Source organism: Pinus tabuliformis, chromosome 9 (genome assembly GCF_031772625.1).
Source record: "Pinus tabuliformis cultivar Carrire ecotype Pingquan chromosome 9, CPIR1, whole genome shotgun sequence".
Lineage (NCBI taxonomy): Eukaryota > Viridiplantae > Streptophyta > Pinopsida > Pinales > Pinaceae > Pinus > Pinus tabuliformis.
In genome coordinates, this window is record NC_142307.1 from 1,771,614,563 (window position 1) to 1,771,686,651 (window position 72,089).

General features: G+C 38.3%; 2 pseudogenes across 1 annotated transcript; one reads left to right on the forward strand and one right to left on the reverse strand.

Annotated features, from left to right (window-relative positions):
• Window positions 1–48,404: 48,404 nt before the first annotated feature.
• On the forward strand, window positions 48,405–49,701 carry LOC149155862 (putative inorganic phosphate transporter 1-3; annotated as a pseudogene).
• A 1,052-nt stretch (window positions 49,702–50,753) lies between these two features.
• Window positions 50,754–53,555, reverse strand: LOC149155863 (putative inorganic phosphate transporter 1-3; annotated as a pseudogene). Its single transcript, XR_016263800.1, has 2 exons — window positions 53,186–53,555; window positions 50,754–52,665 (listed from the first exon to the last, which is right to left on the reverse strand). The product of XR_016263800.1 is annotated as a putative inorganic phosphate transporter 1-3 (transcript).
• Window positions 53,556–72,089: the final 18,534 nt, after the last annotated feature.

Genomic DNA, 72,089 nt, shown 5'->3' on the forward strand with positions numbered 1-72,089 from the left:
TGATCCTTTTTCCTGCTTGAGGTTACTCGCAACATTCCAGAGAAAAATCCTTTTTGACACACTTTTCCTTTTTTAATTCTCTAAAGAACAATGTCTTGGTTTGGTGGCCAAATTATGACACAGTCATTCACTCGATTTACACTTTTGCTGAACAAGCCGGCTCGTGATGAGACCTCTTGTCTTTTGATTGCAACAATCTTAAGTCGTTGCCCTGTTTTGGTGGACAGTATTGGCAAAGTCAGCAAGTTATAATATCTGTGATCATGATAAGCCGGCTCGTGATGAGACCTCTTATTCTTTGAGATATAGTGTTATCCTTGGATTATTTCTCTGAACGCTGTAATTTCCTTTTAGCAGGGAGGAAGTCATTGTTTTTCCTTAAGAAAGCTCTGGACGACAATACTAGAGTTTTTGAAAACAACAGCTTTGCAGAGAGTACTTATTTTATTATTGATGATACCTTTCATGGTGCTGATACAAAACAAATTTTTGCCAAAGGCTGCTTTTGTCAAAGTTTCTTAAAGGTTGAAACGAGTATCGTGATCAAAGTGAAGTTAACTCTTTTTGTCAATAATAAAATTCAGACTTTTCAAAAATTTTGATATTTGTACAAGCGAAATCAAAATCTGATAGAGAATTGACGTGCTCTTTCATGAATCCTTTTTAAATGATCATTTACAACGGGTTTTATAAAAAGAAAAAAAAAAAAAAAACAAAACAAGATGAAATCTAAGAACTAAATCTATCCTACAAAAATTAGAAGAATTCTCTTCTATGGAAAATATGATTTAAGAATCAGTCCGTTGACAGGTAAAGAATCTCTCCTACCTGCCAGATCCTGCAACACGAATGTAGACGGGCCTATGACTTCTACAATCTGAAAAGGGCCAAGCCACAGCTTTTGAAATTTTGTATGTTTGCCCTTTTCTTCATGAGCCTTATCCCATTTCAAAACTAAATCACCCATCTGAAAGTTTTTTCTGGTTATGATGCTTGAGTCAAAAGAAGATTTTATTAGCGCTTGGTGATGTGCATGGGTTTTCCTAGCTTGTTCTCGTTGTTCTTCTAGTTTGATTATTTCCATTTGTCTTAATTGTAATGAGGAAGTAGGTACTTCATCGATGTATTGCACTAAAGACAAAGAGGGAATGACTAAGTGAGTCGGAAGAACCACTTCCCTCCCATAAACTAAATTAAAGGGAGAAGTGTTGATTGAAGCTTTCTTTGTGATTCTATCAGCCCATAAAGCATTTACCAGTGCTTTGTGCCAATTCCTTTGGTTTTGGTCGACTGTTCTTTTGATGATTCTGATTAGGTTCTTGTTCGTTGATTCAGCCAATCCATTACCTTGCGGATAGTAGTTGGCAGAATATTTCAGTTTGAACCCTCTTTTAAGCGCAAACTTAGTCATAGCATTTCCAGAAAAATATGAAGCGTTATCAAACATTAAGGCCATTGGCAATCCAAACCTAGTTATGATAAATTGGTTTATGAATTCAATAATGTTTTCAGAATGAACTGTCTTGAGAGGAACTGCTTCTACCCATTTGGTAAAATAATCAGTTGCCGTAAGGATATACTTATGCTGCTTAGAAGAGTGAGGAACGATCTCACCTATTATGTCCAAGCCCCATTGACTGAATGGTTGGTCGATGTTGACCGGTTGTAGCGGCATGGATGGTTTCCTTTGTTTTCCTGCAGCAGTCTGGCAGACTTGGCATTTCCTTACGTGATTGTATGAGTCTTTGAACAGCGTGGGCCAATAATATCCTGCACGCAAGATTTTGTGTGCAGTCGCATCTCCGACATAGTGTCCACCTGCTGGTTCATCGTGAAGTTCCTGCAAAACCTTTTCGGCTTCAGTTTTCTCAAGACACCTAAGGAGTACAGAATCGTAATTCCTTTTAAACAGGACATCATTTATGAGCTGGTATTGTTTAGCTTTTAATCTCAGAGCTCTTTTCTTGGTATGATCCAGATATGATGGAGCATACCCATTCTTAAGAAAATAAATGGTGTCAGCATATAATGATTCTGCATCGTTTAGGATTACCTCATATGCTTGTACCTCTTCAGATGAGTTCTCTGGGATTTGCGATGCTCCGGCTAACATCTTGCAGAAGCCTTGACCTCTTACGATGTTTGCTGGTTTGATCTCAAGATCATATTCTTGTAAAGAGGTAATCCAATTAGCTCTCTTCTCGCCCACGTCTTTCTGCACCAAAAGGTTTCTTACCGCTGGAAACGGTACTACGACTTTGGTGTGGGCTTTAAGCAAGAAAGGTCTGAAATATTTGATTGCTTTGAAAACAGCATATGCTTGTTTCTCTACGTCTGAGTAATTAATTTCAGCACCTTGTAAGTTCGAGCTAAAGAATGCAATTGGAGCTTCCGCTTTCTCTTGATTTGCTTGGGTCAAAATCGCGGCATAGGATTTCTCTGAGGCAAAAGTGTATAAGATGAAAGATTCTGAAAAATTTGGGGTGGCCAAAGATGGAGCATTGATGATAGCTTGTTTGATTAAGTTAAATGCTTTGTGCTCATCTAGACCCCATTTGAAAGTTGAATTCTTTTTTATCATATTTTGTAAGGGAGAAATAATACGTGAAAAATCTGGGACAAATATTTTGACAAAATTGATCTGTCCAAGGAAGGATTGCATGGCTTTCTTGTTATGAGGTATGGATATTTCAGAAATTTCCTTGATTCTGTCGGGTTCTATGTGAATACCGGATTTCGACACTATGAATCCGAGCAATTTCCCTTCGCTTAACGCAAAGAAAGATTTCTTTGGGTTGAGCGAAATCCCATACCTCAAGCATCTTTGAAAGATTTGCTTCAAATCTTTAAGGTGGTTGTTTCGATTTTTGGAGTACACTATTATATCATCCAGGTAAATCACTACTGGTTTATTGACTAACCCTTTAAACGTGATGTCCATGGCTCTCTGAAAGGTAGCTCCGGCATTGATCAGACCAAATGGCATCTTCCGATATGCATAAGTGCCCCATTTGGTTCGGAACGTAGTCTTTAACTGATCATCGGGATGCACCAGTACTTGATTGTATCCTGAGAATCCATCCAGGAATGACATTAATTCTGAGCCTGCTACTGCCTGTAGAATTTGCTCCATAGGTGGGAGGGGAAAGTTATCTTTCTTATAGGCTTTGTTGAGATTTCGGAAATCAATACAGATTCTAATGTCTCCGTTTTTCTTCCTAACGGGCACCATATTGGATACCCATTTAGAATGCCTGACGGGGAAGATTATTCTGGCTCTCAACAACTTATTAAGCTCAGTTTTTATCTGATTTTCTAGGTTAGGGTGTATTTTTCTGAGCTTCTGCTGGACAGGTTTTTCATTGTCAATCATAGGGATAACATGTTGAATGATAGAAGTGTTGTAAGTCTTCAGCTCATCGTAATTCCAGGCAAAAACGTTTTTGTATTGTCTCAGAAGACGGATATATGCTGATTTTTCTTCAGGGGCTAGGCCCTGGCCTAGGTTAACGTTCTGTGGCTTCTGATCGGTCCCTAGGTTTACTAATTCATAGTTCAGGGTAGAACTGCAAAGTTTAGCATTGGCGGACCTTTTAAACCGAATTTTCAAATCATATAGATCTTCTAGATTGACCACCGATTTCGGTATAGCATTGTCAGAGCTATTTTGTTGTATTTGATGATCATGATGGTCTTCGTCGATTATCTGATTTGAGTAGGATCCTTCAGAAGTAAGGAAATTTACGATGTCAGGATCGTCGTTGAACACTCTCCAATTGGTGATATTGTCAGGGATGGATGGTTTAAAGATCAATTCTATTGAAAACCTATCTGGACTAAAATCTTCAGAAGGGATAAGTCTAGAGGCTACGTTAGCTAACAGGTCTGCGCTCGCGTTTTCAATTCTTGGAATTGACGAGATGTTGAATGCTACGAAATGTGCAGTGAGATCTTGACTAATGATTGATAATGCTTTAAATGACTTGACAGGCAATGTATGGTGTTACGTACCTGTTTTACAATGATCTCCAAATCTCCAAAGACTTGAAGATACTTAACATTCAATCCGATTGCTTTGTATAGGCCTTGAACCAAGGCTTCGTACTCCGCTGTGTTGTTCGTGCAATCAAACTCAAGTCTGCATGTGAGCATAATCTTGTTCCCGTCTGGGTTAATTAGAACGCATCCTGCTGCTGCTCCCTCATTTGATTTAGATCCGTCAAAATATAATTTCCAAAATAAAGATGTATTTACATAATTATCTAAAAGACTAAAACATTTTGAGTCATCAGTTTGTGAGAAATTTTCAACTTGGGATAAAACTGAATTCTCTAAGTATGGTGAAATATGAGCATTGAAATTACCTAGGAAAGAATCTATTGCGTAATTGCCTACAATGATGCTATTGTACGTTATGGCCTCATTTTCTCCTTCCAGTTCTGTCACTATGTATTTTTGGTGCAACTCTCGTTCAACCTTTATCTGATTTGGTTTACCATTGTATGGTAACCACATGTGCGACCAATCGGTTGAAAAATATCCGTGGAGTTTTTCCGACCAATCCCTGCTAAGAATCAAACCATAGAACTCAGGGATATCAGCTACTAGAATGTCGATAACCTGACACACTTTCGGGTTAGACGACAATCTTATGGTCACCTGATTGAGTTCACCAATCACTTCGACTTGGGATCGATCAAGTTGAACTATGCGTACTGCGGATTTTTGAGGTTGCACATTCAATTTAGCACATATTGACCTGAGTAAAATATTCGTTGAAGCACCAGAATCGACCAAGCAATTGTGCACGTTTTTGTTGAAGATTTCATATGTGAGCAGAAAAGGAGGAGTATGAGATCTTGATCTTCCTCCAATCAAGGTGATGTCATTTGGATCAATTTTATCGATCGTGTTGGTTGGAGGCCTTCCCAGATTGTGGGAAGCTACCGCTGTAGGTAAAGATGTAGTAGGCACAACATGTAATTCTTTCATCATTATTTTCTGCTGGTGTTTCAATTTACTCAATTCATACAGAGTGATATTAGCCCTAGTCTTCTTCATGTCATCAATGATGTTATACTCCATTTCATCCGACACTATTAGTGTTCTTGATGGAGGCGTTTGATCAGATTGGACTGGGCTAATCTGGGTCACTTTAGCAGTTGTCTTTTTTGTTGCGACCTTTTCTTTTGTTGCAGGGCTTGCGCCCTTTTGTTTTGGGGTAGTTATGGGAGGATCAAGTTGATTTTTTCTTCTCGTGCTAACAGGAAATGCTTCTTGATCCTCTTCTTGTGGGAGGATGAAGTCCCACATTCCTTGTAGTTCTACAACCTCTTCCTCGTCGGTCTGCCCTTCAGTGGTATTCTCTTCTTCTTCGTCTTCTTCAGATTCAACTTTTGAGACAACACTAGGTGGTCTTACCTCCATGGGAGGATTTCTTTTAAAAGTCCTAAAGGGCTTTTTCGAAGAAGTCTCTACTACTTGTTTCTTAATATCAATCATCTCATTTGACATGGCTTTCAACACTTTTTGTAATCCTTCCAAATCGAAAGGATCTTTCGTTTGCTTCTTCTTGGTGTCTTCTTTGAAAGAGATCTTCTTAGATTTGCGTTCTTCTATAGCAGATCTCTTTTCTAGGGCTACCACGCATTTTTCCATTGCTAATGCTTCTGTCAAGTTGTCGACTAAGGTGGTCTTGTTTGCCCTATCTACGAAGATAGCCAAGTTTGGAGGTAAAGTCGTGATGTACCACTCACATCTTACTTCCTCGCTGGTTTGTGAGGTAGCGGGGATTTTGTTGAGGATCTTATTGAACCGTAAGTTAAAATCTTTAATGGGTTCTCTAGCCTCAGCCTTAAGATTAGATAGGTCACTGATCAATGTCGCCGTGGATCTGTCATCACCAAACTTGGTGAGGAACTGACTTTGAAAAATGTCCCAGCTAGTGATGGATCCGGAAGGTAACGAAAAGTAACATGACCCGGCTGTTCCTTGCATTGTATAAGGGAACAGCCAGACAACAGCGTCTTCGTTAGTGACTCCGTTGAGATTAACAGAAAGCATGAAATTATTGATATGTTCCTCGGCTAGCATGCCTGCTTCCAGATTGAATTTAGGCAGCCATTTCTCAGGATGGGCCGGTATAGGGCTCAGGGGTGGAGGCATTAAAACCGCCCCAGGATTGTTCCATGGAGACTGGGCCATCGTTGAGCTGCTAGTTAATGGAAGTGCAGAAGATGAATTCTGATGCTGAGAAGATGAAGATATTAAGATCTTTGATGTTTGAAGAGGAAGGTTTGTAGAAGCTGGGTGAATGAGTTGGAATGAAAGAGTGGGTGGATGACTTCGCGGTGAGGGAGTTGATATGGACGAAGTGGATGAAGGAGTCTGACTGTCAAACTCTGGTGGTGTTTTCCTTGCTCTTTTCCTGGTAGGGAGAGAGTTCACTTGGTTGTATGCCAAATTTTTCACTCTTTGATCTGGTAAGGGGATGAGCAGGGTTATACTGCGAAGTCACGCTGCTTTTAGATTTATCAGACTTCTGGTTAAAAATAGAAAATCCTCGGAGTTTACGAATCAAAGTCCGAACTTCAGGGGGTTCAATGATAGATTGGTCTGATATATTCGAATATGTAGCAGTGGTAGATACTCGAGCGACTTCAAATTCTGGGTTTAACCGTGTTGGAGAAGTCGAGGGAGTTGATGAGGGTGTATTACTCTCAGAATGGTATTTAGATATTTCTTTAGGTGCCATTCATAGTTCTGGCCCTCCTTCTAGCGCCAAATATGTTGAGGGCCCTGAAATCGGGTCAACAACAAGGGGGATACCCACCCGGTCGGGAACCTGGTTGGCAGCTCCGTGCCCGTTTGGTGTAGCGGGTCCCACTGGGGATAACGGGACCAGCTTCCCGTTCTAAGGGGGGGGTGTGTGTAGAGTTTGGTGATGTGTGTGTGTGTAGAATATGATAATGAAAATGTGGAATTATTTCTAAGCTAATCTAGTTCTGAACTCTGAGAGTGAATTTTATACTACTTTAATCTACAAATAATAACACATCTAATCTACGCTAACCCGGGATAGAACTTTTTCCATTATGCGATCTAGAAAGGTTTCACACAATAACTGGTAATGAAGATTATTCAGCTATTATGAGAATATAAATCAATTAAGATAAACCATCCTGCATAAAAAGTTAAGCAGAACGATTGTGAACAGCATATCGCATAATCAGTTATTCATGTATTAAGCACAAATCAATGACTCCACCGTACAAAAGTGCCAAATGGTAGTCCACTCATTCATATGTTAACATATAAACAACATCAGCTGTATATTACTCTAAGAATGCAAGCAGAAACTCGTCAAGAGATAAAAGTACCATTTATGACTGACTTTATACTCACAGACCTGAAGCAATAATGATCTATTTGTACTTACTTCTAATGCCTACTAAGAGTACAGAAGTGCAACATCAGTAGCAGGTATTAAAATGCAAACATAAATAAATCTTGATCCGTCCATTCATCAAAAACCCCCTCCGAGGGTGCAAAAGTGCATGTTTTGAGGACAAGTTTTTTGACAAATTTCCGGACCCTTCTCCAATGCAACGAGAAGGGTTAAATACTACTAACCGGCTAATTTTAATTACAAAAATTGAGGGAACGGCTTCAAATGACCGCCCTTTTACTAAAAGCAAATTTATTTCTAAAAATCAAATCTAATTTCTAACCGTTTCTGTATCTGTTCTTTAGTGTTGTAAGCAATGCGCTGTTCACCCTGAAAGAGTCAGCTGGTTGTCCTTTCCTTTTGTTCGAGCTTGATAATTTAGAAATAACAAGAGCTGGCACAACCCAGTTTCTTTTCGAACTGATTTTGCTGTTGCTATTTCGGTTTCCGGTCGTGCGAATGACTCAATGAGTTAGAAGTCGCGCTGTATGGACAATCCCCTGTTTCGAGAATTGTTTCCGTTCTTTGTTCCATGCTTTTCTGGAGCGTCTTCCTTCTCTTGCGCTTCTTTCTCTGCTTTACCAAGTCTGAGCTTCAGGATCTTTTGTAAACACGCTGCTTTTGTGTGCCTTTGACTCTGAGTCTTGGACAATCTATTTTCATGAGTGCCTGTTGGGCGATATTCTGGAATCCGCAGTTCTGCTGCATGCGGCATCCAATTGTGGAGGCATCTTCTCTCTGTTGTCTTATTGGCTCTCTTCCCTTAGATGTTTCCTGCATATAGATTTATATCAGTCGCACGTCTTGCAGTTTACGCAAAGAAGAAGGGAAATGACGAAAAGATTGACATGAAAGCATTAAATTCTAATGAATGCGTAATTCTGACATTCATCATGACTTGACTCTTCGATAAATGCGATGCAATCATTTCTGGATACTTAAGCATGCGGTCATTAATTTCCCGTAAGGTGCGCGCCTAATTTTGGGCTCACAGATCATGCTGAGGAATGCCTGTGATGAATGATTTCTGCGATTTGCATCGCAGTCTTGAAAATTGCAATGTAAATAGGTGGCGTCACAGCAATTGACAGTCTCATTCGTCGCAAACCATAGATCGCAGATCACAGCTTTGCATGGTCGCAGATCGCATATCGCAATATCGCAAGATCGCAAGGTTTTCGCTTTGTCACTTTGTGCTGCTCATGCGACATATGTGACGTGCGACGTTGCATATCGGCCGTCGGCATTTCTTCAGGTTTTCCCTTTTCAAGTGCTTTTAATGCTCGCGATGCGATGGGTTCTCGCGTCGCTCGTTTTCAGTGCGTTTATGCGCTTTGGGCAAGCGCTCCTTTTTTCATTGCGATGCGATATAGCTCTTAGGGAGTTGATACAAAAGATTTTTCAAACGAAAATATTTTTTTGGATTTTTGGCTAAGGGTCCCCCTTTGCTTGATGTTATTACTAATATCAAACGAAGAGGGGGGTTGTTGATGACCACAACAAATCCCAAGGTTCAAAATTCTTATGGCAACTCCACTCTGCAAGAACCAGTAGCTTGAAGAATTTCTTGGTGAATTCATTGTTAACAAAGTGGATTTGTTTGATCAAAGGTATGCTCCCATGAGCTGAGATCACATTCCATGTTTTCCAAATAAAATTCCAAAGGTAGATTCGCAAAGAAATTTACCTATGCTTAAAGATGATGATAGGAATGATGTTGTCTTACATCTGGTTAGATTTCACATTCATATTCGCAAGTTGAAGGTTGATTGTTTGGTCAATTTAGTTGATCTAAATTGCTATTTAAATTGTCAATCTGGGATTCGTAAGCTGACGAAGTGAAGTTTACTATATGTACTAGATAACCATTTCCTTAATCTTTTGTCGTTTTTGAGTTTTTAGTTTATTTTTGGATTTATCTTTCCCTAATGTGTGATGGTGAAAATGAAAGTGAAGTATGAAGTAAGGATGGTGATGGTGGTTTCTACAGTGATTTTCTCAAACTTGAAAGTGCTCAAGAAGAAAGCTTTAAAACAAATAAACTGAAATCAATTCTTAAGAGGAAATAAATGCATCAAATAGTGAACTAATGACAATGGCCCAGTATCCTTGCTGCTGAATGAAAAGAAAGTAAAAACTGAACTTAAAGCAACTCAAACCAAAAAAAAAGCAACTAATTCACACTACTTAAACTCTTCAGATCCTTTACCCTTCAGCTCAATCTACCTTGTGGGAAGCAATCATGAATAAGTCAAACAATATGTTATCTAAATAGCAAGAAATTAAATTGCATAAAAGAAACTAGTCACACTACTTTAACTCTTCTGGTCCTTTACCCTTCAGCTCAATCTACCTTGTGGGAAGCAACCGTGAATAAGTTTAAGCAATATGATAACTAAATTGCAGGAAATTAAATTGCAGAAAGGAAACTAATCACACTACAACTCTTCTGATCCTTTACCCTTCAGCTCAATCTACCTTGTGGGAATCAATCATGAATAAGTTTAAGCAATATGATAACTAAATCATACTACAGTTAGTAATATTCTGATTTCTTGCTAATAGAGTCACTTCATTATAGAAAGAAACCATAAATTGATGAGCAGTATGATATCTAAATAACAAAAAAAAAAAAAATAAGCAAATCACAACTTGAAAAAGACAATACTGAAATTAAACTTCAGAAAATGAAAGTTAGCAGGAAGGACAAGATGATCTCATGTGTCAATAGTTATCAAAAAGATGAAAATTTGCCCGGGCTGTCTAAGAAAACCTGCAGAAAAGCACTGATCAGCTGACAGCTATAAGAAAACAGAGGTGAAAATATAAACAGCAGTGAATTAAGAAACATTAAAACAGCGTGTTATGTACAAGCTAAAGATTATAAAAGCATAAACATAATAAAAACCAAATGAAAACTTTACAAGGCTTCAGCGTGCAGGGGCCCTCTGCCACTTCAGCCAGTCAATGAGTAATCACACGAATGAACTCAGAAAAGTCTTCTCATGTATTAAAGCAGTAACATATAAAACAGTGGGGTGATAACAACAACAGTTCAGAAATTACATATCCAAAAGGCTTTTTTTACAGCGTTCATCGACGCGTTATTTATAATGAAAAAGTGCTGAACTAACTAACTGAATCCTACGTTATTAACTACGTTGCCAAAGACACGTAGATCCCTTCAACCGAGATCTAGCGTAATTGTCATCATGTCTATTAAATCTCCGGAGTGGTAGCTGTTGGATTCAGGTTACGGGAATGATCTCCAGGTGTGCCGGTGTCTTCGTGAGCTGAGGACTGTGCCATGTAAATGCTCACATGCTCAAAACAGAGACGTGCCACCGCTGAACTCTTTAGTTGGCTTTGCCTTTGACCCTCGTTGATCGTGACCTTCCATGGATGATTTAGCTGATTTGAAGGGACACGTTCCATGTATCCGTCACCTGGAGCTTGCCCATGTGGCTCGTTTCTTCATAGGACACCTATAGCACAACTTTTAACAAAATAGCTACGGAATCCTGTGCTGGCTGCGGAAACCTGTGTTGGCTACGGAAACTGACAAGTTTCCACAGCTGCATGAACAAAAAAACTAAACCAAACAACAGTCATAAGCATAGTCAGAAAACCATGTAAAAAGCTCTTTTTAAACTACAATGCAATGATTTAACAGCTAAGTGGATGAAATAAGTGGAAAAGGAAGGCTGAGAGGGTGTATAGGAAGGTGCAGGTTTGAGGCTCAACATACCCCCACTGTGAAGGTGTTGCATGTCCTCATGCAACCAAAATTGAGTTATTTCCCTCTAATCCACATGTTCTGAGGCTTCTTCAAGGACATCTAGCCCTCTTTTCTTCTTCTTTGATGCTAACATCATCCTTGGCTTCCTGACTAGACATTTGAACTTGAGGTTAATCAATGCTCTGCTTAACTTTTTGCACTTCTTCTTCAGTTTCCCGTTTTTCTTTTGCCACAGTCCTAAATGGAGCATAGTGTTATCATGGACAATCTTGTCTACTTTACTCTGCTCTTTGAGTGCTTCATTTTCCTGTATGATATGTCTATTTAGGACTTCTAACTCAAATATTTCCTGTTTCAAAGACTGAACTTGTGCATCAGGTGGCAGAGAGGTACTTGGTCCTGCAGCTGATTGTTCTAAGGTTTCCAGGTAATTGTATGCCTCTTGCTGATTAGGATCTACCTCAGGTGTCTTTCTCGGCCTAAACTCAAAATCTGGTGGAGGAGGACTGCTCTCTCTTTCCGACCGAAAAGGGCTTTCCTCACGTGGAGGACTTGACTCAATGCTTGGCTGAGTTGGAGATTTCTCAAGTGTCTCTTCATCTAAATCAATAAAGTGAGACTTTTTTTCTTTGGTTTTATTCCCCTTCCCTTTTATCCTAGTGCTCCTTCTTAAGTATGAACTAGTACTCTTCTCTTGTGCACTCTGTTTTCCTTTTTTCTTTTTCTTGGCTATGGCAGCAGCTTGAAGATCTATTAATCTTTCTGACAGAGGTTGATAATCCTCTTCTATGGATTGCTCAGGGGATGGATAGACTTCCTGGATGGTTCTTTTGCCTTTTTCCTTCTTCTGTTTCTTACTTCTAGCTCTATCTTCTTCTTCTTTTTGGACTGTTTCTTGAATTTCTATTGTAGGGGAGTCTTGGATTGTAATGTTCTTTTCTTTCCTCCTACTTTTCCTTGGAATCTTTGGTGGACTGCTTCCAGAGGCCTCAGATGGCTCTTGGAAGTAGTTTCTTGTCAAGAATTGCCCCCAAGTATCCTTAGTTTTCTTCAACTGATCCTCAATAAGAATTTTTATGAGCCCATGATGGTAGAGATGAGGTTCAATGTTGCCTACGTGTTTTTGAACTGTAAAACTCATCTTTTTCAAACTTGATAGCAGAAAATGAGGCAAATTAAGAGTGTGACCGTCTATGAAATTCATCATCAATCTAACATGATACATGTACATAGAGCCAAAACGACCTTCACACGTGATGAATTTCTGGATGACTAACAGTAGACTAGACCATTCCTCTTTTAGTACATGAACAGGGATGCCTCTTGTAAATACGGTGGTATCCATACCTTGGTTTTGTAGCATGGTTCTCCATATTTGATCGTCCACACTTCTATTTTTAAACCACCTTCTTGAGGTAGGCCCGTGGCAGCTGCTACTGTGGCCTCGGTCACTGTGAATTTTAAATCTCCAACCTCCACTGTTTGTCCATTAAAAGACCGTGCAAAAGCTTTGGTCACCTCCTTGTTATAGCCTTTAAACTTCTGGATAAATCGTAGCCATCTGACTTTCTTCAGCAATTCCTTAACTTGAGGATAACCCTCCAAGTATTTCGGTCCTTCCGGCTCAGCTCTCAGTAATTTTCCCATCCTCTGTTTTAAATTCCACTGAGAGTTCTTCTGTGTGTGAGGGTTTAAGGAAAAAAGAATAACTCTATTACAGGGTTTAGGATAGATTGTAGTGACTGCAGTCAGGGTTTAGAACGAACTGTAGTGGCTGCAGTTAGAAATGGAGAACAGTGAATGGAAATACTCGAATTACAGGAGGAACAGTGGGTGAGCAGCAGTAAGCGAGTTCATGAAATGAAATGCGGATGCATGCGAGGAGTATGGTATAAGTGGAGTGTAAGTGGAGTAATAAGCGAGTGGAGTAACGACGAAACTCTTTCGAATCAAATGATTGCATATGAAATTTTACACATCTCAACAGACAGCTGCGGAAATTACGGCTAAGAAGAGCCGTAACACAATAGGTCATGTCTCAAGAGTACGGGTAATAAATGGAAGTGCAGTCAGTCATGAGTTTCAACTCGGGATAATCATGAGACCGTTAGGGCAATGAATGCGAGGTGTGTGGATTAACAAGCCATTAACGAGGATTAGTGGAATAAGAGTGGTAGTGGAGCTATCGTATCAAATCATTGCTCATAGTAGAACTTGTTATGGTTTAATGACTATGCGTAATTATGACTTGAATTGTTATTTGATAAAGATTTTTGATCATACCTTTGTCATTTCTTGCTCAAGGCTTCTAACCAATTGCTCTTCTTTGTTATCTTGGAGATGCCCCATGTCTTTAGCTCAATTACACCTGCATTTCATGATGATTGCACTAACAATTAACTGTAAATTTTGAAAACAGAGTGATGCTGGCTGCGGAAATCGTTTCTAGCTGCGGAAACTGCTTCTGGCTGCGGAAGTGGTTCCCAGCTGCAGAAACTGAGACAGCACCCCCTTGTCTGCACAAAGATAGTTAGAAAAGAACTAACTGAATGAAAATAGTCCTGAAGGAGACTTTTATTGATGGAGTGAAATGGAATGAGTGAAATGAAGCGGGAGTGAAGTAAAATGGAAATGAGATGGAGGTGAAGTGAAATGACAAGTGAGATGAAGTGAAGATGGAAAGAGAAGGAGAGGAGATTTTTTTTGGAAAATATAGAGTGTCAGGTGTCCCTGATTTTCACTCTACATTTTCTGCATAAGACCGCCAATCTGTGATTGGTTTTCAGGCTTATACACATTTTTTTTTTTTTTTTTTTTTTTTTTTTGAAGGAAACAAAGATTAGGCTGATGGGGGAGAAGAATTCTTCTCCACCAGCCTTATTGCAGAATTCTCTTGAAACATTTTGACAAATTCCTCTTTTGAGAGTGGTTTATGATAAATTTTCAATCGGTGGCCATTCACAACAAGAGGAGTCTGAAATTCATCAATGGTCTTGATTCTTACCGCTCCATTGTTAAATACTTTATCAATCTCATATGGCCCAAGCCAATGAGTCTGAAATTTCCCTTTGAAGTCTTTAAACTTGGAATCAAACAGTAAAGCCCAATCTCCCTCTTGAAACTTTCTTTCTTTGATATATCTGTCATGCCACTTAGCTCTTTGATGTTGAACTAGATCAGTCCTTAAAATTGCATCTTGTCTGATCTCATCTAGCTCATTCAGCTGCTCCATTCTGTGCTTTTGGGCTTCTGATAGATTCATCCCCAACTGGACTGCCATCTTGAAGGTCTTGACTTGAAACTCAATGGGGAGCAGGACTTCTTTCCCATAAACAAGTTCATAGGGAGAATGTCCTATTATGTTCCTCCATGTAGTTCTGTAGGCCCATAAGGCTTCAGGGAGCCTTTCTGCCCAATCTCTTCTGTGGAGATGAACAGTTTTGGTGATGATGCTCTCAAGAACTTTGTTTGTAGATTCCACTTGGCCATTTGCTTGCGGATCGTAAGGAGTAGATTTTCTGTGCTTGATTTTGTATTCTTCCATCAGCTTCTCCATCAAGTTAGATGTAAATTGACTTCCCTGATCTGTCACAATTTCTCTTGGGACACCAAAACGAGTAAAAATATCCTCAAAAAGAAATTGAATAACTGAATTTTCAATGGCAGAAGGCAATGCTTTGGCTTCTACCCATTTAGTGACATAATCAGTACAAACCAATATATACTTCTTTTGTCTAGATGGTGGATTAATGGGTCCAATGAAATCTAAAGCCCATTTTTCAAAGGGTTCGATGAGTACTTGTGGTTGTAATGGCATTTCATTTGAGAGAGTCGGTCTCCCAACTCTTTGGCAGCTGTCACACCTTCTGACATATTGTTTTGCATCTTTGAAGAGAGAAGGCCAATAATATCCTAAAGAAAGGATTTTATAGGCCGTCCTCTTGTCAGCAAAGTGCCCACCGCATGGTTCATCATGACATGCCTTGAGGATGTCAGGCATTTCATCTTCCCGAACACATCTTCTGATCACACAATCTAGCCCTGTCTTAAACAATTCATTAGAAATCCATGAATAATTTGAACTCTCCTGAATAATTTTTCTTTTCTCATTAGGAAATAAGTGTGGAGGTAGCTTCCCTGTAACCAAATAGTTAGCAATATCTACATACCAAGGAGTCTTAGTAGTTACTGCAAACAAATATTCATCTGGAAACTTATCCTCTACAGGAGAATCTTCGTTAGTATTTTGGATTCTAGACAAGAAATCAGCTACTGTATTTTGTTTCCCTGGTCTATCTAACACAGTAATATTGAATTCTTGTAAAATTAAAAGCCATCTTGTAACTCTGCCATTAGTAACAGGTTTGTTCATGAGATATCTAATTGCAGAATGATCAGTATGGACAAAAGTTTCATAGCCTGTTATATAATGTCTAAACTTGTTGATTGCATGAACAACAGCTAAGAACTCTTTCTCAGTCACAGTATAGTTTAACTCAGTGGGAGTCAAATTTTTACTGGTGTAGTAAATGGCATAAGGAACTAAATCCTTTTGACCCAACACAGCTCCTAGAGCTGTATCTGAAGCATCTATAGAAATATGGAAAGGAAGTTTCCAATTTGGTCCTCTCAAAATGGGTGCTTCAGATATTCTTGTTTTCAAAGTTTCAAATGCAGATTGACAATCAGGATCCCATTTGAATTCACAGTCTTTTGTAAGTAATTTGAAGAGTGGAGATGCTATTTTGGTGAAGTTTTCAATAAATCTTCTATAATATCCAGTAAATCCAAGAAAACTTCTAACATCTTTTTGACAATTTGGAATAGGCAACTTGGAGATGACTTCAACTTTTGATCTATCAACTTTAATCCCATCCCCTGAAATATGATGTCCTAAAACAATCCCTTCAGTAAACATCATAAAGCATTTTTCATGACTTAATGATAGGTTTGTTTCTTTACATCTAATAAGGACTTTTTCCAAATTCTCTAATGCCTCTTCAAACGAATTACCATAAACTGTAAAATCATCCATATAAACCTCTACACAATCATGGATCAGATCGGAAAAGATTCCTAGTACTGCCCTTTGAAATGTTGCGGGTGCATTACATAATCCAAAAGGAAGTACTCGGTAAGCAAAAGTTCCCCATGGACAGGTAAATGTGGTCTTGTCCTGATCTTCAGGTGCTACCTGAATCTGATTGTAACCACTAAAACCATCCAAAAATGAAAAATACTTTTTTCCTGCTAAAGTATCTAATACCTGATCAATAAAGGGTAAAGGAAAGTGATCCTTCAAGGTTGCTTTGTTCAATTCTCTATAATCAATGCAAACCCTCCATTTACCATTCTTTTTGGGTACTATAACCAAAGGAGAAACCCAACGGCTATCTGAAATTGGATAAATGAAGTTCACATTAAGTAACTTTTGGAGCTCTTCTTTCACTATCTCCCTAAGGTTTGGATTCATCCTTCTCTGAGGTTGTCTGATTGGTCTACTGTTTTCGTCAATGTAGATGTGGTGAATGCAAGTCTTAGGGTCAATACCTTTCATATCGGTATACTCCCATGCAAATGCAGTAGAATGTTTTTGCAAGATTTTGGTTAGCTCTTCCTGTTGTGATCTTTCCAAGTTTTTGTTGATATTTAATGTTTTTCCTGGAAAGATCTCAATGGCGGAACTACCAAACTCTTCCATAGAGAAAAGAGACATTTGTCTAGATGATAGATACTCAATGTCAGAATCCAACTGAAATTGTGTGTGGTCATATTCTGAAGATATTTCAAAGTTTTCTAATGTGTTCAGAATTTGACTATCTTCACTGATCTCAGAAATGGTAAAGACAGGTTGTATAGTATCTTCATCATCAATCCACTCATTATCTCCTATTTCTGTAATTGCTTTTGCTGGAGGATACAGATTGAATTTCTTTGTCGAATTACCATCAGAAATATACATATCCCCAGACCTACAACTGATAAAAGCATCAGCTGTGGCTAGCCAAGGTCTTCCTAAGATGAGAGGATGTCCTCCTAGATTACTCTTGGGAGTTAAAATCATGAAATCCACTGGATATTCCCAAGAGTCTAAGGAGACTGAAATGTCTTCTGATACACCATCTAGTTTGATAATTGATCGATCTGCAAGTTGCAGTAAAGTAGGTGTAAAGATAGCAGCCCCTAAATCAATCAAAGTATTTGTAATTTCTACCCCATTGATATGTGTTTTGACAATTGGACTACCGGGATCTACATACTTCTGCATAGTAATTTTTCCCATCATGATATCTGCAATTTTTCCTACCAGGTGGATTCTTCTTGTATCTCTTGGTTTCCTTCCTGGTCTTTTAAGACTCAACTCCTTTATAGTTTTCGCTAGAATAGGAATCTCTTTAATGGCTTGTAACAAGGGAATCTTGATACAGACATTCTTCAATTCATCTTAAAAATCATAGTCAGGCAACAAGATTTGTTTTTCCACTCCTTTGTCAATTTGTAATCTTTCAGGAAAAGGAGGTGTGGATGAAGATGCAGGTTGCTCAACTATAGGAGTTGTGGGGGTTAACTCTTTTTCTTTTTCTTTCTGAATGTTTGGGTTTTGAAGAGATGCTTCAGAACCCTTATTGGCTTCAAGAGATTCTTCCTCAGAAATGCTTTGATTTTGGACATCTATAGAAGGTTTATCTAAAACTCTACCAGATCTAAGTTGTACATCATTGAGAGGAACAATCATATAGGCAGGAAATTGTTGACCTTCTATCATGTAAGCATTTTGAGGGTTTTTATTATTGGGGTTTGGCAATGGCTGAGAAGGAAGTTGATTTGACTTCTGTTGGAATGGGAGCAAGAGTTGAGAATTTGGATTCTGTTGAGAAGGTTGTTGTTGTTGAAATGGCAATGATAATTGTGGATTTTGATTTGGAAGTTGTGGAGCTTGTTGATTTTGAAAAGATGGATGATATTGATAAAATTGAGCAAATCTCCCATAAGGATTTTGCATACCTTGTACCCATGATTGAAAAGGATTTTGAGGTTGGGACCAAGGTTGTTGCCAAGGATTCCAATTTGGTGGGGGTTGAAAATTCATAGAGTTGTTAAACCCTTGATTTTGTTGCCCCTGCCAAGGTCTCCTTGCAACAAAACAGAGAGACTCGATTGTATTTGGATCTTCTTGAAAGACAGCTTTGAGCCCAGGAATTGAAGGACAATCCTTGGTCTCATGATTCTCTGAACAAATTACACATGTTTCTACAACTTTTGCATCCAAGGGACTTCCCTTAGAGCATGTTTCTTTCTACACTTTGGGCAAAAGATGGCCAAAGCCTCAGCTTCTGCTTTCTGCATATTGTGAATCTTAAGAGTGTCTAGTTGCTCACTGAGACTCCCTAAGATGTCAGTCTTGAATTCATCAAGCATGTTGCCAATCTCAGCCCTACTTACTGATCCAGTTGCAGATTTGTTTGCTCTGATGAGAGAAGGATCTCTAGGCCCTTTTTGAGTTTTAGATTTCCCCCTTGAGAGATGGACACACAGTTCTGCTATATCATGAAGTGGAAGTTGAGATATGTCTCCTTTCCCCATCATGCTCAAAATATCTATCCATTCATCTCTAATGGCTTTTAATAGAAGGGCTTTCAAGGTCTCCTCATCTAAGTTACTCATTTTTGCTCTTTTCAGATTGTATTGGAATCTTTCAAGTAAATCCTCCAAGTTTTCATCTTCTCTTTGCACCATTTTGAATACCTCATCCTTGTGATTGGTGGGCATACAATAGTCCAGGTACCTATCCAAAAATGTTTGTTTCATATCATTCCAAGTCCTAATGGATTGAGTGAGTAACCCCATGAACCATTTCAAAGCTGCTCCTTTCAATGTTGAAGGAAACAGTTTGAGTTTTTGAGAGTCTTCCAGATAATCATAAGTTCGACACACGACCTCAAACTCAAATAGAAATGTTTCAGGGTCTTCATTTCTTAACCCATGAAAGTTTGGGAGGACAGATGGTGAGATGTTCTTCATTGTGGCTCGAGAGTCCTCATCGACTATAGGAAATCCGAATGAATTATCTCCATCCCTATTTCCCCCATTGTTACCTCTACCTCCCCCATTATTTCCTCCTCCTCCTCCTCTACCTCTACCAAATCCATTTGCTCCTTCTTCTGTCATGGTAGTTTTCTCGGAGACTTCAGAGTCCTCTGGTTCTTCTACTAATGGCAAATGAGGAGGAATTTCTCCCTCTTTTTCCTCAGGTGATTCTACTTCTTCAATTACAATTTGTCTCCCTGTAGAAGGAAGGAAAGGATCTCTTCCTAATTCAGATTCGATGGATGGTGTGGGAGAGTCAACTACTGCCTCTTGAATTCCAGGATCCTAGGGCTAGGAGTGTAGGTTGGAGATGATGGAGGTGTCTCTTGTCTATTCCTTGAAGTAGATGGAGTTGTAAAAATCGAACTCTTGGCTCTAGCTAAAAACCTTCCCCTAGAATCTCTTGCTCTATGCATGTCATTTTTTATTTTTCTTCAAGTCGGGCTAATAATTCTCTTTCTGATCTTCCAGGTCACTCTAGGTGCAAGAAGAGAGCATACTCAAGAACTATTAAACCAATAACTTTCTCTTTTCTGATCCTCCAGATCACACTAAGTGCAAGAGGAGAGCATACTTGAGAGGTTATCAATTTTCCTTCCTTGAAATTTTCTTGTTTTTTTTTAAGAAATTGGCTACCTAGTTTCACTTCCCCGGCAACGGCGCCAAAATGTTTGGTCAATTTAGTGTGATCTAAATTGCTATTTAAAATGTCAATCCGGGATTCGTAAGCTGACGAAGTGAAGTGTACTATATGTACTAGATAACCATTTCCTTAATCTTTTGTCGTTTTTGAGTTTTTAGTTTATTTTTGGATTTATCTTTCCCTAATGTGTGATGGTGAAAATGAAAGTGAAGTATGAAGTATGGATGGTGATGGTGGTTTCTACAGTGATTTTCTCAAACTTGAAAGTGCTCAAGAAGAAAGCTTTAAAACAACTAAACTGAAATCAATTCTTAAGAGGAAATAAATGCATCAAACAGTGAACTAATGACAATGGCCCAGTATCCTTGCTGCTGAATGAAAAGAAAGTAAAAACTGAACTTAAAGCAACTCAAACCAAAAACAAAGCAACTAATTCACACTACTTAAACTCTTCAGATCCTCTACCCTTCAGCTCAATCTACCTTGTGGGAAGAAATCATGAATAAGTCAAGCAATATGTTATCTAAATGGCAAGAAATTAAATTGCATAAAAGAAACTAGTCACACTACTTTAACTCTTCTGGTCCTTTACCCTTCAGCTCAATCTACCTTGTGGGAAGCAACCATGAATAAGTTTAAGCAATATGATAACTAAATTGCAGGAAATTAAATTGCAGAAAGGAAACTAATCACACTACTTCAACTCTTCTGATCCTTTACCCTTCAGCTCAATCTACCTTGTGGGAAGCAATCATGAATAAGTTTAAGCAATATGATAACTAAATCATACTACAGTTAGTAATATTCTGATTTCTTGCTAATAGAGTCACTTCACTATAGAAAGAAACCATAAATTGATGAGCAGTATGATATCTAAATAACAAAAAAAAAAAATAAGCAAATCACAACTTGAAAAAGACAGTACTGAAATTAAACTTCAGAAAATGAAAGTTAGCAGGAAGGACAAGATGATCTCATGTGTCAATAGTTATCAAAAAGATGAAAATTTGCCCGGGCTGTCTAAGAAAACCTGCAGAAAAGCACTGATTAGCTGACAGCTATAAGAAAACAGAGGTGAAAATATAAACAGCAGTGAGTTAAGAAACATTAAAACAGCATGTTATGTACAAGCTAAAGATTATGAAAGCAGAAACATAATAAAAACCAAATGAAAACTTTACAAGGCTTCAGCGTGCAGGGGCCCTCTGCCACTTCAGCCAGTCAACGAGTAATCACACGAATGAACTCAGAAAAGTCTTCTCATGTATTAAAGCAGCAACATATAAAACAGTGGGGTGATAACAACAACAATTCAGAAATTACATATCCAAAAAGCTTTTTTACAGCGTTCATCGACGCGTTATTTATAATGAAAAAGTGTTGAACTAACTAACTGAATCCTACGCTATTAACTACGTTTCCAAAGACACATAGATCCCTTCAGTCGAGATCTAGCGTAACTGTCATCATGTCTATTAAATCTCCGGAGTGGTAGCTGTTGGATTCAGGTTACGGGAATGATCTCCAGGTGTGCCGGTGTCTTCGTGAGCTGAGGACTGTGCCACGTAAATGCTCACATGCTCAAAACAGAGACATGCCACCGCTGAACTCCTTAGTTGGCTTTGCCTTTGACCCTCGTTGACCGTGACCTTCCATGGATGATTTGGCTGATTTGAAGGGACACGTTCCATGTATCCGTCACCTGGAGCTTGCCCATGTGGCTCGTTTCTTCATAGGACACCTGTAGCACAGCTTTTAACAAAATAGCTGCGGAATCCTGTGCTGGCTGCGGAAACCTGTGCTGGCTGCGGAAACTGACAAGTTTCCGCAGCTGCATGAACAAAAAAACTAAACCAAACAACAGTCATAAGCATAGTCAGAAAACCATGTAAAAAGCTCTTTTTAAACTACAATGCAATGATTTAACAACTGGGTGGATGAAATAAGTGGAAAAGGAAGGCTGAGAGGGTGTATAGGAAGGTGCAGGTTTGAGGCTCAACATTGAATTTCATGAAGATTTCTTGATGAAGATATTCATGGCCACTCTGGAAGGTGAAGCCTGATCTTGGTATAATAGTTTGCCGCCTGCTTGTATTTACTATTTAAAGGATTTTCATAACATGTTCTTTGAAAGTATAAAGAATCTTATCCATCCTTAAATTTAGTTCAGAACTATTATAGACATGCTTATTGTTTTATTGAAAGTCTTGAGAAAGTTTATGAAGATGATGACTTCATGGACGATGAGATCATGGAGGCTCTGTACGAAAATCCATTTCAGCAGCATAAAGAGAACTTAGAGGATACTTATCAAGATGCTCAGGAAAATTTGCAGTAGGTTCAAGTTGTTAGTTCAAGTGAAAATGATGGAAGACAAGGTCTTATTTCAGATCTGATCATAGCAGAAGACAATAGTCAGGAAAATCAAGCTTCAATTTCAGATTGTGATAACGTCAAGTTGGCTATTTCAGATCTAGATTCTAATCGTGATGATGAAGACTACCTTGTTCTAAATCCCATGAAGGAGAGCTCTGCTGTTGAGATCATCTGGAATGAAGAAGATAGAGTTATTGACCCAAGTGTTCTCATTTCATTAGAACAAAGCCTTCATGACGAGGTAATCCAGTCATTTTATGAAAAGCAAGATGAGATCTTTGTTCAAGTAAGTGAAAAATATTCTTTCGATAACTCAGTGGTAAATGATAATTTTATTGCCATGTCATATGAAGATGATCAAAAATGTTTTGGTCAATTTCAGAAGGCCAGGGAATTGAGGACTCTCAATCAAGTTTTTCATGTTTTGAAATGTTATTTCAAGAAGACAATAAGCGCTTGAGCAAAACAAAATAGAAAGTATTATCCCCTCTGTCTAAAGATGATATAGATCAACTCCTGAAAGGTTAGGTTACAGCCCAAGCTAATGCAGGTTTGTAGTGTTTGCATCATCAAGAAGGTGTAAGTGAAGCTTCTTCCACTTTTGAAAGTGAGGAAAATCTTGAAATTAGATTTATAGATCAACGAAAAGATATTGTTTTCCTTCATGAAAATGATAAGGCTGCCATGTTTGATAATCTTGAAGATTGTTTTATGTTTAATAATGGCTTAGACTATGAAATTGAGGAGTGTGAGCCTGAGAGACACAACATGCTAGAATTCAAGTCAGAATTTCTCATGGTCGAGGAATTTACAGCTAGCACTCAAATAGCAAAATCTTACACTACTCTATGCCTTCCTATCAATCAGAAGCCAACTCTTCTTTCAGATCATAATGAAGGGAGTACTTGTATTTTTGCTATTGGATCTCAAGACGATTTAGAGCTTCAGGATTTTCAATATCCCTTCGACATTCCTTTGCAAGCATTAGAGAAGATGAATGTTTCCTGGTTCATTAGCATAAGCCTTAGTTTCAGTTGTTCTGGTGAGTTTCCTACATGTACATCGTTCTACCTGCTCAGCGAAAGTGAGAGCAGAATTTCAGTGAGTAGCCATCTGTTGGATTGGTTACATTGGAAGGCCCACTTCACATGATTGTAGATATTTCATCAGTAGGCAGATGGTTGTCATCATGATTTAAAGCCCTCAAATATCGATGGAATGTTTCCATTAAAAGGCTTTGTAAGTACTTGTTTTAGTTAAGTAAGTCTTGAGTCATTTTTTTGTTTTAGTTAGTTTCAAGATAGTTTCAGCTGAGTGTCTAGTTTTAGATTTTGAGTGTCTTGTTTCAGTTTTGAGTTAGTCTTAGTTCTTAGTCATTTTAGTTATGAGTCTTGAGTTTTGATTTTTTTGTTGCCAAGATGTTGATTCCATATTGCCCAATGGATAAGGCACTGGTCTGATCTCCCAAAAATTTGTGGTTCTTAGCACCTCCAAGGAGCTACCATCCCCGTTGGAGCCAATGTTAGTGTCCGTCTTTGAAGCCTTCCTCCAATGATCAAACATGCTCTTACAAAGTGGTCTTAGGATGTCAAAGTCAAATTTTGTCATTTTAGTGAGTCTTCAAGTAAAATTTGGTCATTAGGTATTAGGTCTAGGGTTTGTTTTCACTCCTTCAAAAGTTTTCCAAAGGTCAGTCCATGTCACCATTCAGCTTAGTGTACTATCATTCAAAGAGTTTTCAGCATCATTTCAGGTTCCAATGGGTCATTTTACGCCTTGTTCGTGTTTCAGTTGTGCTTGGGTAAGGCTCATTTCCCTCTCCTAGGGTTTTGAAGGTAATTCTCTTGTATGTTCAAATCATCAACAAAACTTGTATCCTGATATTCATACACCTTCCCCTATCGTTAATGTACCTTATTAAACACTTCTCATCACTGATATCCTTCAAATTCAACATTTTCCCACAAACCCTAGTTTCTTGCTACAATTTGACAATTTTCTAGGATAGGCTTGTGTTTTTCCCTTTTCGACCCCTTCCCCTCACTCAATCTTTGAAATTCCACTTTCCCTTGCTTCCTAACATCCCTCCCTACTAAATTTTCTCAAGAATTTAGAAGCCCCTTATCCCTTTCATTTTACTTCATTTCGACAAATCCCTTGTTCCACACATTGGGATAGGTTTTACTCAAATGATGTTTCTGAGCAAGACAAAATGAATTTGGAAAAAGTGAGAGAGGTTTTGTCCATAATAGGCCAAAGAAGAAAAACGTCCTTCACATTTTACACAGGTGTCATGGTTTTAGAGAAATTTCAAAATACAGTTGCCTTAGGAGAATTTATGCATCTCTGAAGTGACCTTGGGAAAATCAAGATTTCTCTTAGCTTGGTTGGCCAAATGAATTGCTTGATGAGTCAAATGATAGCTAGACACAAGGAGTTTTCTAATGAGCTATCATGAGCTCAATTTTTTGTTGAGGAAAACCTTCAAAAGTTTATTGCAACAGCACTATACCTTTAGGCAGCCTCATTTTGCACATTTTGACTAGTCTTGGGAGATTTGACTTTTGACAGGGCAAATTAACTCCAAATTGAAAAATTTAAGTTGTGTTGGAAATCCGACTCAATAGGCTTTCCAAGGAGCTATCGTGAACCCAATTTGGACACTGGTAAGGCCTCCAAAACTTGATCTGAAAACAGCGCTACGCACAAAATCAGTGGCACTACGCATAGAAGTTTTTAACACAGGATTTTCCAACAAGTGCGTAGCGCCACTGGCGCTACGCTTTTGATGGAGGAATCTTCTTGCAAAATGGCTTACATATTTGGAATCAGCATGAAAAAATATCCATGCTCAGAAATGGCTGAGAATTTTGGACAAGTTTTAGGTCTCCAAAAGGGAAAAAATACCCAAAAAATGCCTTCTCTACCACTTTTTGGCCTCACAGGAAGCAATATTGGGATATTGGATTTTTGAAGTGGTAAATGGACTCCAAATCAACAAATTCAAGTTGTTCCAGAAGGTAGACTCACCAAGATTTCCAACGAGCTATCCTGCATCTCATTTGGACTTTAGGAAGCCTTCCAAAAGTGGTTTGGAAAAAATGCTACGCACAGAACAAATGGCTCTACGTATAGGATGAAAATTTGTCAATTTTGCCTGTTTGCTCAGAATTTCGCCTAGTTTTCTACCAGTTTGACTTTTTATCTCTTATGGTCAAATTCATGATGTAATATGATGTAAATTGATGTACTATGATGTAAAAAATGATGAAAATTGACTTAAGGAGGTAGATACATCAGTTGTAGGTGGTTTTGAGTTGTAATGAATTGGTTTCCTAAGTTTTATAGGCAATCTGTTCCACTGCCTATTTTTCAGTTCCTAGTTTAGATCTTGTTGAAACAGCTCCTTGACTCATGGATTTGACCCCTAATGGCTAGCATAGTTTGTTTGATGTCTATATCTTGTACTTTCTTAGTCATTTGTCAAGGTTGGACTCTTATGTTGAGTTGTGCTATATTCTTTCCACGTAGTTAACATGGGGTTTGAGGGGCACCCGTAACCCACTTTATGGGGTTCGGGGCAGTGCCCTGGAAAATTTTAGTTTTGGACCCTATGTTAGGTTGGGAAGACCCACCTATGGTTTTGTGCGTGATTTTCGCACATGTTTATTGGACGCGATGGTTTTCGGTCCATGGTATTGGATGCTTCAGCATGTATAAATATGTATTATAACATTCAAAGGAACATAATGAAAAATCATGCTGGTAGTCCCGGTTTTGGGATCCGGGGGAAAATCTCTGTGTATATGTGTTTTATGTGTTCTTCTCTCGCATTATTTATTTTCTATGTTTTAGAATTCGTATACAGGTAATTTCTGTACGGAGTTAAAACCTACATTTGGTATCAGAGCAGATTTGGCTTCAAGGGGACGCCTTTGTTGCTGAGGGGTTTCGCTCGGGCCTGTGGTAGACCCTGTTCAGTGGGAGATCTGTGAGATCAATTTTGGTGGTGAAAGAAGATAGCGAGTAGTGGAAAGATAGAGATCGAGAAATTTAATGGTTAGAGTTTTGAGTTGTGGAAACTCAAGATGGAAGATTTGTTGGTGGATAAAGATCAGTGGATCACGGTAGATTCGGGTACTAAACCAATTGGAGTGTCCAATGAAGAATGGAAGAAGTTGGATCAGAAGCCAAAGCGAACAATACGATTGTGTGTCTCAGATTCAGTATTGCTGAATGTATCAAGGGAAGCTACAGCAAAGGCTTTGTGGAACAAGTTAGGGACTTTGTACCAATCTAAGTCTCTGGTGAATAAACTATTCCTATGGAAAAATCTGTATAACCTGAGGATGAAAGATGGAGACTTGGTGACAGAGCATTTGAACGCATTTAATACTGTGGTAAGCCAGTTAGCATCTGTTGATATTAAAATTTCAGATGAAGATAAGTGCATCAATTTGTTGTGTTCTCTACCAGATTTGTGGGATAGTCTAGTTATTGCAATAGGTAGCAATGCAACTGCCTTGTATTTTGATGAAATAGTCTCAGCCTTGTTAACAAAGGAGATGAAATGAAAAAATATGGAGAGCCAAAATGGTGATGCCTTGTTTGTACGAGGATGGTCCCAGAACAGAAACAAAAATAAGTCATCGAGTGGGAGATCTAAATCTAGAAGGAGATCTAAATCTCCAAGAAAACCTGTAAAGGTGGTGTGCTGGAAATGCGGAAAGGAAGGCCACTTCAAAAGGGACTGTAAATCTAAAGCTCCTGACAAAGGAAACGGATCTGATGAGGCTCCTTCTGCAGAGCCAAAAACCACCTCAGATGAAGGTGGGGATGTGTACTTGGCTTCTTCAAGTACACATGTAGATCATGAGGCATGGTTGATTGACTCAGGTGCATCCTTTCACTTCACTCCCCATAGAGAGTGGTTCTGTGAGTATGAGAAATATGATGGTGGTGATGTCTTCTCGAGGGATGACAGGAAGGCTAGAATCATTGGTCATGGAAAAGTAAAGTTGAAGCTGCAAGGTGGAAGGGTTAGAACACTTCCGGGTGTTCTGCATATTCCTGCATTAGCCAGAAATCTAATTCTGTTAGTAAGCTGGATGATGCAGGTGTAAAAACAGTGTTTAAAAAGGATACCTACAAGATGGTTCGGGGAGCACTGGTATTGATGCGGGGAGTTCGGATTGGAACTCTGTACAAGCTGCAAGGTAGCACTATCGTTGATGGGTGCAACAGTTCCGTGGTTCCTGAAAGTGGAGCAGAAAATCTAGTGGTCTCTGGAGAAAAGACCATGCTGTGGCATCAAAGGGTTGGACATATTGGAGAGAAGGGCCTTCGAATACTTCATGGTAAAGGTATGGTAGAAGGTATGAGTAATAGCTCTCTGGATTTTGATTTCTGTGAAAATTGTATATACGGGAAGCAGAATCGGGTGAGTTTCCCCTCTGGTGGTAAGAGGGTGAAACATATAATAGAGCTTGTTCACAGTGATGTGTTTGGACCTGTGAAGGTTCCATCACTGGGTAAGTCTGTGTACTATATATCATTTATAGATGACTTCTCAAGGAATACATGGATATATTTCCTTAAGAAGAAATCTGAAGTCTTTGATAGGTTTAAATAATTTAAGGCTCTAGTGGAAAACCAGACAGAGAAGAAGATAAAGGTGCTGAGGATAGATAATGATGGAGAGTTTTACAGCAAGGAATTTGAAGAATTCTGTAAGAAGTGTGGTATATCACAGCAGAAGACTACACCATATACACCTCAGCAAAATGGAGTTGCAGAAAGAATGAACAAGACGTTAATGGAAAGGGCAAGAAGCATGCTTAGTGGTGCCGGGTTAGGACAGGAATTATGGGCAGAGGCGGTGGATACTGTATGTTACCTGGTCAACAAGTCACCTTCATCAACGTTGGAGGATAAGACTCCACAAGAGGTATGGACTGGTAAGAAACCCTCTCTTTCACATCTAAGGGTATTTGTATGTGATGCATATGTACATGTTCCAAAGGAGAAAAGAACCAAGTTGGATAGTAAATATGAAAAGTGCATCTTTATTGGGTATAAGGATGGTTTAAAGGGTTATAAGCTTTGGAACCCAGTAACAAGGAAGGTTGTGTACAACCGAGATGTGGTGTTCAGAGAGGTGAAAGATGTTATTAAACATGAAGTCCAACCAAAGGAACCTGAGAAGATAGAGTTTGAGCTAAAGGAGGAAGAATCAGACTCTACAACAGAGGAGGAATCAGAAGATGAAGAGCCACAAACTCTGGTTGTGAGAAGATCAGTTCAAGAAAGAAGGCAGCCAGAAAGGTATAGTCCATCTGCTTTCTGTTCAAATTTTGCTTTGTCTATTACTAATGATGATCTTAGAACTGTGAAAGAAGCAGTGGATTCAGAGGATGGAAAACTCTGGAAAGAGGCCATGGTTGATGAAATGGCATCTTTGCACAAAAATGAGTCTTGGGATCTAGTGGAGTTGTTGGTTGGAAGGAAACCCATTGGTAGCAAATGGGAGTTCAAAAAGAAGACAAATGCAGAAGGAGAAGTGGAGAAATACAAAGCTTGGTTGGTAGCAAAAATTTATTCCCAGGTGCCGGGAATTGATTTTGGTGATATTTTTTCTCCTGTTGCCAAGGTAACTTTTATTAGATTACTTTTATCTGTTGATGTTGCTTTTGATTTTGAGGTAGAACAGATGGATGTGAAGACAACATTTCTTCACAGGTATCTGAAAGAGGAGATCTACATGAAGCAACCTAAAAGCTTTGCGGTGAAGGGTAAGAAATAACTGGTATGTAAGTTAAAGTAGTCTCTATATGGGTTAAAACAGTCACCAAGGATGTGGTATCAGAAATTTGATACATTTATATGGGGACTTGGCTTCACAGAAGCAAAGCAGATCACTGTGTGTATTTTAAATTAATTGTTGACCGTGTTATTTATTTGGTCTTGTATGTGGATGATATGTTGTTGGTTGGAAATGACAAAGAATTTATCCAGGATTTGAAGACCCAATTGTCCTCCAAATTCGACATGAAAGATCTTGGTGCTGCAAACTATATTTTGGGCATGGAAATTAAAAGAGATCGGGCAAAGAGGAAGCTTTGGTTAAACCAGAGGAAGTATGTCGAGACAATATTGCAGAGGTTTAATATGCAGGATAGTAAACTGATGAAGGTTCCTATTGTTGTAGGTGTGAGGTTATCTGTTGAACAGTGTCCCAAGACACAAGAAGAGGAAGAGGAAATGTCCCGTGTTCCATATGCGAGTGCAGTTGGTAGCCTGATGTATGCAATGGTCTGTACTAGACCAGACATTGCACATGAAGTGGGAGTATTGAGCAGGTTTATGACAAAACTAGGGAAGGAGCACTGAACAACAGTGAAGCGGGTTTCAGGTATTTGCGTGGCACTAGTGATTATGGTTTGTGCTACCAAGGAAGACCAAGATTGGACAGAGTGTTGGATATTCATGGCTTTGTTGTTGCAGACTCGGCTGGAGATCTGGATTAGAGAAGAACTACAAGTGGGTATGTGTTTAACCTATTTGGAGGTGCAGTCAGTTGGATGAGTAAGAAACAATCTGTAGTGGCACTGTCAACTACAGAGGCAAAATAAATGGCAGCCACTCATGCAAGCAAGGAAGCACCTTGGTTGCAGAGATTGTGTTCAAGTATGGGGTTAGTACAGGAATCTATAAGGATAGACTGTGACTGCTAAAGTGAAATTTTCTTGGCAAAGAACCCCACATATCATTCAAAGACAAAGTGCATTGATGTTCAGTATCACTTTGTGAGGGATATGATAGAAGACAAAAAGATGTTGCTGGTAAAGGTGGACACTTTGAAGAATACTGCAGATGCATTGACAAAATCTGTGAGCTCTGAAAATTTCTCTTGGTGTAGAGAGACAATGGGCATTTCAGGGCTGGAAAAATGACTAAGCTCTCTTGTGGCTCCTTGTGGAAAGAAAACAACAAGTGGGAGAATGTTGGGTTGTGTTATATTCTTTCCACATAGTTAACAGGGGGTTTGAGGGGCACCCGTAACCCCACTTTATGGGGTCCGGGGCAGCGCCCCGGAAAATTTTGATTTTGGACCCTATGTTAGGTTGGGCAGACCCACCTATGGTTTTGTGCATGATTTTCGCACATGTTTATTGGACACGATGGTTTTAATTCCATGGTATTGGATGCTTCGGCATGTATAAATATATATTATAACATTGAAAGGAACATAATGAAAAATCAAGTTGGTAGTGCCGGTTTTGGGATCGAGGGGAAAATCTCTGTGTATATGTGTTTTATGTGTTCTGCTCTCGCATTATTTATTTTCTATGTTTTAGAATTCGTATGCAGGTAATTTCTGTACGAGGTTAAAACCTACAAATTGTGGATGCTTTGAGCACTATTGTACATCATTTCTGTAGTTTAGTAAGGAAATAGACCAGGGTTTGCAGCATTTTGTGGGATTCTTGTGGCAAGGTGAATTAGTATTGTTTTTTCTCTATGATTCAAGTTATCATATGTTTATGTGTGCCATTATCTCTCTCTTTTTCTTCATAACTAAATAAATCAAGTGTAAAGGTGGAATTCATTGATGTTTCAGTGCTTTTCCTTAGGGTTTATTTAACTTTACATGTTTTCTATTGTTTGAAGAGGACTCATGACACTTTCATGCCCTCTCCAACTCCTCACCAGTCTTAAGACTCACCATTACACCTAATTCAAAGTACTAAAACACTTGCCTACCTCGCCCCACAGAAACCTCTACAAATTTGAGTTCATTCCCTGGACCCAAAACTGCCTTCCACATCTGATCTAGCAAATAACCATTAAAATGAATCAAACTCCTCTGAGCATATACCTAGCCTAAAATTAGTATTTACATCAGTCATCTCTTGCATTATTTTCCATATTTCTAGAGATTGACAAGGAGAGAGCCCTCTCCCAACCTGGTAGGGCTAGGTACCAGGTTAAGCGTGGTTTGATGTTACCCTTGACCTGCCTTTCTCATCTTGAGGTAGATTTAGGCAATAACAATAACAACTTGTAAATAGTTAATTAAGTTTAATTAACTTAATTAGTTTAGGAATTTCGAGTTGGAAATCTTTATGAAGTCATGTATATGTTCTACCTAAGTTTTAGGGGTCTAGGATGAGTTTAATTATGAGTTGTAATTCAATAATTCAGTTTACTGAGTTATGTTCACTTAAATTAAATCCAAACTATTTGAGGAACTGATATAGAGTTAACAGTCAGTTGGTGCACTAGTGCATCCACAAGTGTTACTCTAGTTAACTGAAGATTTCCTCATCAGAAACTCATGCATGTCGATTCTGAGAATGAACCAGTTGAGACTAGAGTGCAGGGACAATGTACTATTAGTTGTGTGATTTACTGAGTTGTAAATATCATGCATGCAATAAGAGAAGAACCTATGTTTGGATTATGCAGTTTTGGAAGCATGAATTCCCTTTAAATATGGGCTATTCATCCCGAGAATTACAAAAGAGATTATGGGCTTGAAGAGCTGCATAATTGGCTAAGTGTTGGCCAAGATCTTGCTTGTGAGCTAAGAGAGTTGAGCATACTTGTGAGGAATTGTTTTAGTGAGAACAAGCTTTGTATCTTCACTGATATTTCTAAAATATGCAATACAGATAGCGGGGTTTTGAGTAGTGGATTTCCCCATATACATCTTGTGTTATGTGCCATTGATTTATCTTATTCTTCTTCATATTGTTTTCGTCGATCTATTGGCTTCCACTGGTTGCAAGTAGAAGTAGATTCTTATCCCATGCTTTAGTATATTGCACAAGCTTGTGAATCTACAAGAAAATTTTACAAGCCTTAATGTGTTAATTTCATTTGTAGCTTAGGTCATATGTTGTGTTGACGGTGTTGGACCCGCCAACATGTAAGGAGATCTCCCCAGTAAGAAGTCCCAATTAGACCTCAGACTGTTTGGTGTAGGAGTCCCAATAGTGGGTCATAAAGAAATGCCTTGACCGCAATGTCGCACAGAGGCAAGTAAGATAACTCTGTCAGTGGCAAGGGTGTGACCGCTGCAGTGAGTCACAGAAGGTGTATGAGAGGTTCTAACACATGGGTGTTGAGATGAGTACACCCCTTGGCAACCTATAACAGTACTTAGCTAGGAAGGGAACACACAAGCAAAGATGCATCACAAGCTGGAAAGCAAGTCAGTCGACAATCCAAAGTGATGGTTAAACCAACAGCACATCTGCAACAAGATTCATAGAATTTCATACAAAACAGTTCATACACAACTATGTAAGTTAAACAACATACATTTCTATAGCAACCGGAACAATCCAACTACAATAACAACATATGCATGAAAATGTGTTGGCTCTTATTATATAAAGAAGTGGAAGTTCCAATACATCCATGTAAACCCGCTAGCCCCAATAATGGAACATTACAGCCACATCCGCTTACTCCTCCAAAGAGATGTACTAGCTCCATGCAGTGGAGAAGCCAAGGCGCGTTACAACACTGTCCAAGCTCTCTCCAAGATAGTCCTATCGGAAGCTTGGCTGACCAAAAGCCTTTACAATGAGTTATGAGGTTCTATTTATAGAAAAGGGTGGGATGACCCTTGACATTCCCCTTTGTGACAATTCATCTACCCTCATGACTCTTCATCTACTCTATGATTGTTACATCCAACTATTGACACTTGAACTTCCACTTGACATGACGTTACATTACAATGCACATGTGCTCATGTGAGACAAAATGGCTTGAGAAAGCCATGCAAGACATCACTGACACTCGGTTCATTGTGATGAGACCAACTCTTTGACATGCTTGTGATGGCAAAGGTGGTGAGCTGATGCCAAGCTTGTTCATCCGTGATGGTGTGCATGCACCTCATGGTGACATCTTGCTGAAGCGAACTCTTGCCTCCATTGCAACCGGTTCATCGGTTTCGCTCCTTCATCCAACTTGTCTGCTAACGTGTGCATGGTTTTCTTGGGTGCGGCTGAACCGACAACACACTGATGCATAGTGTCCATGTTGATCTTCAAGTGTGTGTTGGTGGTCATGCGCATCAACTTGCTGAAGTACATGTTCAGCTCCAGTTGGAATTTCTTCTTATCTTCGCCTTGCTGAGTGTGCTGAATGGGTTGGATCGCATGCATGTGCATAATGACATGCATGCTGCTAAATCCCTTGAATGAAATCACCAACAATGCACACCATGTCTACTCTGTGCCAACTGCTGGGATAGATTTAAAACTTGTACAGGTGTAGTTTCATCTGTGAGTGTATGTTGCGCCCACTGTTGTTCCTGTTCCTGCTACAACTCATTCGTTTGCCTGTGCAGCTTCATGTTCTTCCTTGAGTTGTTGCTTTAGGACATGCAACTCCTTCTTTGTTCCATTCTCTATCTTCACATGATTTTCATGTCACATTGTCACCTCATAACCTGATTCTCCAAAGTTTCTTTCATCATCAGTGGATCTACTTGAGCTTGCAACTTTGTTCCACCTCTGTGTTGTCAACAACCTTCCTCTTGCATTCATTGCATTTGTTGCATTCGTTGCGTTCGTTGCATTTGTTGCACTTGTTACATTTGTTGCATTTGGTATTTTTCCTTCAGCTATTGTTCATGATGTTGCTCATTGTGATGTTGCTCTCATACCTTGATGCCCTTGTCTATGAACAACTTGATGTCTTCGTGAGTGGGCAAGCTCATAGAAATTTGATCGACTGTATCTCCAGGTGTGCTTTGAACGATGTCTTCGACTCTACTCTCTTGGAAACCATTGTACCTATATTGCTGAGAGGTAGATGAACACCTGCAGTACCTAGAGACATGGCAACACTCATGGCGAGAAATCTATCAGTTGAAAACCAAAATGGACTTAGGAGCTGACTTGCAACATACTTGTGTAACTGATCATGAAGATTATACAATTTCGGCTGGGAGGTCGGGAGACTGACTGCCAAGACCGCGCAAGGCACAATTTGGGCTGCTGGGAGACTGACTGACTACTGGAATTGCGCAATGCATAGTCTAGTTTGGTTGCTGACTGCTAGAATTGTGCAATGCATAATCTCAGCTGGCAATGGCTGCAATCTTAGTGACTACATTGCACAATTTTCTAGGCCAGTAGTCACTATCCCTTAGAAATGCGCAAAGCAGTCCTAGAGGATAGTGGCTAGGAATAAATGTGCATTTCCTGAGAGGAAGATAGAGCCTTCCCTCTCAAGATTGCGTAATTCTGCCTTGGTGAGGCTCTTAGTGAGGCAGAGTCTGGGCCAAGGCTGCCCAGACTCGTCGACGGGCAACTGAAAGCAAATGTGAGTGTGAATGCATGGTGATACTGATTGTAAGTGTAAGTGAATGATCATGCATGCAAATTGTGAATAACAGATTCAGAAAATGGAACAGCATGCATTTGGGTGAGGCCCATTCATGAAAAGCAGCTTTATGCATACGACAATAGTGAGATAGCAACGAAAACTGAAACGGTGCTAGTACAAGCTAGTATGTTTCAAAAAGACAACAAGTGCTCATTAAAATCAGGCAGACAATGTTCATACGAAGCAAAACACAAAAAAGCACCAGGAATACAGCACAAGTCATGGAAAGTAGGCTTACCCCAAAACAACTGAGCTGAGTGTGCCAACAACTACTAGATGTGATGTGGGATATCAGAGATGTAAGGTTGATGTGAGGAATTATCTCTACAGTGTCCGGTTGATGAGTTTTGATAATATCGAGGTTGTGATGTGCATGCAACAAATCTAGGGAAAGCAACACTTGGTGGGAGGTTTTTGAAATGATCCTTGCATTTAACCTCCAACTACTAAAAATAGATCCTTGAAACAAGGGATGCCTTTGCATGCTACCTTGGAAGAAGCAACCCATGCATGCAAGTCTCTTTTTCTTGGCCCCGGAGGGAACCAGTCAACTCAATTACACATGCAAGAGGTTTTTTCACTGCTAGGAGAAAATGTGCATTTTTTACTCGGAGCTAGGCTGGTTTCCCAGGAGATTTGTGCAATTTTTGGGCAGAGCAACTGACTTCTCCCCAGATTTTCCTAAATTCTGGGCTGAGCAGCCCTGCTGAGAAAATTACACAATTTTCATTGTGAGTGTTGACTGCGAGAATTGCGCAATTTTGGAACCCAGTAGGCTGCTAGTTAGGATTGTGCAATTTATGGAGGGAAGGCTGGTTGTCCTCCATAATTACTCAATTTATTAGGGGAGTTTCTCAGCTTTTGCTGGACCAAGTCTGGGTGATCAACCTGTGAGGGGAATGCATCAAGCTGTGATCGATAGGCTACCTTTGTGCAAGAAAAAAACTGAAGCTTGTGAACTTGACGAAGTAAGACAAGCTGCTGTGAAAATTTGGTAGGGAGGCTCCAAAATGAAGCTAAGGAAAAATTTTGGAGGGTGGTTGTAGCTGCTACAACACTTGATGAAACACTGGCAGAACTCCAACTCTCTAAATGGATCTTGTTCGTGAAAAGCAAGTCTAACACCTCCGAAAGTATTGTTTAGTTCTCAACTCCTCTTGGTTTCCATACTAGCTTGATTGTAAGATATAGCTTCTGCCAAGCTCTTGGTAGTTTGACACACATTCCAAGCCAAGGAAACACACTTGTTTCGATTGGGGTTGAGGGGTATATTGGTGCACAAGTAGTATAGTCGTGAGAGTCTTAGTTTCATCTCTGGTGTTGCTCCACTGCCAGCGGGCCTTGACAGTACCTTGGCGAAGTCACATAGGAACACAAGCATGGCTCCGCTGCCAGTGAGCTTGGTCAGTACCCCGGCGGAGTTACTTGCATCACCTCTTTGGGTAGGAAGCCTTTCTCTTCTTTCGCCTTATTCATTTTTCATTTTTTTCAAACTTTTTTCACTTTTTCATTTTTATTTTTATTTTTCATCTTCGTAACTGTGCATAGCACTATTGATTTCAGAGGCGGAAGAGGGATCCTGACTTATTGAGAGTAGAAGAGGTTGTTCCTGCAGAGAAGTAGTTTATTATACATCTGATGTGCTTGTTAAGGTTTTCGCCCTCACCTTACTCTACTTGATTGAGCTGACAAGGATTAACCCAAAAACAATCGACTAGAGTAGGTGAAACTAGTTAGTGTGCAAACATTGTGTTTTCACGAAGGTTCACTTCGAAAAGTACGTATTTTCCTTCGATGTATCATGGACTAAAAGTAACAAGTTATTCATACAAAGGCAAGATGACAGATAACCAAGTAGTGATAAAAAAACAAGGCCTCTTGTACTTTAACTAGCTTTCTTCAAGAGTCATACATGGTTTCATGTGAGATTAACCTACCAATGAAACAAGAAACTAACAAACAACAAAGCAAAGAAAAAGCAGCAGTGAAAGGGAAAGAAAAGTAAGTAAGCAAACAAGAAAGCAAACAAATAGGCAAACAAAGCAAGTGAGCAAACAAGCATGCATGCAAACAACTGAAAGCAAACACTACTCCTACTCCTAAGCTAACGGTGCATGGTTCATCTCATGAAGTGATACTTCCAATCTAGCCACCAGCACATTGGTTGACCCGTGTTGGTGAAGGTATGGTTCGCGAACAAGACAGTTGTGCAAACCAACAAACAAGAAAGATGTAATAGTGAATACAAACACACTTCGCGCTTATAAGTGACCACAGAACAAATATGAGTGAAAGTGCATGACATGCATTCTGTGGTGCTACCATGATGTTGTGCTACACTACGTGCAGATGTTGATTGTATGCACTCTTGATTGTGACATGCAAGCAAACATGAGAAAGGTAGACCACTTGTGTTGTGCATGTGTGCGTGATGTGTAAGATTCCTCCAATGCATGAGCGATGGGATCGTGTAGTTTGAGTGGAGAAAGTGAAATTTGGGTGTTTGGTTGATCTTTAGTGCAAAGGAGAGAGTGATTAGGAGCCTTGAATGTTTCAACAATTTCTTGACTGGAAGTGAAACTAGTGTTAGGACAACGAGGCCCTGACATAACCATCAGCTCGGGCTGAAGTGCCTCGACAGTATGGGGGGTTTCAACCTCATGGACAAATAGATCATCGTAGAACAATGTCTTGGATAGATTAACAATGGTTGAATCAACATTGTGTCGGATGAGGAAGTAAATAGATCACGACAACCAAGATCAGAAAATTCGAGATGTTCGTTAACATCCTCATGGTTTGATGAATCGAGCAAAGGGGTAGGTGAGAAGCAAAGATGTTCACCCTCTGTGTTTTCAAGAAAGATAGATGATAAATTGGATGGATTTTCCAAGGAAGATGTGTCCTCTTCGCACTATAATGACAGACTGACATCCGACGTGTCTTGTGCATAATCAGAAGTAGAAGCATCCAGAAATGAGTTTTCACAGGGGAAATCAATAGTGCAGAATCACAAGGGATGTTAGGATGAAGCAGATGAGGCATGACTGGAAGGGAATCATCCTTCACCTCAAGCTCTTCTTTAGATTCCCGCAGACACTCATCATGAATGATGGCACAGGTTGGCTGCATAACACCAACTCTGTTGACAACTTGATCTTCATTCATAACAACTGAGGAGTCTGGAATGGACAACACAAGATAGTATAGTCCGTAGGATTAACAAAATGCGAAGACGGAGGTCGAGGGAACAAATCCATGTGAAAACCAACAGGCTTGCAAGCCAAATCTGCACAAATCTCAAGAGCAGGTAGGGTGGAAGGATGTGACAGTTCAATAGAGGTGTGTGCATGATCTCCCACATCACTCCATGGTGGTGGAGATTTTTGATGAGGTGAAGGTGGACAGTCACTTGTGGCACCAAATTTTCCTGCCTATGATTGTGTAGCTCCATCACCGAAGTGTGTTGAGCGGGGTTCGGATATGTGAAGAAGATACTCAAATCTTCCATAAAGAAATTCCCAATCAATTTCATCTTCAAGGAATCGATATGAAAGTTTATAAAAGTGTGTGTAAAACTGATCAATGAATTCATCAGGTGCTTTTCGTAATTTCAGAATTTCTTGATCAAGTGTTTTCTAGTTAAAGTGAGTGAAATCATGGTCTATATTTGTGACTAGATGAGCAAGAGAATGAATAGATTTTTCAGGCAACGTGGCACACCAGTGCATTGGGTACCCTCGAAGCGTGTAGATGAACATCATGTAGCTCATGTATTCTTCAAAGAATCCATGTCTTTCGCATGAGCCTACAATGCTGACCATGTGCCCAACCAAGGCTACGTAGCCTCCACCATCAAATTTTTTACGAGACAAGTTGTCCGAGAGCTTTTCCAAGATGATGAAATCGTTTCCATAAGACATACATTCCAGAAGAGTAACTCGGTAATTAGTCATGATAGAGTAGAGATTCAAAACATATGTGAGGAATTAGCTTGTCATATGGCCCTCCTTCTAGTGCCAAAATGTTGATGGTGCTGGACCTGCCAACATGTAAGGGGATCTTCCCGGTAAGAAGTCCCAATTAGACTTCAAACCGTTTGGTGTAGGAGTCCCAGTAGTGGGTTGTAAAGCAATGCCTTGACCGCAATGTCACATAGAGGCAAGTAAGATAACTCTGTTAGTAGCAAGGGTGTGACCGTTGCAGTGAGTCAGGGAAGGTGTATGAGAGGTTCTAACACATGGGGGTTGAGATGAGTGTGCCCCTTGGCAACCTGTAACAGTACTCAGCTGGGAATGTAACACATGAGCGAAGATGCATCACAAGCTGGAAAGCAGGTCAGCCGACAATCCAAAGTGACGGTTAAACCAAAAACACATTTGCAATAAGATTCATATAATTGCATACAAAACAGTTCAAACATAACTACATAATTTAAACAACATACATTGCTACAACAACTAGAACATTCCAACTACAGTAACAACATATGCATGAAAACGTGATGGATCTTATTATATAAATAAGTGTAGGTTCCAATCATACAATACATCCATGTAAACTTGCTAGCCCCAACAATGGAACGTTACAGCCACATCCGCCTACTCCTCCAAAGAGATGTACTAGTTCTGTGCAGTGAAGAAGCCAAGGCACGTTACAATATTGTCTAAGCTCTCTCCAAGATAGTATTATCGGAAGCTTGGCTGACCAAAAGCCTTTACAATGAGTTAAGAGGTTCTATTTATAGAAAAGGGTGGGGTGACCCTTGACATTTCCCTTTGTGACAGTTCATCTACCCTCATGACTCTTCATCTACTCTATGACTGTTACATCCAACTATTGACAATTGAACTTCCACTTGACATGACGTTACATTACAATGCACATGTGGTCATGTGAGACAAAATGGCTCGAGCAAGCCATGCAAGACACACTGACACTCGGTCCGTTTTGATAAGACCAACTCTTTGACATGCTTATGATGACGAAGGTGGTGAGTTGATGCCAAGCTTTGTCATCCGTGATGATGTGCATGCACCTCATGGTGACATCTTGCTAAAGCGAACTCTTGCCTCTATTGCAACCAGTGCATTGGTTCGTCTCCTTCATCCAACTCATTTGCTAATGTGTGCATGGTTTTCTTGGGTGTAGCTGAACGGAAACACATTGATGCATAGTGTCTGTGCTGATCTTCAAGTGTGTGCTGGTGGTCATGCGCATCAACTTGCCGAAGTACATGTTCAGCTCCAGTTGGACTTTCTTCTTGTCTTCGTCTTGGTGAGTGTGCTGAATGGGTTGGATCGTATGCGTGCACACAATTACATGCATGCTGCTGAATCCCTTGCATGTGATTGACAACACTGCTCACTGTGTCTGCTCTGTGCCAGCTACTAGGATAGATCTAAAACTTGTACAGGTGCAATTTCATTCGTGAGTGCATGTTGCACCCACTATTGTTTCTATTCCTACTACAACTCATTCGTCTATCTGTGCAACGTCATATTCTTCCTTGAGTTGTTGCTTCAGCACATGCAACTCCTTCTTTATTCCATTCTCTACCTTCGTGTGATCTTCATGTCACGTTGTCACCTCATAGCCCGAGTCTCCAAAGTTGCCTTCATCATCAGTGGATCTACTTGAGACATGGTAACACTCATGTCAAGAAATATGTCAGTCGAAAACCAAAATGAACTTAGGAACTGACTTGCAACATACCTGTGTCACTGATCATGAAGGTTGCGTAATTTCGACTGGGAAGTCGGGAGACTGACTGCCAAGATCGCGCAAGGCACAGTTTGCGCTGTTGGGAGACTAATTGACTACTAGAACTATGCAATGCACAGTCTAGTCTGGCTGCTGACTGCTGGAATTGCGCAATAGTGGAAATAATAAAATAAGATTAGGTTACATCATCAAATTTTAGAGGGAAAAAAGAAAAAACTATTTTTTCAACTCATATTTTCAACTTATCTCCCTATGGGTTTACTCAAATTTTGAGTGAAAATACTTGTTGGATGCATAATTTGATTCCTCATCCAAGGAGTACCCATGTTTCATACTTTCGATGGACACTGCTACACAAAAAAAAGAAATACATGAAAAACGTGATTGCAATCACGTTTTTTCATGTATTTCTCATTTTTCGTGTAGCAAGGTCCATCGAAAGTATGAAACATGTGTAGTCTTGGGATGGGGAATTAAATTTTGTATCCAACGAGTACTCCCACTCAAAATTTGAGTAAATCCTTTAGGGAGATAACTTTAAAATACAAGTTGAAAAAGTAGTATTATTATTTTATTATTTTTTAATTTTTTTACTTTTTTACTCAAAAAATGGTGAATCATCCCCCATGGTTGACATCATCATCTTGAATCCTATTGGTTCTTATACAGTTTATTTTGGTTGTAAATTTTTCTTAGGAGGCCCATTTTAGACCTCAAAATTCCCCTAATGGTTTGCCCTCCAGAATTGCGCAATTTCTTGGGGGAGCTGCTCAGCATGCAGTTGGACCAAGTCTGGGTAATCAGCCTGTGAGGGGAATGCATCAAGCTGTGATCGATAGGCTGCCTTTGTGCAAGAAAAACACTGAAGCTTGTGAAATTGATTAAGCAAGATAAGTTCTTGTGAAAAGTTGTTAGGGAGGCTCCAAAACAAAGCTAAGGCAAAATTTTGGAGGGTGGTTGTAGCCGCTACAACATGTTGTTAATAACTCATGTCGACTTAATGACATTGCTAGACTAGATTACTAGATCAAGAATCTCATAGTGAATATAGTTGGTGTTGACAGAACAAATATGTTGATGATTTGTTTGCTACTATAGTTTACTTGTATCATGCCAATTTTTTTTAGAGGTATTGTTGTTGTACTTCCAAACTATCTCATTAACAATTGGGAACATAATTTAGAAGAGATCAAACATTGGTGGAAAGACCATGACCATAGCGGGGTGGGGGAATATTTAATTAACAAATGGTATCAGTGGTATCAATTAACGCTTGGTATCAAAAATTAATATCATTTTTATATTATTGTTAAGGATAAGTGTGAAAGTTATAGGTTAATGGTGTTGTTAATGTTGCTCAATTGATGAGTAATATATTGTTGATGTTGCCTTGTCATGTTGCAATATTAGTGTGATTGGATAAAGTAAGTTCATGATATATTCATTATAATATGTGGCTACACACAAAGTATGCCAGAGACATAGCTACTTCTATTTATAGTTGAATGTTAGCAATGTGTTTTGCAAGACAAAAGCTGAAAACATGTATTACCGAGTTAAGTTAATTGATGATGCAGTTGATCTTTTTGTTGAAGTCTAGTATATGGTGGTGCTTGTATGAGTCTATTGCCATTAATTTTCTATTAAGTGAAATATCATGGGTGGAGAGTCTATTAGTGAGTGAGAGTATGTTATCATATTTTGTATATGGGAGAAGTATTTTAAATAGGCATGCATTGGTGAGAGTCCCTCTATTATTGTCATGTAAGAACTTTGCAAGTGGTGTACTTTGATTATTTCTTAGTTGACAAGTTGATGATGACAGTCATGCATAGGATATATTTTTGTTGGTGTTAAAGGTCATGTGCATATGTCTAGGAGTGTAGATTTTAACCCTGTACACAAATCACCTACAAACATATTCTTAAAATAGAGAAATATACAATGGCGAGAACATAAAATATACACAAAGGTTTTCTCCTAGAACCCAAATAGGGAAAACAAAACTGATTTTTCATTATATTCCTTTCAATGTTACAATACATTATATACATGCCAAAGAATTCATAAACCCCAATCCATTAACCCTTGATTAGAACATAATCATAGTTCTCTTGACCAAATCTACAAAATACCATGGGTAAAAACCATCATGCCCAAAACCATGTGCAACAGCCATACACAAAACCATGGGTAGGTCCGCGCACCATCTTTAGGGTCGCCCCCCATCCTTGGATCCTCCCAACTATTATTGGGTTTGCATAAAAAAAAAAAAAAAATCTCGGGGCACTGCTTTGGACCCCATGTAGGGGGGGCTACTACCCTCCAGAAGGGGGGGTTACCGCTGCTGCTACACCCAACACAACGTAAGAACACTTGGAACTAGTAATGGAAAGAATATAACACACACCCAACAAGGAGAAGCAACATTATTATGAATGTAATCCTAGTTGAGACTTAGACTAGCAAGCATGAGTTTTCTTATGGCTCAATTGTACATGTATGAGTTGTTTTTCCAAGAGATCCCTCTTGACTCCTTGAGGCAGATATTGGGAGTGATTACTCACTCTCTTTTTAACTAAATCTTCTCCAAAAGGTAGAAAGGAAGTTTCTTAGATCATATTAGAGATACTGAAGTTTTCAGCATATGAAAGAGCAGTTGACAGGTCCACATGATCAAAATGACAAGGGTAGATTAGTTGCAGGGGGATAATATTTTCCATTGATGTGTTAAATTGACTGTTGAAATGCTAGACTTGATCAAACACTTGGTTGAATAATGTAGCCCTTTTCCATTGATGTCAAAGGGGGAGAGAAGTAAGAAAAAATTGCTTTCATTTACATTCTAAAACACCTTTCATACACCAAATATGATATCTAATACACCCCTGATGCATACTACAATATGCATTCCATTGCACCAACAACCACCAACTTGGTTGTTCGATTATGCTTATAAAGAATTTGAGTTGATATTTTCAGGATTTAAAAATTCAGTTAAGTTTAGCTTCTTCTTCAACTAACTAATGATTTGATCTTGATTTCTTCTTATTTTTATCCTTCTCGTATGTCCTCTTGATGTGTACTAATGATCTTCAATCTCTGCTCTGATGTCCTAATCTGAATCTCTGAGTTATTTTGCTGATTTTTACAATTCTACTATCTTATAGGATTTAACAGTGACTTTAGTTGCAGTTCTAACTTTAGCTAAGTGCTAAATTTGGCTAGACTTCCAAATAAGCCATTAAGTTTTTTGATTTTGCCAACTTTGTTGCCAACTCATTCATGTTGTGTTTCATAGTTTTATCGCATTGCTAGTTTAGCACCACAACTCTAAATATAGCCTAATACACCAAAAATGTTGGTGACTCATTCAGGAATTTGAACTTATGTCCAAAGGTGCTTTGTTCAACCCCGAAGGCCTAAAAATACAACAAATAAAACCTTCGAATATAATCGTTTTTCATGGCCCTTCAACTAATCCTTAAGGGGCTTAATCATCACACTAAGCCTTTACTCCCATGGTCATGGAACCATATACAAAACCATGTCTTGGAGAAGCGCTTTAGCCACTGACCTTATTTCCTCGACCATTACTACTCGAGCACATTCATTTATCGTCAGGATATTTCCATTGGGCTTATGTGTCTTGGTGTTGTGTCTTTGGTGGTCCATGCGCCGCACACACTAACCATTCAGAAAACTATCATAATGACCTGTCAGTGCCAACTCATATGTGCAAGTTTGTATGCACATGACCTTCTTTTGTATGCACATGACCTTATTCTGATTGCTAAATCGGCTCTTGGTTTGCAAGAGCACTTACTATCCCTTGAGCATTTTTGTAGAAGTGTGGGGATGCAAGTCAATATCAACAAAACAAATGTAGTGGTCTTCTCTAAGAAAAGAAAACATAACCAACATAAGTTCTACTTTGAAGGCAACATTCTAGAAGAAGTTGCAGATTACAAATACCTCGGAATTGACTTCAACAAAAATCTAAGCTGGAATGGTTGTAGAAAGAAAAGAACTTTGGGGGGTTGGAAAGCATTTTATGCTTTTCAAAATAGGTGTAGAGAGGCAGAGTTATGGGACTGGAAGACCACTCAAACTCTTTTTGGGCTTCTAGTGATTCCAGTGATTCTATATGGTTGTGAAATGTGGGCTAGCAGTACTTCCGACATGCAGTGGAGACAAATTGAGAAAATTCAGAAGTGTTTGATTACAAACAAATTTAATATTAAAAGTGCAGTTCCTTATGATATCTTGTTAAGTGAAACAGGGACTGCTCCTATTGAAGCAATTGCTATGGTGTGAGTCATAAGGTATTTAAAAAAAATTGAGCAAATGGAAGAGGGTAGATGGCCTAAGGTTGTCTTTAATGATAGATTGTGCAAGAGCAAGAAAACTTGGATGCAACAAAATAATAAATGGTTTAGTAAATGGGATATTTGCTTGAACGCGTGCCCCATAAACAGCAAAGAGATAAAAGCTTTTGTTATGGAAAAGTTCCACAAACGTACTTGGGAGAAGGAGCTAGGAAGAATGAAAAATTACTAAATTGAAGTGTTTAATCCCACTCATAATCATCAACCAAAAGCATACATAGAGGCCAATATCTCTTGGAGAGCCAAAATTCTTATTGCTCAGTTAAGGACTAATTCTCATCAACTCCGTTGTGAAACAGGGCGCTGGAAAAGGCCAAAGGAAGTGTGGGAGGAAAGGGTATGCATTTTTTGTTCTTCCAGAAAAGTGGAAACAGAAAAACATTTCATTTTAGAATGTGAGGCCTTCAAAGACAACAGGGAAAGTTATGCAGATACGCTGGCAGCTAGCTCTTGGGATAATCTATTTAACTAGGGGTTTGTCGAGAAGATGGGAGCATTTATTGTGAAGCTTCACAAAAAAAGGACCGAATACATCAAGCAGATGAAGAAGCAATTTGTCCCATAGGCTATCTTTAGCCTCGTGGATGATAAAATAATTTATTCTTCTTTCTTTCTATGCCATCGTGTCTCAGCACTTTGTCATCCTAGAGAAATAACTTGTAGCTCTTTTAGAAACCATCGGGTTTATTGAACTTTCGAGGACTGAGGTGACGTCTCCCCACTGTTGACTTGTTCGCCACTATGTCTACTACATTATCATGTGTCTTTGGTGGTCCACGTGCCGCACACACTAACCGTTCAGAAAACTATTGGGATGACCTGTCAGTGCCAACTCGTATGCCATCGTGTCTCAACACATTGTCATCCTAGAGAAATAACTTGTAGCTCTTTTAGAAACCATCGGGGTTGTTTAACTTCTGAGGACCGGGGTGAAGTGACTTGTCCGCCACTATGTCTACCATATTGTCATGTGTCACTCACTGACTGGTGCCATCTATCATCCACTTTCGGTCCACTTCGCTACCCAAAATTGTCAAATTTGCATGCCACATGTCACGTCCCTATTGGTCCACATCATGTTGCCATTGTTTCCTCTTCATCCAATAAGAATGCGCCAAGTGTTTTCCTTTGGTTGGTCCATGCTGTCAAGGATACGAAGGTGAGGGGGTCTTGGGCAGTGGTTTTTTTTTTTTTTTTTAATTTCTTTATTTTAAAAATATTAAAGGCCAAATGGTAAATTTGACAGCAGCTGACATAAACGTTTCCATATCCCTAGGAATAAAACATCAAGCTCTCTCAAATTCCACCAGGGATGGACTATTGGATTTACGTGTCTCATAGGTCCCTCGCTCATCAATCACCTTCTTCCTCTAGCCATATCCTCTCAGTGTTGTGTCTCCCTAAAGGTTTGGACTTGTGCTCCCTTGGAAAACTCCAAGGAATCTATCTGTCAAGATTACATGTCTCGGGATGCCAGACCCACGCTATACCTCCTAAGCTTGGTTTTCCTGCATGCCTATATGGAAGTGCTTGCCACCTCTGCATGTTCATTGTGTAGTGGGGCTCATGACAAAACACCAAAATTTAACTTTTACCATTAAAATTTTGACCAACCATATATTTTGATCTAGGAAGTCTTTTTCAGACTTCAATATATCGTTGGCAAGTTATTTCCGAGCAATATCCATCTAAACAATTTCCAAGTGCAATTGTGCTGATCTTATGAACTAAGAATGGATCTAAAATATTTTCTCCTTGAAACACACTTGTTCACCTATCCATCTGAGCTTTGCCACACCTTTGACATGCTAAGCATCTGAGCTTTTCCACACCTTTGACATGCTTGTCAATATGATAACAATCTCCATGATACTACCTTTGACATCATTGATAACACCTTTGACTTCATTTTCCATCAATAACAACACGTCTAACACAAATGATGTTGCTAGCTTCTCCATTACACGAATACATTATCCCACCTTGCCAATGAAAAACCTCGTTGTGGGATTCAAGAAATAACACAAAGTTTAATGCAAGCATGTGAGAGAGAGGTGGGTTGGTCCTTTTAAATCTAGTCGCCTTACTTGATATGTAATGACAAGGGCATTTTGACAATGGTGATATAAGGTGATGTAACATGTCACTATATCCATAACCTTAGGGACTTAAGGGGTTGCATGATAATATCATCCCTCGTTATTTAGTAATGTAATGCCCATTGGTTAAGGGCATTTGCCTTGTTGGTCAAGGAATTAGCCACATAATTTTGTTCTCTCAAAACTTGGACACATAAATCCTCATACAAACCTCCTTATGGATTACAATTATAATTAAAGTGAGATTACTATGAAATGGGGTTGATTTCAAAACCATTGAATTATCTCCTTATATATGTGTGGGGAATACATTTATTTTAATATTTATTTTATAATTTTTAATATAAATATTTTAAATAATAAAATTTGATTTTAAAAGCAATTGGATTCACTTTATGTTTTAATTTTTTTTCCAATAGAAGGGATGATAAAAAAATATTTAATTTATTTTAATATTGATTTTATAATTTTTAATATAAATATTTTAAATAATAAAATTTGATTTTAAAAGCAATTGAATTCAGTTTATGTTTTGGTTTGTTTTTTTTCCCTAATATAGGGGATAATAAAAGAATATTTAATTTTGATATGATAATATATAAAGATGTTTTGTTTTTCTAGTAAACTGAGTTTTGACTAGATTATTGAAGAATTAAAAAAATGAAAAAACATTATATAAAATAAAAATAATATTAGAAATATTTTAATATTATTGTATCAAACAAAAGAAATTCTTAAAAAAAATAAAATTAAACTAAAGTATTATAAAACTTAATCCATCCTCATATTACAAACTATGTGTTTTAACATGTAATACAATTTTAACTCCTAAAACCCAAAGCAATTTAACTACTGAATTTATAGAAAAGAAGATGTATTTTAATATTTAATACAATTTAAACCGGTAAGACCCAAAACAATTTAGCTATTGAATCTATAGAAGGATATGGAAGAATACATACCCTACTAAACTTACCCACATCATCATGAATATGAACATTGTTCCTATAAAATATATTCCAAAAATTCAAGATTGTTTTGGCAAGTGGAAAAATCCAAAAAAAATATTACATAAAATATATTCCAAAAATTCAATAGTGTTTTGGCAAGTGGAAAAATCCAAAAAATCAAGAGTATGCTAGCAAAACTTTTTATGTTATCTTATTTTTCTTTAAAAAAACATGTTAACTGCTCAAAATCCAAAACCCAGAAACATTTGGCCAGAGTGAAAACCTGCATCCTTACAACATATATTTGCTAGCGGCTAATTTAATCACTAAATTATGATAACTTTTTCTGCCATTAAAAAAAAAACACCAAATTTTGCATTTGGCAAGGAGAAAATGAAAATCCATCTATAGTTATTTGGCGAAAATCAAACCAGATTTATTGGTGCTTTGCAATGGAACTGGTGCTTTGCCCTATAAATTTGGAATTGATTGTGTGGTAAATGTGATTTAGGATTGGTGATCCCCTTTGAAGGTCGATCATGGCGAAGACAGAACAACTGGAGGTGTTAAACGCACTGGACAAGGCCAAAACGCAATGGTATCATTTCACATCTATCATAATTTCGGGTATGGGTTTCTTCCCAGATGCTTATGATTTGTTCTGTATTACTACTCTCACCAAGCTGCTGGGGAGACTTTATTACTACGATCCAGCGACTGTCAAACCCGGGTCCCTGCCGCCCAATGTGTCGGCAGCAGTGAACAGCGTGGCCCTATGCGGAACCCTGGCAGAGCAGCTTTTCTTCGGCTGGCTCGGCGACAAACTCGGGCGCAAGAAAGTCTACGGGAAGACACTCATGACCATGATAGGCGGCGCCCTGGCCAGCGGGCTTTGGTTCGGCCACACGGCCAAATCAGTGATGACCACGCTCTGCTTTTTCAGGTTCTGGGCTTCGGCATCGGCGGGGACTATCCATTGTCGGCGTCGATAATGTCAGAGTACGCCAAAAAGAGAACCCGTGGGGCCTTTATTGCCGCGGTGTTCGCTATGCAGGGCTTCGGCATCTTGACCGGAGGCGGTGGCCATCGTAGTGTCCACGGCGTTCGAAAGAGCGTACCCTCGGCCCACATTCGAAGAAAACCGTGGGCTCTCCACGGCCCCGCAGGCGGACTTCGTGTGGACAATAATCCCCATGCTCGGAGCCATTGCAGCGTTGCTCACTTATTACTGGCGTATGAAGATGCCGGAGACGGCCCGATACACGGCGCTTGTGGCCAAGAACACGAAGCAGGCCGCTCCCGACATGGCGAAGGTTTTGCAGGTCGACATCGAGGAACAGGCGCCGGAAACGGTAAAAGCCGCCGGAAATGAACAATTCGGGCTGTTTTCAGAGAATTCGCAAGGCGCCACGGGCTTCATCTGTGCTGGGGACAACGAGCACATGGTTTCTTCTGTACATAGCCCTTCTACAGCAACAACTTATTCCAAAACGACATCTACACTGGCTTCGGATGGCTCCCTAAAGCCAAGAAAATGAACGCCATACACGACGTCTACAAAGTAGCCAGAGTCTAGTCGCTCATTGCTCTCTGCGCAACGGTGCCCGGCTACTGGTTCACCGTGGCTCTCATAGACCACGTAGGACAGTTCGTCATTCAGCTCATGGGGTTCTTCTTCATGACGGTTTTCATGTTCGCTCTTGCAATTCCATACTACCATTGGCGAGGGCAGACCTGGGACGGTGGCTAATGCGGCGGGCAACATACGGCGTTAGTGATCACCTAATGGATTACAATTATAATTGAAGTGAGGTTACTATGAAATGGGATTGATTTCAAAACCATTGAATTTATAATTATGTCAAAGTTTTTTTTTTTTTTTTTCAAATGAAAATCAAGGATTCAGTTTGATAATTAGAAATTTTGTTTGAATTTCTTTTGTTAAAAAAATACCTAGTAAAAAGCATAATCCTCAACTTGATTATGTGTAATTTTTTCTAAAAGTTACTTATGATCACTTATGACCTTCTTTCAATATTATGAATAATTTAATACCATAATTTAAAATTAATTATTATTTTATTTTTTTTAATCTTATTTCTTATTTTATTGTTATTATTTTACCATACACTTTATAAATCAATAAATTTAAAATATTAACAAAACATAGATTTAACCATTTTAAAATTTAACAAAAGATAAAATAAAAAATATATTAACAAATAATTTCAATAATTTTATATATATATATATATATTCCAAAAATAAATATATTTTTATTTTAAAGAAGATAGTTTCACATACAATTCTTATATATTAAATAGTTCCCATTTTCAAATCGTACCAAATCGTTAAAGAATCCCGAGACGTACTTTCACTATTTCGTTGCACGGCAGATGCATAAGGGGCTTCTTAATGTCTCAGATGAATATTTATACTGCCTTTATGTGAACTTTTACAGAAACATATGATTGATGAACGCCTTCAATATTCGCGTGGCAGAGGGAGAACTGTCCTTTTTCTTTTATCTGTGGAATTTTTTTTTAAATCACCATAGCTGCAGGAAACTTTTTAAGAGCGGTGGGGAACTTAGGGTATGCGTGAAACTGTGGATGGCTATCAAGTCATTAAATATATACAATAAAAGGTTATCCTATATAAAAGATAATGTGTTCATAAAATCTTCTCACTCTATAAAATTTTAAATTAAAAAAAAAATTACAATATAACACTGACAAAACTTTTACAGATTAAAAGAAAACTTCTGTAACTTTCAAATATTATGAGAAAAGCAATAATTGGCAAAAGAATTCACAAGTATTCGGTTACCAAGGGGAAGCCTTTTTCAAATATATAAAATTCAGAAGAAAGGGTTTCAGTAGGCAGGCTAAAAAAATATTCCGCTTATAAAGATTACAAGTGACAAAATACAGTGTTATAAGTAACTATGAGACTCCACCGTCATAATCAAAACAAAATATATACAATGTTTGGATCCAGAAAAGCTCAAAGTATTGCAGAAATAGCATAAAACTCTAAACCTGGAAGTATTCATGGCAGATACACTTTAACGCAAATTACAGAAGAGGGAGTATTCAAAACCTTAAGACAGTACTCACTATATTTCTAACCAGGCATAGTTCCATTACTGCTAAACCCACCAGATCGAAGCTCTTGTCCCTAGTCCTGCCCATCATCATTTTCGCCGGTGATCTCCTCAAGAGATCTGCCCTTTGTCTCCGGAGTTAGAAATGTGAAGAAAAAACCCATGGCGCAGATAATAGCGAGCAGCAGCAGAGCATTCTTGATACCTATTCCCGTGGGGTAACCTGCGTCTGTCTCCTTTGCATGCGTGCTCTGTGCAGCGTACAGAAACCCAAACGCTCCGATAATGGCTCCCGCTTTGCCAGCTGCAGCCGAGATGCCGTGGCACGTTGACCGCAGTCTGGCTGGGAAGACCTCGGCAGGCACGATGAAAGTGGTGGTGTTTGGCCCAAAATTGGCGAAGAAAAACGTGAGCGAGTACATGATCACGAACGCCGTATGTTGCCCGCCGCAGTAGCCATTGTCGCAGGTGTGCCCTCGCCAATGGTCGTATGGAATTGCAAGAGCGAACATGAAAACCGTCATGAAGAAGAAGCCCATGAGCTGAATGACGAATCTCCCTATGCGGTCTATGAGAGCCACGGTGAACCAGTAGCCGGGCACCGTTGCGCAGAGAGCAATGAGTGACTGAGCTCTGGCTACTTTGTAGACTTCGTGAATGGCGTTCATTTTCTTGGCTTTAGGAAGCCACCCGACGGCCGTGTAGATGTCCTTCTGGAAAAGGTTGTTGCTGTAGAAGGCTATGTCTAGAAGAAACCATGTGCTCGTCGTCCCCAACAGATGAAGCCCGTGGCGCCTTGCAAATTCTCTGGAAAACAGCCCGAATTGTTCATTTCCGTCGGCCTTTGCTGTTTCCGGGACCTGTTCCTCGATGTCGACCTGCAAAACCTTGGCCATGTCGGAAGCGGCCTTCTTCGCGTTCTTGGCCACGAGCGCCGTGTATCGGGCCGTTTCCGGCATCTTCATACGCCAGTAATAAGTGAGCAACGCTGGAATGGCTCCGAACATGAGGATTATTCTCCACACGAAGTCCGCCTGCGGGGCCGTGGACAGCCCGGGTTTTCTTCGAATGTAGGCCGAGGGTACGCTCGGTCGAACGCCGTGGACACTAGGATGGCCACCGCGCCTCCGGTCAAGATGCCGAAGCCCTGCATAGCGAACACCGCGGCAATGAAGGCCCCGCGGGTTCTCTTGTTGGCGTACTCTGACATTATCGTGGCTGACAACGGATAGTCCCCGCCGATGCCGAAGCCCAGCCAGAACCTGAAAAAGCAGAGCGTGGTCATCACTGATTTAGCCGTGTGGCCGAACGAAAGCCCGCTGGCCAGGGCGCCACCGACCATGGTCATCAGCGTCATCCCGTAGACCTTCTTGCGCCCGAGTTTGTCGCCGAGCCAGCCGAAGAACAGCTGGCCCGCCAGTGTTCCGCACAGAGCCACGCCGTTCACTGCTGCCGACACATTGGGCGGCAGGGACCCGGGTTTGCCAGACGCTGGATCGTAGTAATAAAGTCTCCCCAGCAGCTTGGTGACAGTAGTAATACAGAAGAGATCATATGCATCTGTGAAGAAACCCATTCCAGAAATGATGATAGCTGTGAAATGATACCATTGCGTTTTGGCCTTGTCCAGTGAGTTTAACACCTCCAGTTGCCCTGTCTTCGCCATGATCGAGCTTCAAATGGGATCAGCAATCCTAAATCACATTTACCACACAATCAATTCTAATTTTATCAAAAAAAAGAAAAGCATCTCGATATGGATCTTCAACCCAAGGTTTTCGGCAAGGTACTCATTTCAGCAATGGTACCCTTCAAAACAAAGAAACCAAAAACCTAACAAAAACGACACCTCTCAATTATCTGAACAGTCATCTGTGGGCGTGAAATTAATTGCTTAGGGTTGAAAGTGCTTGTTATTTTTTTCAAAGAAATTACCCAATTCCAACATTTGGTGGGAACAGGATCAAAATTCACAGAGAGATTATTAAGTATAATCTTTACGAAACCCGGGCTAGTTAGGAAGTATAATCAATTCATGAACCTATGCTAGTTGCGGTAAAGTCGCACGGCTCAACCACAGCTCAACAGATTGCCCAACGGCGACATTTCAATAACTATGTCGAGTTTTGAACATGTTATGCTACAGAAGCAGGCCATGAGAAGAAAACCCAAATGAAAGTAAAAGCAGAATCTGGCACTGGGCTATATACTCACCGCATATATGAGGTTCCGCTGCTTCTGATCTTAGAATGTGAATGCAATTATCTCAAATGACATATTGCATCTTTCTGCTATGCTCGGCTTTCCCGCAGTCAATATCGTTCAGTGAATGAAATCGTGGTTGCTTCCTCTCTGATCTCGAAAGCGAAAGGTGCACAGAGCAGTTCTCGCTGCAGATCTGCACGTTAGCAATGATATTCATAACGCCAGGGGTCGGTTACTTCATTGGCATCCAGCGGAATCAAAAAAAAATATTCGACTTGAAATGTTTTACAGTTCAGATAAGCAAAGCATGCTCCTGGCCCATTGATTTTTTCACTTACCAAACACACTCTTGATGTTTTAGATTTTTCCACTTGCCAAAAACATTATTGGATTTTTGGAATATATTTTATCTAATATATATGTTTCCACTTGCAAAAACACCGCTGAATTTTTGGAATATATTTTATATGAATAATGTTCAAATTCATGATGATGTGGGTAAGTTTAGAATGGTATGCATTCTTCCATACTTTTCTATAGATTGAGGAGCTAAATTGCTTTGGGTTTTAGGAGGTAAAATTGTATTAGGAATTAATTTTTTATAATTAATTTATTTTATGATTAATTTATTCTATAATTAAAATTTCTGTTATATAAATAAAATAAATAATATAAATTAATATAATGGTTAAACTAGCTGTTATCAGGCTAAATCGAGCTGTTGTCTTTTTAGCTGTTACCTTATCAAGTAATCTGAGTCTTTGGATATTCTGCCCGGTCTATTTATAGTGCATATCCCAGATCTGCTCATTCAACTTGTCCTGACGATGAACCACACTGGTTGGTTGCTGTTGTCTTTCTAGCTGTTAAATAGTGCATATGCCAGATCTGCTCATTCAACTTGTCCTGAAGATGAACCACATTGGTTGTTTCGAAACGCGTCGACAAAAATTTCTCCATGTGATTTTTGCCGAAAAATTCTTCAAAAATTTGATATGGATCACAGAAGTCTCAATTCAATAATTGTATTACATATTAAAATACATATTTTTCTCAATAGATTCAATAGCGAAATTGCTTTGGGTCTAAATCTTTAAAATTATATTATATGTTAAAACTCATTATAATATTTTAATTTTTTTATCTGATGCAATAATATTAAAATATTTCTATTTTTTTTTAATGATTTTTTTAAATTCAATAATCTAGTCCAAATTAAATATACTATACAAAACAAAACACTTTTATATATTATTCTATTAAAATTAAATATTCTTCTATTATCCCTATATTAGGAAAAAAAAAACAAACATAAACTAAACTTTTATATATTATTCTATTAAAATTAAATATTCTTCTATTATCCCTATATTAGGGAAAAAAAAACGAAACATAAACTAAATTCAATTGCTTTTAAAATCAAATTTTGTTGTTTAAGATATTTATATTTAAAATTAGAAAATCAATCTTAAAAAAATGTATTCCCCACACATATAGAGGTGTTTGAGGTAGACGGTTGAGGGTGAAGGAGAAATCGAGAACAAAATCAAATTGTTTATACAAAAGTATGGAAAGATGTAGCGAAGAAGGGTGTTAGGTAATGATAGTGTGTGAATGTTAGTCTTGAGAATATTGACAAACGAAGATATTTTTTCGGGACGCGATTGAGAATATTGACAAAAGGAAGAGATATCTTTTTCATGTGATTGTGTATTTAGATGTAATTGTAAAGTCAATTGTTAATTATTTTCTTTTTCTCAAGTATTATTATGTATTTACATGTGGTTGTAAAATTAATTGTGTATTTAGATCTATTATGTATTTACATGTGGTTGTAAAATTAATTGCGTATTTAGATATGAGTAAAAATTAACAAGTAGATTATAGAATTTTTTATTCTATATGATAATAATAATAATTTAATTTTAATATTATTATAAAGTTAGATATTAAATTGGTGTTTATTTTTTTTGTTTGCTAAAAAGAACTACATTTATATAGTTATTTGATTGATAAAGTTCACATAGGTGTACATATTATACCCCACAACGAGTTTGAACCTATGATTTTTTATGAGGAAACACATGTCCTTAATCATTAGGCCCACATCTACACAACTATTTGATTGATAAAGTCCACATAGGTTTACATACTCTAACTCACGGTGAGTTTGAACCTATGATCTTTTAGGAGGAAACACATGTCATTAATCATTAGGCCCACTCAAACTATACATTTGTCAATATAAGAAAGGAAGTATAATGTAGAATATATTTGCAAAATTGTCATTTAGATTTTTATAGATACCAATATTATTGAAGCAAATCTTTAACCATGTCAAGTTGTTGTAAATAAACAAAACAAAAAAGAATAAAAATAAGATCCTATTGGAGGGTGAATTGACCAAGATAATCTCAGGTTGTCATGTATCTTTGACAGAATAAGCACTATAAGGAATATACTTTATGGGGGAGGTTATAATGGGAGTTTTTAGTGTTATAAAATCAGCAAAAAAATGTCAAAAAAAGGTCTGCTAAAACATATATTTGTGATAGTGGATGTTTTAGTGGAGATTATAATGGAACTTCATTACAACTGAAAATATCTACGCAACCAGAGGTTATAGCGAATGTTCTTTTTTGGCGCGCTTCACGGAACAAGTAGCACTGGTGCAATACATAAATAAAAGCATCGGGGTTGCACACATAACTTGTAATGTCCTTTAATAATAAATAATAAAAATAAAAAATAATAAAAAATATTAAATAATAAGCAATAAATAAATAAATAATAATAAATTAATTACATGCTTTAAATAAATATAAATAAAAGAAAGAAAACAAGAAAAATAATAAAAATCAGTAAAACTACCAAAAAGTAAAAACAAAAGAATAAAACAAGAAAGAAGTAAGTTGCATGATTGACACATGGAGTGTGTGCATGTGGTTCCCCTTCTAATGTTTGTTCTATTTAATAGATGGTGAGGAAGATGAGAGACATTCCATCATTCCAAGATTCTATCATTCATTCTCTTGGGAGAATAATGTTCTAACGTAGAGGAGTCATTGGCAGTAGCTTAGGGGTGGCCAGTTGTAGCAAGTCCTTGCGCAATTGAGCCTACGGTTGGGTGGAGAGTCGTCCCCAAAACCTTGTTGCCGTTAGTGGATGTCAACCATAGGAGAGTCGTCCCCAAAACCTTGTTGTCGTTAGCGGATGGCAACCATAGGTAATACAAGAGAGTTGTCCCCAAAACCTTGTTGCCGTTAACGGATGTCAACCACAGGTAATACAGGTAAGTGCTACTCTGATTTGAACTTGATGTTATATAGTTGATTAATTACATGTTTATTTTGGGTTGTTACATATGGTATCAGAGCAAGTTTCAACCCTTAGGGCCTATGGGCATCTTAAAAAAAAAAAAAAAATTTGTTTTGTTGGGATTTTTCAACTCGACTTGTTTTGAAAGTTACAGGATCATTACTTCTGGGAGGTTGCATGATTTTTTTCTACAAACCCTCGCTATACACATAATTTTTATTTATTTATTTAGTGCATACTGGCTAAATAGTTATATTTTGATGGTGTTCATTTTTAAAGTCATTCCTATGAGTAATTTCCATGGCAAATCTTATCTTGTACATATTATGAATATGATTTATATGTTCTCGTTCTCTGTCTGTTAGAGGTGCAAGATTAAATTAGCCATTCATAAGTAGGGGCATCAAACATCCGGATCCGTCCTTTAGTTGATGTTTAAAGTGTGTTTCCAATGTTTGAGTACTACTTTTATTAATACCCAGCCATGATATTATCCGTAGAACGGACTACAATTCCAAACAGATTATATTTCATTTTTGCCCCTGTAACTCGAAGGTGTAACTGTTGTTGTGGTCCAAGCGATATTCTGTTTCTGATGAAGGTGTACTGGATCAAGCATTATCTGAAGGTTGTGCTGTAGTGGTTCAGCTTAATGCGGCAAAACAATATTTCAATGGCGTCCAATGACATGTTTGCCATTGAATGGTCAATTTCTGAATGGTCTCAGAACCCGTTTCTTTGGTGCCTAAAAGACCTTGGGATATAATTCATCTTTTCCTTGCTTTAACTTCTTCATGGCATTCATCGGATCGTATCTTCCACCTTGATTATGTTGATAGTTTTGTAATTTAGAGGAATATCAGTGGTGCTAACAAGAATCGATCGCATGACCTCTCAGCGCCAAACGCTTCTTTACCAAGTAGGCTATACCGGAGGCTATACTGTGCAAACTCGTTCTTGACCTTTTTCGACATGTTAAAATAATTCTTTTTAACAGCGCCGTGGATCGAGCCCTAGATAAATTGCCTTGTTTATGGACGCCGATTGATATTATGTTGGGAATATATTGCCCTTGTGATGATATGCGCTCAGGTTGTTTGATGGGTACTATAAAGTACGGCCTTGAAATCAACTATCTCCATCATGCTGCTAATCGATCTCACGACATGCTTTCAGGGAGTCACGTTAACAACCATCCAGCTAGCGAGGAATAGCTCAGGTTGTTTGATGGGTATTGTAATGGATGCCAAAATACAATGTTAAGCGTTTGTTAATAGCGTTTTCCTGTAGTGCCAGGGTTCATCGTTTTTAGATCTTTTTCTAAATAATACTTTTATTCTCCAGGTCATGGATTTACGGGACTGCATTTTTTTTTCATTGTAGTTGTTGGGTACTCTATTTTTCCTTTGAAATATTTCAATTTAGGGATTTTGGGTGGGTGAGATCACCAATCTGTTGTGCTGGTTGTGTTTTTCTTTTTCTCTCATTCGGAGTTCCTCGCATTTATGTTATCTTAAGAATGCTATTTGAGTTTTGGAGTGTTTATTGATAACTGACCGTTCCCATGAATCATCTACGAGGTTTAATATTTATTGTTTTAATTCCCTTGAGAGCTAAGCTATCTGGTATATGGGATTGGATTCAAAATTTAATCAGAAACTAGATCAAGGATACCATGCTAAGATAAATCCATTAACTTAAACATAGAAAACAAACAGGATTTTCTACAACTCTTGCGAGGTTCCCTTTAGTGAAAGTTGATGCTAAATTCCGTCACGTATTTTATCAATAAGTATAATCTACAAAATGAGCATGAACTGGAAAAATCATTACTCATATCTTTATGACTATGTCATCAATAAAGGTCTGTAAGTATAGTAAAGCCATTAACACACCCCAAATTTAATGAATTATATATAGTACTACGAGTCACGTAATGCTTAGTCTCTATTGAATTATTACTTTCTTATGAATTTCTTTTGCGCCTCTTTATTCGTGTCCTTTCTCTGAGGATCAAGCCTTGAGGGTGGGTCTGCAGGCTTGCGCACCCACTGCGGAGTAGTACCAACCTAGTTGGTGGCGTCCGCGCTTGTCTTGGTTCCTCCGCGCAGGTAGCAATAAACATAAAAAGATTTGAAGGCATACGTAAACCAAACCTGGAAATCATGTCTAGGTTAAAGATTATTGATGTATCAAGCCATTTGTTGGAATCATTTTAAAATTGCCACAAGCTCACTTGTTATATAATGATCTCAGATATCAACCAACATTTTAGAATTCAGTCAAATTTTTGTGTACAAAAGGTTGCAGAATTTCCTTAAATTTAATGTACATGCTAAACTCTTAGCAGTATGTATCTACATTCTAGCCTGTAAAAGTTCTGAAAAAAATAAGCATATTCTCCAATGTTGGTTCAATCATGGAATTTAACGAGCTTATAATGTTTAAAAATCAAGTAGGAACTGCCGACTCAGGTTTTTGAGGGAGTAACTTACATATTGCGGTGAATTGAACCTATGTTACAAAATCCAAGAACAATCGCAGGTTGTGGAGCATAATCTGGGAGATGGCCACCTTCAGGATTATTATGCACACATCTTACATTCCTGCCATCTCTCATCTTAATTAAGAAAAAGACAGGTAGAAGACAATCAATTTTCAAATAGATTATGAATAAGAGAAATGTAATCATTTGTATTTTCCAGCTTAAAGCATTCATCTTTCTAGTTCTTTCTAGTGGGCTTGATAGACAACCGCTCATAAGGAAAAATTTTTTTTTCCTGTACCAAAGTACAATCCTAGAAACTATAGCTTGTATGTACTTTTAATCTATAGTTTTGACAATAGTTATTATTAAGATCTCATTGCCAAGTTTTTTTTGTAACAAAGCAGACAAGCTACAAAATTAAAACAATATACTGCTGAATCCCATAGCTCATTTTATTTTTAATTTCAATCTGGGATCATACAAATTTCAGAGGCACTGCATACTGGATATGCAAAGCATAAGGATAGTGATATGTATGATGTCGAAGAGTTCTTGAGGCCCTTAATCTATGATGCAATTGTGAAACAGGTAACCATTTATGTCTAAGAGATTAATATTAATAATTTCATTGAATTAGCAGAAAACACAGCAAGGCTAACTTATCTGAACTACTGCATGTTCATTCAATCGCTGAAATTGGACAGTGCTAATGATTATGGTTATAAGTAATCAAAATACAAGAAAGCTATATTGCTAACAACAAAATCATACTAACACTGCTGGAATTTAGGTTTGTGTAATCTCTTTGTGGAGCATCCAGGTTACAGCCACAAGGTTACCTCAAATGAAGTGCATATTTGTTCAAAGTCCAAGCACCAAAAGAAGCTCCTTCTCTCGTCAAGAATTCAAAGTGTTAAAATCATTATAGCTAAATGTATTGTAGCCAATAGATTTGTTTAGAGTTCCTTGTTTTGTTCCGATCTTTATATTGTAATTAATGAATGTAAAACCCGGTAGATATTAAGGCTTTGTTAAGGGTTTGATATGGTGTTGCCTTCGTAGGTGCGCTTGCAGGCGGGCCATCTTATTAATAAAAAGATTTTATTTTGTGTTTTGGGGAGGGATAGCCTTCCCAGTGATCCGATCAAGTTTTGGGTCGGGTGGCGGTGTCTCTTCTTGTTTATGGTGTGTTTCTGTTGGAATATTTCTTTGGTTGTTTGATTTCTTAAGCCCTTAGAGTAATCATTTAATGGCCATAAGAATCTCAAGATACATAAATTTGTTAACGATGTATTTTGTTAAAGGCAGTCCATTTAATTTTTATAACATATTTCCTCTAACATAAGTTATGATTTTTTAAACAGATACTCAAAATATTTCACTCTACAGCACTGAATTTCAATTTATCCTAGCATATAAGGGCATGAATCTATAGAATTAATAGTGGTGTGACATATAATTTCAAAAGTCATGGTGAATAAATTTTCTTTCAGAATTCAAGTACCTTCTTAAAACAATAATGCCACCAATATTCTTAAGCTTTACTCATTTGAATTTTGATTTTATGTTGAGACAATTCTCTAAGTTTTATTCAGACATCATTATTACCTTCCAACTCATGTTTTCCATGATTTAATACTACAAAATTAGTGATTATTGATAATTTGCATGATCAATCAAACAATTTCAAAATTGGCAATGGTCTGATTGCATGCCGTGCAGTAGGGGAAAAATATACAAAACAATAGATTGAAATGAATCAAGAATCTTCAAAACTTTGTTGAATAAATTTGGCATGGTTAATACATGTCTGGTTAAAATTCATTGCATAATTATCACAACAATAATCTAAGTATCTTGGCTCTTATTTTATGCTTCTTCAGTGATGAATCTTGATATTGAGTGACTGATAATATTATTACAGTGTTTGGTTGCATTATTCTAGTAGTGTTTTATTTCTCGTACAAGGTCTCTATATCAACCTTCTTTTATTTTCTTTTTTTTACAGTTCATCAACTTTCTTTCTCATCACATTTTGATAACTGATCTGGATTTGGTACACTGATATACTTGTTAAACTAGCTACAACCAGCTTATTTCTTTAGAATCATTACAAAAGTCTGATATTAAATTATGGAAGTGAGACCTGAAATTCCAGGGGTATCACCATTTGTTTTGGAGGATCAACTGTAAGTGTTTGGCTATCATTGCATGCATATGCGGGTGACTTGATTTCACTGTTAGAAATCTGATATTTTTCAGAGGTCAGATATAGGTCTGATCTTGACATTACAATGATATATTACCTTTGCACTTGGCACTAAGCTTGAATCTAGATCATTAGTACTCCTTATCTTGCATTCAGTGATCATTTGAGAAGTGATTTGGTGGATTGATTGGATCATCTAGTGACTCACATCACATTGCAGTTTTGCTTTAATTAGCTAATGAATTTTGGTATCTAAGGACTGATATATTCTTGGCAATAAACTTAAAGTTTGGTGCATTCATTAGTTCCTCATTGGTTTTCTCATGCATCATTGTGCCATTTTATAGACAGTAGATTGATATTTGCATTAGTATTGGAATGAGCCTCCTTTCTTATTTCTTCTCTGGTTTGGATACCGGCCTTTTCCTTTGTGGTTCTCTGCTCTCATTAGAATCTCATTGCATGGTAAAACCACTGATAGAAATCTCATTTTCTTGAGTTGTTTGTACTTGCAAAGGACGCGTTTGTTCTGAGCAGGCATTTGATTTCTCCAAGATCGACTTCTCTGTTAACCGAGTTATGAGTGCCCAACTTCTTGAGTTTCCCCACTGTACCAGGAGTTAATCTACTAATATTTTATTTCTAGTGGAGGTACATCAAGCTGGTGTGTGACTAAGCGTGATGATGTATAATTCTCTGAAAGATCGGTATATTTTCTGTCTATCGGCTTATTTTCACATGAATTTTGCCTTGAGAATCTGGTATACCATGCTATGATGTTAAACATATCTTGAATGATGGTCATTTCGGAAAATTGTAAAAAACTGAATTTCACATCCTAAACATCATTTCTTGTGGTTGAACAATACGCCAACTAACATGATTCGATCCACATTGGATGGCATTTTCCTTAAAAATTTTGAGCACTATTGATATGGTATACTGGCATGTTTTTATGGAGGAACAAATATTTAATGCTGGTGTAACTACTCACCACCGGTTCATTTTACAACATAGTTTACATAGCAATTGAAGTATTTGGATAATTGATGTTGAAATTTGTCACCAATTGAAGTGCTCTAAAATAGTGAAATATGTTCCAATTCACAATGGTATAAACTCTGATATCTTATTACCTTTAGATGATCGTTATTCACTTGCATCTGTTCATTATTTTATTGTTCAATCTGATCTAAAAACATAGATATATTATTCCTTGAATGCTGAGCATATTATTCATAACTTGGGACTCTAAAGGTATCACTATAAGGTCTATCTACGAATGATGCACATAAAGAAGAAAATATTGGCATTCAACTAATGAAGTTGAATAATCATGGTAATAATGAAGGTAATTTTTAAGGAACCTTGAAGGTATGATAAAATAGAATGATTGGAGAAGATAAGTGGTGTGCATGACAACATTTATAACAATTTTCCCTCTAATGGGAGAGCCACATTGTAAAGTTTTCCATAGGTGACTAACTATATGAATGAATTATGGATAACAAGATGTATGATCAGGAAATTTTATTATATTGATGTCTTAAAACAGGAAATGATAAGTGAATTACATTTGGTAGCCATCTTAATGAATTTATTTATCAGGTATTACCCAAGTTGGGAAATAATAACAACATTTCCAAAGTATATCAGTGCTATTTTTTTAAGAGAGGAGGAAAAGAAACCACAATTAATGGAGGTGAGAAATTAAAGTCAATTTAATAAAATAGAATGAAGTGAAGAAGTTTCCATTTTTGAAGCTAGTAGACATGGAATATTAGGAAATTAAGACTAGGAAATGGAGGGATGTTCTATAGAGAAGAAAGTTCTTTTAAGGGTATTGATGAGTGGACCGAGAAACATGATTGGTAATGGTCATAGTGATGATCTACATAGTTCAAAAATGTGAAGAAGTTTTGTTTCCATAGCACTAAAAGAGGTTGTTTCCACATAACACTGCACATTTAAACTTTTCATTGACAATGATGGTAGTAGTGTTTCCAACTGTTTCAAAATCTAAAATAATGATACTATTTAATGAGAAAAAGTCTTTTATCCAACTTGATGAAGGGTGAATTTATGATAAAGCAATCAAGTGGTATTGAGATAAAAACTTGACGAGATAAGAAAACATTTTTGTGGATGAAGATGATAATTGTTAAGTGAAGTAAGTATAAGTCAACATGGATCAAAAAACCCTCATGCAAGTAAATAAGGGATTTTAATTTTGAGATAGATGATTTAAATAATGATTGTATAGCTAGTAATATCTCAACAATGAATTTCACCAGAATTTCCTTGGGGAAGGAAGAATATATGACGAGAGATTAAGACTCAAGATGATGAGGCTCATGTGAAATTTAACAATGTACTTAGATGATTATACCTATGGTGTAAAGGGTCAACTTCCTAGTTGACAGAAGTGGAAATGATTATTGAAAAGTAATGGACAATTTGATGAAAACATGACACTAATAAGATAGGTAAGATAACCTAGATCCTAGGGATACGTTGAATAATCTTATTTCATAGTTGATATTCAATGTTTGTACAAGTAAATGAAATTTATTTTTCGGATGAATCATGATAAGAATTCTTATAGAGTATTATTCTATATTTGATAAGTATTGAGATGTTTCTCATATTGACGATGTTTCATGATATGATGGTATGAGTGTGATCATGCCCATGTGGCTCAAATTTATATAGTTGTTACAATAGTGATGATGTATACTTATGATGATTATGATATGCATAGGCACTATGATGTTATGTCAAGGTATAATGACATATTCATTTACTACGTGATGATAGGTATTTACTGTTGAATACTCATGATGGATATGATATGCATAACGTGGCATAGGAATTATGATGCTATAATATGAGGTTTATTGACATATGGTTCATTTATTATGTGAAGTCTTGATATGTCTTTGATGCAAATATGTTGATGTTATAACTTAGGATGGTATTTCATGAGGTGAAGCATGTGATAGTTGCGTACAAATTTATGACATGCATGAGCATGCAATTCGTTATTATTCATAATGTTGTGATTAACAATGATGAATGTTCTCATGATGACATGCAAGACTTGGCATGTGGATTATTTTCTATGATACTATGATGGTATGGCTAATGCATTGGTTGCATGTTGAGGTGTGATGATTCACAGGACTCCACAAATGGGCTGAGAGGGCCGGTTTATTTGATGATCTCGTGCGAGCCCATATGCACGAGGGAGAATAAGTAACACCATATGGGCTGGGGACAAACTCAATCAACACTACATATGCCAGTGGTTCCTTTGTATTGTGTAGCTCTTAATGGATAGCTATTGAAGGGCTATGGGACCATCTTGAGGAGGCCAAGTGCCTGATGTTCTAGGCTAGGTGCCTAGTATTGTATTGGGATGCCGAAGTCTGGTGGGGGTGTAAGGACTTCGATGCCTGGGGTTGTGCGCCTTAGTGAGTTGTGGAGGGAGTGGGCCAACCTTGCGAGATGCCGGTGACATTGAGCACTGTACTGGATACTGCCTTGGGGCAGATGAGGTCTGAGTTAGGCTCGAGCCTTTGGGCCAGCCATGGACTAGGATACAGACCGAGGAGGCTTATGCCTGATTCCGAAAGTGGAAGGCTTATGCCTGTTTCCGAAAGTGGGAAAAAGGACAGAGATTCCTTGGGATTTCCTGGGTGTTGTGAAACTTTCAATGCCTGCTGGTTATACTAGTTCAGCAGAGGGTGCCAGGATTGTTACATGACATAATAAATAACAAAATAAATGTAATGTCCCTTAATAATAAATAATAAATAATATAAATAATAAATAATAATAAATAATAAATAATAAATAATATTAAATATTAAATATTAAATAATAAACAATAAATAAAATAATAAATAATAATAAATAAATTAATAATAATAAATTAATAAATTAATTACATGCTTTAAATAAATATAAATAAAATAAGAAAAATAGTAAAGATCAGTAAAACTATCAAAAAAGAAAAACAAAAGAATAAAACAAGAAAGCAGTAAGTTGCATGATTGACACATGGAGTGTGTGCATGTGGTTCCCCTTCTAATGTTTGCTCTATTAATAGATGGTGAGGAAGATGAGAGGCATTCTATCATTCCAAGATTCTATCATTCATTCTCTTGGGAGAATACTGTTCTAAGGCAGAGGAGTCACTGGAAGTAGTACGTTGATTGCGGGCTCGGGGGTGGCCAGTTATAGCAAGTCCGTGCGTAATTGAGCCTACAGTTGGGTGGAGAGTTGTCCCCAAAACCATGTTGTCATTAGTGGATGTCAACCATAGGAGAGTCGTCCCCAAAACCTTGTTGTCATTAGCGGATGTCAACCATAGGTAATATAGGAGAGTCGTCCCCAAAACCTTGTTGCCATTAGTGGATGTCAACCACAGGTAATACAGGTAAGTGCTACTCTGATTTGAACTTGATGTTAATTAGTTGATTAATTACATGTTTATTTTGGGTTGTTACATAACTAAAAGCACCGAGGCGTTGAATTTAAAGAACACAAGTGCCCAGAATGTATACTGCCCTAATGCTTATATATCGAAAAATTCCCTAGGGCATTCTTTTAAGGAACGACGCTGAGGCATTGCATTCCTGGTGCTTTTATTTAAACTCGCAACGTCGATGCATATTTTTGTATAAACGTACTTGTGCGCTACGGATATAAAATAACTAGTGTTGTTAGTTTTAATAATGCACCGGTGATGGAAATAATATTTTGTAGGATCGGGGCGTTAGTACTATGAAAGCACTGGCATGTTAAAAATTACAAAGCATTGGAGTGTTAATTGCAAACACTACTGGTGCTTGAAGAACTAAACACCTCGGTGGTTTTGTTTTCTAAAAATACATTGGTCATGCAAAAAATATGTCTTCACGGTGATTTTATATAACATAACGCACCAGCAAGTTTTTATGTTATGGACACACCAGTATTTTGTATGATATTTTCTCCTTTTTGGAAACATCGACATGTGACAGTAATTATTGTAATTTTTAAATCCATCATTCATCGAAAAATTGACATATATCTTATAACAATATTCATAAAAATTAAAATTTGATTAGTGCATTTGTATATGATGTTTGGATTAATTTATTATATTATCAGATTTCACATCTCTTCATTATAATATTTAATCATCCATATATCTAATAAGTGGTGTACATTTCACAACAATATTGGATAACACAATAGAATAAATTAAAATGTGTTTTATTATATATCAATAAGAGGCTCTTTGTCATACGTAATGAGATTTTTATTGGTAACACATTATCTTTCAATTGGGACATTGTGTCCATTACATTAAACAAAATGTATGATCTTCACAGATAGTTATTTCAAAAAATACAACAGGTTACATTGATATCCAAATAGATCATCATTTTCCCTAGAACTGTTGTTAATGCTCGAGCACTTCCATGACTTGGGTTATTTGGACGATTTTTTTGTTGATTGTTGTTGTTGCTCCTAGAGACAGCCTCAGATTGCTAACAAGACCAGTGCTTGGGCACATCTATATTTTGCATGTCTCGTATGATTCTCAAGAGATTGAAGACATCATATATATATATATATATATATATATATATATATATATATATATATATATATATATATATATATCTAAGTGGAATGGGTTGGTTCATCAATCAAAAGGAGTAAGCCATGGATTTCTGGTATTTCTTCACATATACAAATCATTGAAATATATGCCTAAATAGTGGTGGCCAAGTATTTCAAGGACTTACAGTTTAATAAGCTTTGCAGAGTTATGAGAGAGGATAAGGAGAAGGATTAACTCATTAGATAGAGCTTAAAACGTCAAGAATTCTACACTTATCACATAGAGCTTGAGGCATGAAGAATTTCTACACTTGTCTGAGTTACATGTAGATATAATGGATAAAAGAAGGATTGAATGTTATGATTCATGTAGTGCAAATTTAAATATATGTTTTCAATAACCCATACAGGCACATGCATTAATAAGTCAATACAAATGAATTCATGTGGGGCTTCTTAAAAGCTAGGATGATAAATGATAATTGGGGGCAGAAGGGGGGGGGGGGGGGCTGTTGTGCGGAGTTGCCAAGGTGATGTGGATGCAATCAAATCATCTTTTATCACTTACACAAAGAGTGTTCAATTTTTCATATCCTAGGGGAAAAATCCTTCAATAAGTTCCCCGGCAATGACGCTATAAGATGTTGTCGCTCCCAGAGACAGCCTTGGATTGCTAACAAGACCAGTGCTTGGGCACATCTAGATTCTATGTGTCCCGTAAGATTCTCAAGAGATTGAAGACATCACACACACACACAGAGTAAGCCATGGATTTCTGGTATTTCTTCACATAGACAAATCACAGAAATATATGCATATCAGTTTCATATACAGTTTCATATCAATGGAGGACGAGTAGTTCAAAGAATTACAGTTTAATAAGCTTTGCAAAGTTATGCGAGAGGATAAGGAGAAGGAGTAACTCATCAGATAGAGCTTAAAATGTCAAGAATTCTACACTTATCACATAGAGCATGATGCATCAAGAATTTCTGCACTTGTCTAAGTTATAGGTAGATGTAATGGATAAAAGAAGGACTGAATGCTATGATTCATGTAGCGCAAATTTAAAGATATAATTTCAATAACCCTTATAGGCACATGCATTAATAAGTCAATACAAATGAATTTGTGATGAAGTATGAAATATTTCTAATAGTTATGGTTGCATGAATTCAGAGAAGAAACATGAGCAAAATGGGTTTTAACAGAGAGATAACATACTGTAATACTTGAAGGGGGAATCACCACCATTTACTTGATATTCTGAAAGACCTGTATTATAAAGTCATACAGTGTAAAAATAACATGCAGTGTTTTCTTTAGAATTTATGAACCTTCATTAAGTGTTGCTTCCCCTTATTTATCTAGAGAGGGTAGTGTTTGAATAATTCATTACAACAAAATATCTTCTATCGAGTCTCAACTGATAGATCGACTAACTATCTCGGCCAGGGATGGCTCTGTGGCCCAAAACATTGTAAAATATTAATTGCCTCATTTAATGGTGGCACATTACACGGTAATAAAACAAGTCAACCATCAAGTAAGAATATTAACAAAAATATCTTCTTTCCCATCCTTGTGATCACTACTGCTTCAGGTTATAATTTTCTCACGGTATGGCCTCTTGTGCTACTCAACCGATTCCCGTCATTTCTGCCTTTACTGCTTAAACCATTCATCCTTCAAAGCTGGGACTCGACACTATCAGTTTCATGTTGCAGTACTGAACAATAGGACCCATGGGAGGTACTTCATTTTCTCTCTGTATGGGGGCACGATGCTGGATAATCAATTCTTCTCAAGCTACCAAGTCCTCATTTACTTTTGTCAGTGTCGACCCTAGTTTCATGTCATAGAGGGTCTTTCTTGATCAACCCATGCCGAATTTGAATGCTCCATCTTCCTTATTAAATTTTACAGTTGCCGACCCATCCACCTTCAAAGCCCTGTACCATACTATCAGCTCTTAACAACATTGAGACTTTACTCTAGAAGGCGTTGTAGAATGATGATCACCAATGCTCCTTTGCCCCCTTTGGTTTAGCCTCTTCCTACATTTCTTCTCAGAAGACCAAGGGGTTGTTACCGAGTGCTTAGTCCCCGGGCACTAGGTCCTTTAGCGTGAGGGAGTGTGAGGATGAGTGGTTCTCGGAGGGGGGCATGAGTGGTAAGTGGTAAGTGAGGGGGGGGGGGGGATGGTGTGAAATGACACGAGAGGGACACGTAGAGGAGGAGCCAGACGAGGGAAACCACTTTTTGGACCCCCCCCCACCCCGCTGATAAAGGGAAACATGGACGGGGGGGCTGAAAAGGCATGGGAATCGTTGATCTGGGCAGAGTCAATCTGGGCCATCCAGAGATGGGGGTTGTTGGATGAGCATGTAGCCTTTGAAAGGGACGAACTCGACAGCCTTTTAACTCCATTTCATAAAATATCACGTTCAGGGAGTTCCCACATATCGCAATCCCAATGCATGAGAGGGTGTGAGGATGAGTAACCTTTTATTTGTGCGATCGGTGATTGCGGGATTGATGACATCATCAGTGCCATGTGGCACCTCCTAAGTGGTGACACGTGTCACCCAAAAATGCTCCCATAGGACCCCTGAAAATGTTGAATCTGCATGCCACGTGTCCTATGTACTGCTACGTCATGCTCATGTCAGCTGCCTTGTGGAATCATTTAGACCAATGGTGCTCTGCCACATGGCCCCCTAGAGGAGAGAGAAAAGGCATGTCTGCCTCTAGTTTTGCAATTGATTTCCTTTGTAAAATGAAATCATCCCCTCCTAGCACTTTAACACTAAAGCCCAATTCTTGGTGATTTTCATGAACAAGTGATTGCATGCACCCTTTTGCACCTACGATTGCCGATATGCGATATCAGTGCTCGCCATCGTGATACGCTATACTCCATGGGCCTTTGATCGCCGATTTGCGATTTGCGATATTGGTGATCAACGGATCGCAAGTTTCGCTACCTTCCACTACTATTCTAGAAAGGCCTCGAAAGCGATTTGCGATGGGCCTGACCCTTAGCTTTTTTTCTTTGTTTTCTGTCTTTGAAAGGGTATCTTCAACTTGCTCTAATTTCTGATCCAAGAGTCTTTTTTTGGGCTTCCACCTACCGTTGGAAAGCTTATTCTAAGCACTATGTAATGGAGAGGATCTGATTTGGCTTTGAGTGATTATGTGGCCTGGAAGTTGGCTTCAAACTTCACTTCTCTTTGGAAACTTTGATCATTACTGAAACTCATACTATAGTGAGTGACAACATTGGCTCCAACTAGGGACAATGCCTTGCTGGAAAAATGCTGAGAACCTGCAGACCAGTAGCCTCTTCCATTGGGCATCGAGTCATTTCTAAACAAACGATATTTCTGTGAAAGTAGGATTTTCAACATAAAATGAAAATTTCACATAAAAATTACAATACACACACCAATATTTACAATGAGTGTAAGATAGGTACCTCTAGTTTTGGAAATAAAGTTTAAGGAACTGACCATTTACCGACAGTTCTAGAGTTTCACCGTCCATATTTTCAAGCATGTAAGTTGTTGGGCATGGAATCCCCCAATAGCATGGTTTGGGGCTCAAAGCCCAAGTTTTGGTCAAATATATTGTAAAGACTCTGCAAATTGTGGGCGCGGAGCGCGAAGTATAGGTTGAGTCATAGCGTTGTCTGCCCTAAGTATTGTAAAGTAATGTAATGTCATGTCGGCCTACCCATAGTCCACGGACCATGGGATTGTATAATTAGAGTGAGGCTCTAAGTTGTAAAAGCAGCTAAGCAGTTGAGTAGCAAAGGAACAAAGATAGAGCATAGAGTAAGAGTCTAAGTGTATTGGGTTGTAGTAGTAGGAAGAGACTTTGCAGATGAGTGCGTAGAGGGCTAGTAGAGTCTGCAGCTAAATGTGCGGACCCCTACAGTTGAGTGTGTAGGGCAGTGTTGAGTCTGTAATATTGAACGAAGAATAATAAAGAGGAGTTGATTCCAATTTCTGTGCATCTACTTGTGTATTGCATTCTTTACATTTATACTGTTTTGTTTATCGCATGCACTTATATGATTGCTGGATATACTGTTAATTATCACTAGTCATACACAGATAAGTTAAGTAATTGGGCAATAAAAAATTAAATAGCAAGGAACTTGGGTATAATACAGGTCGAGCCCTGGATAGGGCTGCGCGAAGGCAGCATCACAGGTTGTGGGGGAGTAATAGGTGTGTGTAGCGACATGCACGTAGGGTCAAACCATGGATCGCCAGAAGCTCATCAGACATCCCCAGGGTGTGGAAACCTAGTTCTAGCACCCTCCCATACTACTTCGAGTGAGACCTCAGTCCGCGCTCCACGGACTGTTGCCGAAAGGGCCAGTAGTACCGAGATTTGCTTGGCTAAATCACCTCTAAACCTGGGTCAGGCCCATACAAGCCAACAAATGGTTCCATTGCAGGGAGTCATTTTCTGCATAAGGGATGTCTGATGTTGTGCCACTAGAATCCAACAAAGAAAGAAATTGAAGAGTGGTCGGACAAGAAGATTCACGAGTTCGCGGCGTAGGAAAACAAAAATCCATGAGTATCTAAGGAACACTAGTTGGAGCGCTACTTGTATACAGAAATCCATGAAATTGTCTTTCCATCCTTTCCTTCTAAGATGTATGAGTGGGTCGCGAAGCTAACAGACAGCCAGGGAAGGTGTAGGCTCGACAAACCAATTGTGTGGACTCCAAAATTAGTGCGGAGAATAGAGGTCTCAGGAGATAAGATTGCACGAGCTGTGGACCATTGGCTCGATTGAATTATAGGAGGATTTATCACTGAATTCATGATAGACATGACCATCAGCTACAGTGAGGCGGAGCAACGTTTCCTCAAGGGACTGCAAGGTAAGTATATTAAATCTTTGAACACTTGGATTAAGATGCTATTTTGTGAAAAGTAGGTTATGCGAATAAATTAATGTTTGGGACTACGCGAAGTGGGAAGATATACAGAAGCGGAAGTAGTGAAGAATTGGAAACTAGTCCCTTAATTTCCCCCTCGCGTGAAAGCGAGGAGGAGCTCATGAAAGTTTCTCTGAGAAGCGCGATTAGTCTGATAAGGCAGCGAATTCCTCGCCTACCACCTCCGCCTACATCACCACCCATCTCACCCTCCTCACCTCCATCTCCACCCACCTGTTGTGGCCATCAACAACCCCCCTCTTTGTTTAGTATTAGCAATAACACTAAGCAAATGGGGACCCTTAATAAAAAATCCAAAAAA